At 41.1% G+C, this 57161-nt stretch overlaps 1 protein-coding gene and 1 long non-coding RNA gene across 2 annotated transcripts; one reads left to right on the top strand and one right to left on the bottom strand.

Annotated features, from left to right (window-relative positions):
• Window positions 1–2747: 2747 nt before the first annotated feature.
• Window positions 2748–4971, bottom strand: LOC149122572 (uncharacterized). Its single transcript, XR_016219699.1, has 2 exons — window positions 4462–4971; window positions 2748–3018 (listed from the first exon to the last, which is right to left on the bottom strand). It is a non-coding gene; the product is annotated as an uncharacterized LOC149122572 (long non-coding RNA).
• A 6253-nt stretch (window positions 4972–11224) lies between these two features.
• On the top strand, window positions 11225–51972 carry TMEM236 (transmembrane protein 236). Its single transcript, NM_001101709.2, is given in 4 exon segments — window positions 11225–11481; window positions 26574–26646; window positions 32120–32261; window positions 51389–51972. Coding segments are annotated over 4 exon segments (1056 nt in total).
• The last annotated feature ends 5189 nt before the right edge of the window (window positions 51973–57161 follow it).

A 57161-nucleotide genomic window follows, 5' to 3' on the forward strand; every position in this document is an offset into this window, starting at 1 on the left:
AATGTCTAGCCTGGCATAATTCTAAAGATGCTAAAATCTTCTATTCCCCACACTGTATCATAGTTGTTAGAATACAGATTCCCAGTCTGTCTGCAAGGAGATTGTGATTTAATTGATCTGGGATAGGACTAGAAAGCTGTAGTTTATCAAGTGCCCCAAGTCATCCTTCGGTCTCACTAGTTTGGACAACAGTGATTCTATAATTTCCGTTAAGTCTATATGTTCTTCAAAATAAAGACTATTAAAATATTCTGGTCAGGATTCCATATATTATATGATAGAACCTCCTCCTTTTGAAGTAAGTCACCTTACTCATTTGGTCTAAGGCTTCACTAACATTCTGAGATCACAGTCCCCTTTGAAAAGCTGAATAAAGATGTGGAACTTCCAATGCTCCTGCCTAAAGTTTTACACATAATTGCAGGTGCTTCAGAGACACTTAGAACTCATTTATGTAGCCTGTCTTTTGAACACCTGTCCTATAGAGTCAGTCTAAATTTCCCTAGCCTAATATCAAGATTTTCTGTTATCTTGCTCCACCCTACCAATGGAGCCTCTTAATATTGTCATTATAGCTAGGAGCTGTGAAGATGGATAAATTTTACAGATGATATTCCTGAACATATGAAAAAATTAGCAAAGGAACCTATATGATTACCTATAAGTCTACATGTTCTTCAAAACACTTTTTTATTAAGAAAATATTCTTTTTTTTAAAGGTTTGTTTATTAGTTTGAGAGGGAGAGTTGCAGAAGGAGGGCGAGAGAGAGCTCTCATCCACTGGTTCACTCCCCAAATGGCTGCAATGGCTGGAGCTGGGCTGATCTGAAGCCAGGAGCCAGGAGCTTCTTTAAGGTGTCCCAAGTGGGTGCAGGGGCCATCCTCTGCTGCTTTCCCAGGCTATTAGTTGGGAGCTGGATCAGAAGTAGAGCAGCCACATGGGATGCCACTGCTGCAGGTGGTGGCTTAACCTGCTATGCCACAGCGCTGGCCCCCTTTAGAAAATATTCTAGCAGGATCCCATGTGTTACAATCATTGGCATCTTCCAGGAAAGATGATAAAGGAGACTGTTGATTAATGTGTTCCTTTCTTCTATCCCCAGGAACACAGCCTCTTGTATGTAGAGTGTGATTTGGGGCCCTGTCATAGCACCACAACTCATTCTTACAGCACAGTGCTGAGTCCAGGTGTTCATCTCAGGCTTGGCCAGAGTCTTGCCAAAACATTTTTCAGCATCAGCAAATCTAGATCCTACTAATAATTATATTTGTCGGGTCATTCAATATCCTTAATTATTGAGGCTAATGGATTTATTTCCAGTCCAAATCAATCCATCAATAGTCTGATACTGGCCCTGTGATACAAGTTCAAAGTCGTGTTATCATAATGGAGGAGAGGCATTTAGATTAATGCCTTGCCAGATTCTAAGTAACTATTAAAAATAGAAACTAAAGCATATCTGTGGTAGTAATTTAAACCACGTGTTTTGCTTCTGTATTTAATTATGATTAGCTAGCTGTTTACATGTAATTGGTTTGTCTACAATTAAATAACACAGGACTGAAAAATTTGCTCCAATGAATGGTGACTTTTTGAAAACATAAATGTAAACAGTTATAAAATATAACCCCAATTCTTTGTATGTATTCCTCATTTCTTTAATTCTGATTGTCTCAATTTAACAATAACAGAATTGAAGATGGAATTTAGCAGGTGAGTCCTAGTGGGATCTAATGATGAATAACTGGACAGAAAAGTTAGCACAGCAAGTCTGACTGCTTTCTTTTGAAAGACCTATTACCAGGTTTCCCTTAGCTGCTGTCTGGGAACCTGGATTTGGGGAATGTTACCACTGTTCTCAGAACTGACAAAAGTAGCTTGCTATGCCTAAATGATTTGCCCAACTTACAAGGTTTATGCTGAACCTTTGTTTTCCTTCTGGGAGCCTAGGCAAAGAGTACCTACAGAATCCGTGCCCAGTGAAAACCCCAGGCACTGAGTCTCCAGTGAGCTTTCCTGCTGGCAACATTTCATGTGTTGTCACTGCTTGTTACTCGAGGACTAATCATGTCCATTACCCATGTGACTCAATTGGGAGAAGGCCCTTGGATTGTGCCTCCTTTCTCCTGAACTTCATCCTGTACGCCTTCTCTCACCACTAAGTTTGCTTCAAGTACAATATTCTGAGTCCTGTGAGTCCTCATGACAAATTGTTGAAACTGGTAGTCTTCGGATCTTTCCAAGATATTGTCAATGTGTTGTATTTAATTCATTTATTTACAAATGAATAAGGGAAATAAAACACTCAAGTTTGAAACTATAGTACAAGATTAGAATTTAATAGTTTAAGAAATCATAAGGACTAATATTGTTTCCAGCTAGGCTGGACATGTTTTGTAGCAACTTTAATAGTTTTTTTTTATTAGGACGCTGAAGAGAGTCTAGGGACAGGCATTTGGCTAGCAGTTAAGACGCTGCTTAGGATGCTCACTTGCCATGTGCCTGGGTTTGGGTCCTGGGCCAAGCTTCCTGATAAGGCACACTGTGAGAGGCACCAGGTGATGGCAAATTGGTGGGTCCCTGCTATCTATGTGACAAGGAAGGTTCCCTCTGTTTTAACCCTATGAGGTTAAAGCTGAGAAGCCACTGGGGGAGGGGGGCTTTTGATGAGGTGAAGCCCTTGACTTGCCTCATTGAATGTTTATAAAGCTCAATTGGCCATATTTACAGAATATAAGATACAATATTTTTTGTTTTTAAAGATTTACTTATTTATTTGAAAGTCAGAGTTACACAGAGAAAGAGAGGCTGAGAGAGAGAGAGAAAGAGAGAGAGAGAGAGACAGAGACAGAGAGAGAGGTCTTCCATCTGCTGGATCACTCCCCAGTTGGTCGCAATGGCAAGAGCTGTGCTGATCTGAAGCCAGGATCCAGGAGTTTCTTCCGGGTCTCCACATGGGTGCAGGGGCCCAAGGACTTGGGCCATCTTCCAGTGCTTTCCCAGACCATAGCAGAGAGCTGGATCGGAAGTGGAGCAGCCGGGACTTGAACCGGCGTCCATTTAGGATGCCAGCACAGTAGGCAGCAGCTTAACCCTGCTACACCACAGTGCCGGCCCTAAGATACAATCTTATATTGCTTAACTATGGGGATACCTTTTAAGAAAGTTATCTTTAGGTGACTTGTCCTTGTGTGAATGTCACAGCACATACTTAAACCTCAGTAGTATAGCCTAGTATGTAGACAGGCTGTGTGGTGTAGCCTACTGCTCCCAGGCTTTGGATAGCATAGTACTGTCCTGAATATTGTAGGCACCTGTAGCACAATGATACGTATTTGTGTATCTGAACAGGTTTGTGTACACCAGCTTCACCACAGACCCATGAGTAATGTCTTGTACCACTGCTGTGATGGCAGTAGGCAATAGGAATGTTGCAGCACCATTGTAATCACATGGGACCACTGTGAGCTATGTAGTTCATTGTTGACTGAAACAGCCTGATGTGGTGCTTGGCTGGATATTGTCTTGCACAAGACTCGTACCTTTATAGCCTGAATTTTTTAAAATGGGGAACTTAGGTTAGAAGATTCCAGTCCCACAATATCAACTCAAATCTTCAAAGAACAAACCGAATCTGCACCACCCAGTGGAGTTAGAGAGCACTGCATGCAGGCAAACCACTTGAATTTCAACTATTTTATCCATGTTGACCAAAGTAAGTGAATAATTATTATTCTTGCTTATTTTGTGAGAATATGGGCAGCATTACTACCTGGTTTCAAGTTATTTTAAGTAATCAAAAATTGAAGAGCTGCAACTGTATTAAGTCTTCAGCAGTGAGGCTTTGGGAAATTTAGGAGAAAACATCTGTGTAAATTTTGGGATAAGTTTATGCAAATTGTTTACAGATGTACTACATTTAAATAAGTCTTATTTGCTTAAACTTGTTACTCTGAAATACTGAAAGGATAACTCAAATTGTGGAAGTCTTGAAAAATAAAATTGTAGAATCATAGAATGTAGTAACTTCCTTTTTTCTTTAAGATTGTTTCTCCAGTTCTAAGATCCTATTTACACAATTTGTGTGCTGTTGTAAGACCTGAGTAATTATAGTAGAAAAACATTTCATGGAGCACAATGATTTTTAATAATTTAAAAAATTCTCTACCTTTTGTTAATTTCAAGAATACAGTTACCAGTTTTATAAAAGAGTTGCAAAAGGGAATATGCTATTGTCGTTGGTCTTACAAATTTGCTCTTACAAATATTTAATAGCCTGAAAGTTGAAATTTTACTTTGTCTTACATTATAAACTTTGGTAAAAGGGCATATATCACATGGTAACATAATCTTACTAAATTCTTTCCAAGTGATTTATTTGCTAACACACACTTTTGAGGATTAGCAACTCTTTGGAAATTACAACTAATCAGTAATTAGGCCCAGAGGTAGACTTTCACCTGTTCCGTAGGCTGTCTGTGCAGTGTGATCCTGACGGCAGCTTCATTACCACCAGCGCTTGCCTTTTTGCACATCAACGCCAAATGATCACAGGAAACAAACCACGGATATGCCAGGACATTCCTGGCAGTTTTCACATTTTGCTTCCCAGACTGTATACTGAAAACAATGAACAAACCTTGAGATTAAAAATGATCTTACTAACAATTTCAGAGACTTTCAGTTTTTGACTTCCTGCCTGCAGGAAGGAAATGACAGTTGGAAGTGTGGAGAACAGGTGTTCCCTTGGACAGAATGATATCTTCTGCTTACTAAAATAAAAAACACTGCATCAACACTCCTACATGGAAGTGAATTCTAACCACAAGACTCAGTTTTTCCACCACAGATCCAGCTTCAGAAAACCAATCTGTTTTCTACCAGGAAGTTGTTGAACCCAGCAATAAATAGGAGTCTGAGATACAAGATTCTTCACAGCCCAAGTCAAGGGTCTGAGGCTTGGAGATGTCGCTTTCCCTGTCCTCCCAGTTACTGGCAGCACAGTGGCATGGCAGATTCGTCAGGGGACTTAGAAGGGAAAGAATCAGGACTGGAGTAAACAGGTCCCAGCTGAAGAGCAGGTGATTTTTAAAGCTTTTCTCACCTCCCTCTGTCTTTGTCTCCCAGTGAGGGTCTGGATTATTTCCTCACAGTAGCTTAGTTTTGGCCTAATGACATTCTTTTGCTTTGCTAGACCAGCTGGTTGCTCTATTATTCATGAAGGAACGTGTCCTGCCTTCCATTCTGTTGATAGGTGGTTGGTACCTGAGAAAGGCTAAAGCTTAAAATAATTAAAGGCTCTGTCTTGGACCAGAAAAACCTCAGACAGTCCTCTACAGCCTCTTCTGGTAATGGTTCAAATCCTTTATAGAGTATGCACTTTTGAGGATGCACGGATTCAGGAAGATATTGTAGCACTAGCATTTGTAAAGTCTTTGTCGGTGCTTGGAAAGGATCATAGTCTTTTCCTAACATGCATCATGAAATGAAAACCATAGGGACCATGTCTTTTCTTTCTCATTTGGAGATCCTACAGAGTCATGGCATGGCAGAAGGAGATGTGGTAGCTTTAATTGGGCCTAAGCAAGGGAATTAAGGTATGTGGGCTCAATGACTATATAGATTATATTGGCACAGATTGTACACGATTTCTCCTTCTGAAATATCTGTGTAAAAGCCAGCATTTCCTTGCAGTTAAAGAGGAATTAGCTATTGTTGAAGGCCTGCACATTTCCCCTACCGCTTACCAATCCTCCTACAGTTCATTCTTTCCAAATACATATTAAGGGCCTGCTACATGCTGAGAAATATTGTACCCTGCCTCCAAGGAGCTTATGATTTTGTGGAGGGCCCTGTGTGTAAAGAAATGATATAGGGAGGTAAGTGCTACCCAGAAGTATTCAAATAGTGTTTAGCACAAAGGAGAAAATGTTCACTTTCCCTTGGAGAAGGAGGGTAGGAAAGGCTGCACAGAGGAGAAAGCTCTTAACATGGATGATGGAGGGTGGTGATCATACTTTCTAGCCCTGTCCTGAGTGGGAAAGATGGCTCAACCCCCCCCCCCCAACAATTACTCAAGACTGTCCCCTGTCTTCTGCTTGCATTTTTGCTGTTTTTGCCTCTAGCACTACCACTAACACGATAAGTGGAAGTGAAATTTGTTTATTCGGCTTATGCTTAAGGAAAAAAGAGGGAAAACAAATCAGTGCAGGAAAGGGTAAAAAAAATTAGACCACAAAAGTTTTATTAAATTGGAATTACTTTTAAAATGTTTCATAGTCTCAAATTGTTCTCTAAATTGTATGCTTGTGAAATACTCAACTATGGCAATATTAATATAAAATGAAAACTCTTTCTACCCCATCTGGTCCTTCCTCCAGAGATCACACTATGAATATCTTGTTGAGTCTGTTTTTGGATTCTTAGATGTGCATTTAAGTCCATAGCTATAGTTTTTTTTTCAAATAAAAATGTATGATACCAATCATATTCTTTGACATAGCATCTGCAACCCACTTTCCACCTCCTCTCCTCTCCAACTGCTCACTACACCATGAATATTCTGGAACTATTTTCCAAATGAAATGTCATTGCAATATATAGAGAAGATTGATGTAGCTATTTATAAATATTGATTTGGGTCCACAGTACAGGCCCAAGCTCACCTTTGAGAAGGCTTCTCTGATTAACTTTTTGGTTTTTTATTTTTACATGTTTTTTTCTGAGTGAAATTTGACCCCTGCTCATAAACATGCTTTTGTGTTTCACTAAAAATCTTCTTGTTGCAAAGAACAAAGACCCCTGATTGTAAGGAAACATGTGAGGCACATATAGAAACTTCTTTCTTGGGATGCTTCTCCTCCCTATTGATCTGTTCAGTCTTCTCACTCTTCAGGCTAGCTTCGTCATTCCACTAATTCCTGCAGTTCTTCCGTAGACAGCTTATAGTGGATCATTCACTCGCTCATTCATCAGTAGTGCTGAGTATTCATAGCATGTCTGGGTGGTTCTGTCCAATACAGTTTGGCTTGCTCTAATTCTGACTCAAAACTGTGACCTCCTTAACTTTACCTACCTTATCCCCCTGTGTTTCTGAATTCAAATTCCCAAGGTTGAGAATAAGAATTGTCCAGTTCGTGCCATTCCACACATAATCTGCTTGACATTCCATAGTCCAGTTCCAGTTCATCTTGGCAGAAGGAGGTTGGAGGACTTTGGGCAGGGTGGCCCTTTACAGGCCTAACCTGCCTAGAACGTTCCATGAATGGACTTGGGTCTTACCTGTCTGCATTTCTGCCCTCTCCCTAATCAGAAGGACTGTCATGATGTGCACACAGTCACTGTCCAATGGACAATGTTAACACAATTATTTCTTCACATGGAGCTGGAATCATTGTGAGCAGAAGGTGAGAATCACAGCCTCCCTGCTGCTCAAACATAAACCATTCCGTGTGCCGAAGAGCCGCAGGTCATTGTCACAGGAATGCTGCTGTTCTTGGTTTTATCTTTGGAGGTAAAAATGAAGAGAGAGAAACCAGAAGGAAACCACAGATGAGAAATACAAAGCTAGAGCTGGTTTAAGTCCCTATAAAGGGAAATAAAATTGAGCAATGAAATTACAGACCTGTGTAAGATACTTATTTTTCCATGGATTCATACTGTTTTTAGTTAGTAATTCTCTACAAAGTTCAGATTTTAATTCCTATTAGTACATAAAGTATATGCAACATAGCACTGATGACTCCAGACAGAGGATTAGGCAGTTAAAATGTAATTTGTATCTAGTATCAATTAAATAAAAAGTTTTATTAGGGACGATCTAGACAATCGAAGTCAATTATATGTGATATTAGAAATAGTTGACAACAGAACCAATGCTCAAATGGTGTCTTCCTCTCCCTTACATATTCTTTTCTCCACTCATTCTTTTAAGTCTCCTCTCATTTGAGAGGACTTCTGCCAAACTTTAGTATATTTAAAATTTGAGCTCATGTAGAGTAGCTGGATATAGTTGAGGAGTCACCTGACACATTGCTGTGCAGTGGGAAGGCAGACTGTATTAATCCTGAGCTGCTAGCAGAATGTTAGAAGGCATCCTACAAGTCAGACAGTGCAGGGAAGAAAGAGATGCCAGCTCTTAGAGGGTCGTGGGCTCAAGATCTGTTGGTGCAATGTCCTCCTCATCACTCCTGCTCCATTAGTGTTAGCTGAGGCTCTCACCTCTTGCCCAGGCTCTGCTGAATCTTTGCTGGCTTCCCTGTCTCCAGGTGGTGCTATTTCTGTCCTTTACATCTGTACTAACTCCTTTTCCAAGTCATCCAGTGACTCCTGTGTTCAGAACCCATTGCTTTTTCACTGCCTGCCATATACTTACATACCTAGATCCTTAATGGGGCACTTATATTTAATAATAAACCCTAACTGATTTCTTTGTTTTTAAAGATTTATTTATTTATATTTGAAAGTCAGAGTTACACAGAGAAAGAAGGAGAGGCAGAGGCAGAGAGAGAGGTCTTCCATCCACTGGTTCACTCCCCAATTGGCCACAAGGGTCACAGCTGTGCCAACCCGAAGCCAGGAACCAGGAGCTTCTTCCAGGTCTCCCACACGGGTGCAGGGGTCCAAGGACTTGGGCCATCTTCTACCGCTTTCCTAGGCCATAGCAGAGAGCTGGATTGGAAGTGGAGCAGCCAGGACTCGAACCAGCACCCACATTGGATGCTGGCACTGCAGGCAGCAGCTTTACCTGCTACACCACAGCACCAGCCCCAACCCCAACTGATTTCTAACATTGCCTTCCCCTGTTCTGTGGGACCACACCAGACTGATCAACCATTGCAGCCTCCTTGCCTCTTTTGTTTTCTGGCTGAAATGTCACCTTTCCCCCAAATCCCACATCTACCTTGATCTTCCCCTTCCCACAGCCCTAAGATGAAGTTCCCCTGTGTGTTGACATATCCTTTAGTTAATACTCTGACCTTTGTTCTGTTTTTGTTGTTCATGAATTTTTTCCGCCATTGGACTGTGAGCATTTTCAGGACAGGGACTCCTGTCATTCACTCATCTTCACACTGTAACACCTAGTGAGGTCCTGCTTATAGGTGTTCAGATTTGGTTTCTCAAAAATTTATTTATTTTTGTTTGAAAGGCAGGGGAGGGGGAGGGATAGAGAGAGAGAGAGAGAAATACCTTCCATCCTCTAGTTTGTTCCCCAAATGCCTGTAACAAACATGGCTGGGCTGGGCCAAAACCAGGAACTGAGAACTCAATCCACTTCTCTGATTTGGGTGGCAGGGACTCAGGTACTTGAGCCATCACCTGCTATCTCCTAGAGTGCACATTAGCAGGAAGCTAGAATCAGAAGCAGAGCCAAGACTCAAACTGAGGCCTTCTGATATGGGATACAGGCATCTTAACTGCTGAGCTAGACCTCCCAAATTTGGCTTTTTTTATTTATTTTTATTTTTTAATTTGAAAGTCAGACTTAGAGAGGGTGAGTGTGCTTCCATTTGCTGGTTCACTGAAATGGCTGGGGGCTGGCTCAGGCTGAAACCAGGAGATTTATCCACTGTCCCACATTCGTGCCAGGGGCCATCTTCTGCTGCTTTCTCAGGTGCATTAGCAGGGAGCTGGATCAGAAGTGGAGCAGCTGGGACTTGAACCAGCACCCAGATGGATGTCAGCATCACTGGCAGTGGCTTGACCCACTATGCCACAACACCAGCCCCCATCCCCAACTTTTCTTTGGAAGGAAGGATATTTATGGTCATAATTGTCTTAAATATTTGTTATGCTTTTGACTACATATAGATAGTTCTTAAAGTGTTAGTCCTGGGCCGGTGCTGTGGCTCAATAGGCTAATCCTCTGCCTGTGGCGCCGGCACCCTGGGTTCTAGTCCCGGTCGGGGCGCCGGTTCTGTCCTAGTTGCTCCTCTTCCTGTCCAGCTCTCTGCCATGTCCTGGGAGTGCAGTGGAGGATGGCCCAAGTGCTTGGGCCCTGCACCCGCATGGGAGACCAGGAGAAGCACCTGGCTCCTGGCTTTGGATCAGCGCGGTGCGCCAGCCCCAGCAGCCATTGGCGGGGTGAACCAACGGAAAAAGAAGACCTTTCTCTCTGTCTCTCTTTCTCACTGTCCACTCTGCCTGTCAAAAAAAAAAAAAAAAGTGTTAGTCCTGGAGCCCATGCTGTGGCTCAGCAGGTTAATGCCCTGGCTTGAAGCGCTGGCATCCTATATGGGCACCAGTTCTAGTTCCGGCTGCTCCTCTTCTGATCCAGCTCTCTGCTGTGGCTTAGGAAAGCAGTGGAAGATAGCCCAAGTGCTTGGGCCCCTGCACCCGCGTGGGAGACCTGGAAGAAGCTCCTGGCTTCTGGCTTCGGATTGGCACAGTTCCGGCTGTTGTAGCCAGTTGGAGAGTGAACCATTGGATGGAAGACCTCTCTCTCTTTCTCTGTCTCTCTTCTCTCTGTGTAACTCTGACTTTCAAGTAAATAAATAAATCTTAAAAAAAATAAAGTGTTTGTCCTGATCATTGGTTTCTAATATTAGTTTCCTGACCAATAAAATAAAAGCAATATTCATCTATGTTTTATAGCAATTATTATACAATTATGATTAAGTAAATTATCAGGAAGAATCCTTGGTGGGAAGTTAACAAAGTGAATTCAAACTCCTTTTTCACGTACTTTGAAGAGTAGGGTGTAGTTTTCTAAGATGAAGGTTCAGAGTTTGAGTATCTCTTTTTGCCTGAATTCACTAAAACATGAAAATAGGGAATTGGATTACATCCACGCCTCCCCTTCCACTCGAAGGTGTATTATTCAAATGGTTCTACCTAACAGGGCTTAAATATTATTTAAATGACTTTGTGCTAAAGGCTTAAATATTATATAAATAGTTTTATGCTAACAATAGCAAGAAAGACTACATTTAAAAATTTTATTTTTACCAATGCTCCAAGAAGTGCTTTAAAGTTCATTTGGCTTCTAATTATCGATGTACAAATACATTGAATGATCATTTTCACAATGGCCCTGTTTCTTTAAGAGACCACAGTTGTTAAGTTGGAAGTTCATTGAACCATACAAGGGTCAATAAAAGGATAAAGTCACTGGTTAGTGATTCGAGGACAAGGAACTTGATCATAGCTCAGTATCTGGTGTCCATATGCTGCTCACAACCAAAGGGGAAGCGCTGGGACCTTGTCAGCTCACGTTTCCTCAGGATGGCTTCTGGAAGACTAATCAAGCTCGTGATTTTCGAGCTTCTGGAGTTTGCTGCTTTCTCCATTCCCACGCTCGTGATTATGGAGCAGTTTGCCACTGCCTACCAGAGGACCAGGAATGCGTCTGAGAAAACACATTACTGGCTGATTGTTTCCTGCTCTATCGCCTATGTCGCTGTAGTGAGTCTTTTGATTTGGGTTCCCGTAAAAGTTCTCTTACACAAGAAACGTCATCTTTACAAAAAAATTAAAGGATGGTAAGTAGAAGAATGCTTTAGTAGCGAGTCTCTGTGATGCTTTCATAGTTGTTTGCTAATGTTCTCTCTTTAAGGATGTAAGCATGGCATATACATGGTATAAAGTGTGAGATTAAGAATGAAGTTACATCACTGTTTCTGTAAGTGCACTGACCTAGTATCTTCTGTACATTTTCTTTTTTTTACATTTTCCTTTTTGCTGAGTGATAATGACATGGTGTTAGCATGAGTCCATGATGCCCTAAATAGACAATGTTGGACCTGATTCCTCCTTACACTAAGTCCCATGAAGGTATCATAGTTAGCTTACATCAGTCATCAGAAATAATGCGGGTTTTTGTGTAAAACTGAATGTAATATCTGTTTTTTAAGTGTTTGCTTTTTGTTTTGTAGGTCTAAGGCATACTTTGACCATTAACCATTTCAGATATTTTATCTTATTTTTTTCCATTTCAGATATTATAAACAGCTTGTTCATTTACTTAGATTTTTATTAAGAATACTATGTTGTTAAATTCTATTGCCCTTATGGTGAGAAAGTACTTTGATAAGAATACAGAAATAGTTTAAATGAATTGAGATTTAATGTTGATTTAACTAGTGGTTTAGCTAATGATTATACTGATCCATACAAAAGTATTGAGAACAAATAATCTCTGATACATTTGTATCAGAATGATACATTTTCCTTTTAGATCTTCAGATCTAATTCTTACTCATCTAGGATTTCTTTGTTTTTCTTGATGAGTTAAATTTTCCTTCTTACTGCTCTTTTGTTTTAACATCAAAAACAGAACACATTTGCAAAGTGAGAACCACCCCTTTTAAGTAAGGGCAGAAATGTAAAAATAATAGACATAGCATCATGTCTAGAAAGACAGCTAGGAGGACGCTGGAGGCTGAGCTAAAGTGTGGAGTTCTTTAGGTGCTGGCACTGCACCTGACCCCCGTGAACCTTGATGGGCTACCTTCAGTTCCCAGAGGGCAGGGCTCTTATGGCACTTTCAGAAATAATCCACTTCTTGTTGGCACTTCTCTTCATCAGTGGGGTCTAGGACCTGAACCCCAGGGTCACCTGAGGGATAGCTTGAAGCTGGGTTCAGCCCTCCTCTTATTACCCCCAACCCCTCTTGGAGTTGCTTTGACTACCCATGACTCATGGCTGGGTGGGGAATTTTGAAGGAAGGAATGGAAGAAGATCCAAATGACAATAGGAGTGAACAGTGTTTTTGCTTTTATTTTTGCTTGGTTTTGTTTGTTTTTTATGTTGGCTCAGATCCCTAGGACTCTAGATTCTGAATGTCATTCAGGGAGTTCATCTTCCCATGATTTTTTTTATATGCCGTAGATTATGTAAAAATAGTTTTATATATGAATTTCATTTCATTCTGTACCACCTCATATAAGAACTGATGTGAGGAAGTATGTATTTATTTCATGAGGCTTATTGTGAATTTTATCATTATTCTTTAAAATTTTGCTTATTTATTTTCACTTCATTTGAAAACCAGAGAAAGAGAAAGAGACACACAGACAGAGGAGATCTTCCATCTGCTGGTTAACTCCCCCAAATGCCCACAACAGCCATGGCTGGTCCAGGCTGAAGCCACGATCCAGGAACTCAATTCAGGTCTCCCATGTGAATGGTAGGGACCCAAGTACTGAAGCCATCATCTGCTGCCTCCTAAGGTGTGCATTAACAGGAAGTTACGTGAGAAGCCAGGACTTGAACCACATACAGTGATATCGAATGTGAATATCCCAAGTGGTATCTTATCTGCTATGCCAAATGCTCCCCCCTCCCCAAGTTTATCATTATTGGTTCCAAAGGGAACCTGAGGGTTAGGGAAATTAAAACAACTTTCCCAAAGTCAGTCAACTAGTGAGTGAAAGAGCCAGATCTCGAACCTAAGTCTAGCTGATTCCATAACTGGCACCTCTAATTGCTATCCTAAATTACCTCTTGGAGGACACAGTTCCAATCTTCTAGGGCAACTGAGATTAAGGCAGAAAGTCGTTCATTTTTACTCTCCAGTGCAAGTGGTTTTCTACTTGCCTCTGGTGTCTGTTCAGATTGGGTTTTGTACATCCAGTCTGGATATTCCCCTGTGCTAAAGTAACTTGGGTTGTCACAATAATTACGGTTTCCAGTGATTTCTTTCTTTAGTTTCTGTTTGTGGGTGTGGCTGGCCACAAGTTTTTAAAATAGTTTTAGATAAAAGGTTATCTATAATTTTAGTGAAACTATTAAACTACTTCCTTATAGGTAACCTTTCACTGGCCTGGAAGAGAAGAACGGCTACTAAGTACTACTCTGGGAACTTTACACTCTCCATACAGTTAAATGTAAACTTTATGACAATCCAGTGAGGTGTCTTTGATAGTGTTCTCATTTTATAGATGAGAAGAAACTGAAACTTTCCATTTCAGTGACTTAACACAGTGATTACCTGTGTCAAGTGAAAAAGCCAGGGAGTGGTAGAGCTGGCATTTTTGAGCCCAGATGTATTCAGTTCTGTGCTATCTCCTTAAACTCATGTAACTTTTCCTTTATTCTTTCTGACTTGAATGCCGATTGTGCTTCAGGAAAAAATGCAACTCAGTAAAATACATTTGCCCCCCTATGTGTATTTGGATTCTGTGCTTAATTCCCAGAGATGTGTATCTGGATATTAAAATAGACTCAAGTGACAATAAAAAGTATCACATTTTCATGGCTAAAGATCATGATACAAAAGTAATTGCTACTATACAAAGTAGAGTTTGAAAGTACAAATTATCTTTCCAGAATAATTAATTATGTGAAGTTTTGTAGTTTCCTAGCATTCAAAGATTAAACATTCTAAAAATCTATTTATATTCATTCATTTTTATTTATTTATTTATTTTTTTTAAAGAGTTATTTATTTATTTGAAAGGCAGAGTTATAGAGAAGCAGAGGCAGAGAGAGAGAGAGAGAGAGAGAGAGAGGTCTTACATCTGCTGGTTCATTCCCCCAGATGTCTGCAATGGTGGAAGCTGAGCCAATCCGAAGCCAGGAGCCAGAGCTTCTTCTGGGTCTCCTATGCGCGTGGAGGGGCCCAAGGACTTGGGCCGTCTCCTACTACTTTCCTAAGCCACAGAAGAGAGCTGGATCAGAAGTTGGAGCAGCCAGAACTCGAACTGGCACCCATGTGGGATACTGGTGCTGCATGCTGTAGCTTAACCTACTACACCATAGTGCTGGCCCCAATTGTATTATTTTTAACATCAGCAAGGACATTTGAGGGAATCAACCAGCAGATGAAAGATCTCCTCTGTTTCTCCGTGTGTCTCTTTCTCTTTCTCTGGTTTCCATGTGAAGTGAAAATAACTAAGCAAAATTTTAAAGAATAGTGATAAAGTTACAATAAGCTACAGCACCGGCCCCTGTTCGTTCTATTTGAAAGGTCAAGAGACAGATAGAAATGCATCATCCATTAGCTACTTCACTCCTCAAATGCCCATCACATCCAGAGCTTGGCCAGGCCAAAGTGGGAAGCCCATGCCTCCCATATAGTGGCAGGGACCCAACCACCCAAGTCATCACTGCTACTTCCAGAGTGCACCCTACCAGGAAGCTGGAATTGGAAGTGGAATCAGAATTGAAACCCAGGCACGTTGATGTGGGATACAGGTATTCCCAAGTGCATCTTAACCAATGTGCCAAGCCCCTACTCCTAAATGTTGAAGAAACTGTTCTAGAGTTCTAGAACCTCCCTGAAGGCCCATGTTGGCATCATCAGTGCAATGAAGCTGGACTTCCAGAGAGAATGAGTGCTGAGCTAGTAATGGCTGTGCCCTGGGAATAAAACTTAGAAAAAAGACCTGGATTCATATCCCAGCTGTGACATTGGCTGTAGGATCTTGTGTGAGTTATTTATGTTTTTGAGCTTTGGTTTTTTCATGGACAAAATAGGAACAACCTATTTCTTCCTTGGAGTGTTGTTTTAAGAAACTGCATAATATCATGCATATAAAGTTCCTAGCATAGCACCTGGCTCATAGGAAGCACTCAGTGGATATTAATGTTATTACCCTGGGCTGAATTAACTTTTTACTGAAAATATAATCTTCTGTAATCCTAGAATGATTCTCAGAAGTGGCAGAAATGATAAAGCTAGAGAAAATTGCATACTCAAATTGATATTCCTCAAGTTTGAGAATATTTTTAGATCTCTTATCTATTGAGAATAAACAATATACTGATATTCACATAAAGTGTTTTTGCATTTGCACAATGTTTTTATGTTTCACTTTCTTACTTGACATGCATGCCATGTTGTGAAGTTGGTCAAGAGACATTCCCATTTTTATAAGGGAGAAAACAAATTTAATAGGACTCAAGACATAACTAAATCAATGACTGAGCCTGAACTCTAATCCAGTGCTCTTTCTCTTACTTTGTTAAACACTTCCTCAATTCTTTTTCTTTTTTTTTTAAGATTACTTGTAATATTTCATAATGGAGTAGGGAGATGGTGGGAGGAATGAAGAGAATCTATTTATAAAAACACCGAACTGTATGAGTATATTCCAGTAAGTAAGCAAAAGCCTTTCCTGGAATATCCGTTGAATGTGTGAACTCACTTAGCTTCAAGGCTATAGCCTGAAACAAGCCAAGCTCCATTGAGAACACTGTGGGGCAGGATAGTTTTGCAGGGTTTGTGGGAATTCCCATGCTGTCTTTAGACCTAGAGGTATATTTCAGAAATATTCCTGAGTCCTTCAGAGTACCATTACCTCAGACTATGACATGTCAGGAATTCTGGGCAGTGCCAAGTTTGAAAGACCTCGACGTTTTGTGATCCGTTTTACCTTGCTGAACTCCTTGCCATATTGTGAGATTTTGCTATTGATCTATTTTAGTTATTAGTAGCTTTACTCGTGGTAAAACAAGAGCAGATATTATTGAACAACTACTTTATGTCAGGCATAATTCTAAACACAATGTATTGTTTTAGTTAGTTTCCTGACCCTAATGTATAAGAACAATTGTAGTACACATCATACAATGGGAAAACTGAGGTGCAAGTGTAAAAAGACCACCCAGTCCAGAAGTTGAGCCAAGACTACCCCTTACTCTTCCACAGTAGCACACACATGTAATGCACACCACCAAAAACATCTGTACGCTATACACAGACTGGCTAACCTGAAAGAAATGAACCCATTCTCTTCTGCCCCTGAGAGATCACTGGTAAAATACCATTTAACATTGGTGATTAGCTTTTTCCCAGCGCACTCCCGTTTCTCAGTGGGTCTGCCATCCTCTCAAGACCCAGTGTCAATCGTTTTGTCACACTTGACTGCATGCCATCTGTTCCTTGCCTCACCATGCCCAGTAGTTAATCTACATAGTATTCCTTTGCTCTTCTCTCCCCCACTACATGCAATAACTCACCATATTCCATGAATTCTTCATTTCTCTTGCGTCAGTTTCTTGTGTTCCATGACCTTTTACTCATTTTTACACGGCTGCTGTACACTTGAGTTTGTAGCATGGGTTCCCAAATTTGATACATTCAGACCCAGTGTCAGACCATTTTCCTGATTATTTCTGTTCAAGAAAACTTGAGGAGCATTTTCTAAACTAACACTCTGACAACCATCACCTGCTGCTGTCCTTGTTTCTTTTCTCCCCCTCAGTTCCTAACTGTCCTTGTCCATAAGGTAATACAGTCATGCACCACTTAACCATGAGAAGTTCTGAGAACTGGGCTGTTAGGTAATTTCATTGTTGTGTGGACATGATAGAGTCTACTTACGCAAACCTGGATGATACAGCTCAATCATTCAACGTCACCTCTTGGGTCAATCAAGAGATGCTGGGAACACAAGATGTGTGAGTATGAGGCTGTTGCTGGTATAACAGGGCTGTATTAGTCTGCTTTTCATTACTTTACCTTGAGAAGAACTTTTTTGGGGGGAAAGAAAAAGGTTTATTGAGGCTCACAGTTGGAGGTTACAGTATTGAGCAAGCCCACAGTCTCATGTCTGACGGAGGCTGGTGATGGTGGGAGCGGATGCACAATCACATGGTAGGACAGGAAGCAGAGAGAGAGAACCTAGGCTGAACTCCAATTCAAATAATCATACCTCTCAAGAACCACTGTCCCAGGCATTCCCCCAGGGTCCTAAAAACTCCCACAGGCCATACCTCACACAGCATCATTAGGCCATATTTACCTGTAATCCATCAGATATTAACATTAAGACATCAGAGTTTAAGACACTCTGTTCAACCTGTAACAATGGCATATTGTTTTGTAGGGCTCTTTGAAAAAGTAAAAGGAGTACAGGCTTAAAGAATGATTAAAGCATATAATTCATTAAAGACAAATCAGTAACATTGTCATTGATTGTATTTATCAAGCATAATGTATTATATATAATTGCATATGCCATACTTTTCTATGGCTGGCAGCTCAGCAGCTCCCTTGATTTGTTTACAACAGCATCACTCCAGATACGTGAACACAACATGTTGCTTTGAAGATGTGATGCTACTACAATGTCACTAGGTGACAGGAATTTCTCAGCTGCATTATAATCTTAAGGGAGCCCTATGGTATATGTAGTCTGTCATTGAAACAGCACATGCTTGTACTCTTCTTGAAAGAAATTCCTGAACATCAGCTCCACCCTTAAAAAATCTGCTGTTCCCCTGGTTCATAGAACCAAATATTGACTGTGTTCCATGGAATACTAAAGCAGGAAGAACTATTAGAGTTCACCTGCTACACCATTTGGCACAGTGCACAATCTACCTCTGATTTTAACCTAAGTCCCTCTTTTCTATGGGTGTTTCTTAGTCTGATTATTCATCTTATTTCCTTATGTTTGCCTAAAACCTGCCACCATGTAGCTTCCTTCCCTATCCACTCTGTAGACTTTACCTCCTCTGCCCTCACTTTATATGTGAGTGAATTTGGCCATGGCCAGAAGCTCTCTGCCCACTGCTTCCCAGTTTCCCCCTACTATTGCTCTTTGAGTGCTCTAACTGACTACCATCATATAAACTGTCACCGATATGATGATTCCCAAAATTGTGTCTCCAGGGGTGAATTCTATGAGCTTACTGAGGTGTGTTAAGCTTCTCAAACATTTGAAGGTAGCAGCATCGCTGTCATCTCAACCATGAGCTAAGTTTTTCTTTTCTCCAATATACAGAGTTCCACCAGTCATTCTTGTCCCATGATTTCTAGCTCTTCTGCTCTTACAGCGTTCTCCTTCTTATGCTTCCTGACTCTTTAATGCTGGGTACAATCTCACAGATCCCTCATGTCCTTTTGGTGCAGTTATGACTTCAAATGTTGATTTAACGCTATTGACTTCAGTTGTAACTGTGTTGCCTGTTTGATAACTGAGAATGTAATTAAATGAGTGAAAAACTTGCTCTAAGGCAGGGTTCCCTCTACCTGCACTTGGGCAACTCTCAGAAACTTGTAAGTGCTTTAAAGCCAGACTACATCTTCTGAGTCTTTCCATTCTTAGAACAGGATGTAGAACATACATTTTACAACAGTTTAGATAAATGGGTGAGTGAATGAATGAATACTTGAACTATTCTTAGGCTGAATTCATTAATTTACTCTTACCCCTTTTAAATAGCACTATATTGATTTTAAATCATCTTTCTAATCAGTTGGAATCCTGGTTGTGTCATTCCAAAGGCTAACAATCCCATTTGATTTTGTGTCATCTACAAATGAGAAGACATATCTCCCTCATCTCCTCTAGAGGTACTGCTAAATATCTTTGGTGGGACGATTTTAATGGAGACCCTCGAGGTTAATAGTCATCCATTACTCTTATCAAAGGGTTTGCTTAAGTAGCTATAAATCTACCTCTTCAAATTTCTTTTTAGTTCTCACTCCCCATTCACTCAATTCTTTATTTTTAAAATTTTATTTAATACATACAAATTTCATGTATTTCATGTATACAGATTTAGGAACATAGTGATACTTCCCACCCTACCCTCCCCCCTGCCATGCTCCCAGCATTCCTCCTCTTTCCTCTCCTAATCCCTTTATTAATATTTACAATGATCTACTTTCAGTTTACTTTATACTCAAAGATTACTTTATACTCATAATTATTAACCCTACACTAAGTAAAGAGTAAGAAAAAATAAATTAAAAAATAAATAGTAAGAAAAAAACACTATTCAGGGGTGTAAACAATCATTGAAGCACAAAATGTCAATTTCAATCCTATACATAGCTTTTTTGGTACTCTGTTCTTTACCACAGATCAGGGAAAACATATGGTATTTGTCTTTTTGGGTCTTATTTCACTAAATATGATAGTTTCCAGTTGCATCCATTTTGTTGCAAGAGACAGTATTTTATTCTTTCCATGACTGAGTAGTATTCTATAGTGTATACATACTATAATTTCTTTATCCAGTCATCAGTTCATGGACATCTGGGTTCATTCCAGATCTTAGCTATTGTGAATTGAACTACGATAAACACAGGAGTACAGATAACGATTTCGTATATGGATTTCATTTCCCTTGGTAAATTCCCAAGAGTGGGATTGCTGGGTCATATATATATCTATTTTCAGCTTTCTGAGGAATCTCCACACTGTCTTCCACAATGGCAGCACTAGTTTATATTCCCATCAACAGTGGATTAGGGTACCTTTCTCCCTACATCTTCATGAGCATTTATTCTTTGTTGGTTTATGTATGAGAGCCATTCTAACTGAGGTGAAATGAAACCTCATTGTGGCTTTTATTTGCATTCCCTTGATGGCTAGTCATCCTGAGCATTTTATCATGTGTCTGTTGGCCATTTGATTTTCCTCTTTTGAAAAATGCCTGTTCAAGTCCTTTGCCCATTTCTTAACTGGATTGTTTGTTTGGATGTTGTTGAGTTACTTGAGCTCTTTATAGATCTGGATATCAATCCTTTATCAGTTTCATAGCTTGCAAATATTTTCTCCCATTTTGTTGGTTGTCTCTTCACCTTCCTGAGTATTTCCTTTGCAGTGCAGAAGCTTCCCAGTTTGATATAATTCCATTTGTCTATTTTTGCTTTGATTGCCTGTGTTTCTGGGGTCTTTTCCAAGAAGTCTTTGCCTACGCCACTGTCTTGCAGTTTCCCCAATGTTCTCTAATAATTTGATGGTATAGATAGAGGTCATAGATTTAGATCCTTCACCCATTTTGAATTGATTTTTGTATAAGATATAAGGTAGTTGTCTTGTTTCATTTCTGCAAACAGAGATCAGTTTTTCCAGTACCATTAATTGAAGAGACTGTCCTTTTTTCCAAGGACTGATTTTAGTTTCTTTGTCAAATATTAGTTTATTGTAAAGGTGTGGATTGATTTCTGGAGTTTCCAGTCTGTTTCATTGGTCTATCTGTCTTTTTGTGCCAGTATCATGCTGTTTTAATTGTAAGTACCCTGGGCCGGCGCCAATGCTCAATAGGCTAATCCTCCACCTGCGGCACCAGCACACTGGGTTCTAGTCCCAGTTGGGGTGCCGGATTCTGTCCCTGTTGCCCCTCTTCCAGTCCAGCTCTCTGCAATGGCCTGGGAGTGCAGTGGAGGATGGCCCAAGTCCTTGGGCCCTGCACCCCATGGGAGACCAGGAGAAGCTCCTGGCTCCTGGCTTCGGATCAGCGTGATGCGCTGACCACAGCATGCTGGCCGCGGTGGCCATTGGAGGGTGAACCAACGACAAAAGGAAGACCTTTCTCTCTGTCTCTCTCTCTCACTGTCCACTCTGCCTGTCAAAAAAAAAAATTATAAGTACCCTGTAGTATGTCTTAAAATCTGCTATTGGGATGCCTCCAGCTTGTGTGTGTGTGTGTGTGTGTGTCTGTGTAAGATTGCCTTAGCTATTCAGGCTCTCTTGTGTTTTTATATGAATTTTAGCATCATTTTTTCTAGATCTGAGAAAAATGTCATTGATATTTTGAATGGGATCACACTGAATCTGTAAATTTCTTTTGGGAGTATGGACATTTTTATGATGTTCTTTTTTATTGAATACCCAGATGTGTGTCAAGGGTGTGGTCTGGGAGCTCTGCTCAGTGCCCCAGGGTGGGGCAAGTATTCAGGGTCACACCCAAGTTGGGTGTGGTCGATCTCCTCTGTTGTCAGCAGGGAAGAGAGTATGATCACCCCTTTTGGTATAATCACACCGTCACTTCTCTTTCAAGGTGATCAGTGCCCGGGGTTAGCACACAGTGGGTGTAACACGCCCCTGCACTGCCCCCTGAACCACACAGCAGATCTCTGCAGTCCTTGTGTGGTCATGGATCCTGCTACAGTGACCCACCCCGGTTATCGGGGAGCGCTGAGCCTTTGGTGCTGCACACAGTGATTTCCTGGAGACACAGCTACACCCCGTGCCCTGTTGTGCAGTCACAGAGCTCCCGTGGTCTTACAACACAAGGCTTCCACAGTCACAGGGTGCAGAGGATCCACTCTGCCCTGCTAGCCTGTCCCTTCCAGGGAAAGGCAGAGACATCCCCAGAGCCAGCTACTGTAGTTTTAAAATCATAAATGTAAAAATTTATTCGATCACTCAAGTGACAGTGTGGACATACATAGAGTTTAGAAGAGTTAAAGCAATCATCCCCACTTTTTCTTAAAACGTGATATTCCTACAGCTCCATTAGGAAAGGATGGCCTGTGTATTTAATTACCAAATTTAACTGAGCTAACACAGAGTCATTATTTTGAAGCATTCTTTGTGTCATTTTATTTATTTCCACAAGTCCTTTATTAGTCCAGATAAGAGAGTCATCAGTATTAAATACTGACAGCAGAGAGGTGACCTTTTGATTCATCTTTCCTTGCCCAGCTGCCCTACCCCATCAGCCCACCCCAGGACCTTGCACTGCAGGTTTTCAATGAGGGAGGTTTATAGACTTAGATTCATTAAGAGAACATTGTGTTTGGGGGTAGTCACAAAAAGTGTTGCAAGAAAAATTTGATTTGATCTGAGTTGGAAAGATGGGAGTGGGAAGATATTCCGGAGGGAGGAGATGAGTATGCATCAGGAGTTCATGTAGGAATACGCATTTTCTTTAACAGGTGGGAGAAGACCAACGTATTTAGAAAGGAGCGAGTAGGTATGGGCTGGGTAGTATTGCAGAGCGACTAAGAGTGTGAATTTTGGGGTCAGAAAGACCAGGGTTAGAAGTCATCTTTCACCTTGTAGTGGGACCTTGGACAAACTAATTAAACTTTCAATATCTCTTTTATCATCTATAAAAGAGGAGTGATATTTCACCCAGAGGGTTCTCGTGGGACTAGAGTGATATTTGTAACCTGCTTTCCTCCAGCAGCTGGCATGCAGTATGAGCTCACTAAGTTGTTGTGGAGAGGAGAAAGCGAGAATGTGCTTATGCACTGGAGAGTTAAGGCTGGATGGTTCGGGCCTGGAAAGCCAGACAGGGGAACTTTGACTCATGGGTTAGGTAAAAGAGCATCTTTATTTGTTTCTGGGCAGAGTCATTTCCCAAATTATTATTTGACCTGTCCTGCCCATCATGCTTCCTCTGTGAGTAATCTCAGGGTCAGAATTTTTGCTCCACAGGCAGTAATGTTTAACCCATTGTGACTGAGCTCACTTTTTTCCTCATTGACCCCTCCCCATCCCCACCCAAGGGAGTCCTTTTCATTGCCAGTTTATTACAGAAGCACATAGAGGTCCAACAGCAGCACCTTAAGCCAGGCTTTTGTCTGATAATTGCGTCAGTGCTGAGATGGGAACTCTGCAGCAACTTCAACCCATATTTCTGGTTGGCGTTGCTTTCGGGGAGGCTCTGTGCAGTGGTTCCACCCCTGCAACAGGTCTCTGGACACACAGGATGTCCAAGGCAGATCTCTGTCCACATGGCTGCTGCCTGAGGCTGCGTGCTAGTGTCTGCAGCTTTCCTCAGGGTCTCACGTTGCTGGTACCTCTACCCTTCTGGGATCTCCGCTGTGGCTTCACTCCCACAGCTTTCCCGGGCATCACCCAGTCCCGCAGCACAGCTCTGTCTGGCCTCTCTGTTTCCAGTCAAATCCCCATGGAAGCCAACATGACTCGTACATTCTGCACACCTGCAGCACTAGCACGTGGACGGTACCAAAGTCACCCACCAGCAAGAGCCACGCATGGACCCATTTGTACCAGTACTGAAGCGAACCTGGAGCACTTCGACAGCAAGCCAGACCCTAGAGCTGACCTTAGGGTCCCATGAGCAAATTCTGTTCTCCAGGTCTCTGGGCCTATGATGGGAGGGACAACATTTTGGCCTTTTTTTTCCTGTTGTTTTGCTGATTGGCACATGGCTCCCTTTTACTGCACCAATCTCCTTAGCAATTGATTTATTTACCTCACTTTTGTGTCCCAAACAAGCTTTTCCTTCCTTCTTTCTCTGACTAGGCTGCAAATATTTCAAACTGTTCTGCTGTGTTCCTTTCTGCTCTTGATTCTCACTGTAAAAGTGACTAAAAGCAGCTGATGATATCTGTGTTGTTGCTGTTTTGGAATCTTCTCCATCAAAGAATCTAGCCCACCAGCTGTAAGTTCGGCCTTCCACAAAGTCTCAGGACAGGGACACGTACAGCTGGTTTATTTGCCACCAGGTATCAAAGGGGACTTTAGTCCAATTTCTGATAGAGTCTTCATTTCCATCTGAGATCTCATCAACAAGATCTTTACTGTCCATGTTCCTTTCAGCATTCTGGTCTTCAAGGCCCTTAGCAGAATCCCCCATGATGCTCTGCTTACAGCTTTCTCAACTTTCTCCAGCCTGCTCCTTCGAACTTTGAGCCTCTGCCAGTTAATCACTTCCAGTGCTGCCTCCACGCTTTCAGTAATGATTCCATTCCTTGGAACTCTTTTTCTGTATTAGCTTCTCATGACTACAATACGGTACCTAAGATAAGCTGCTTATGAAGGAAAGAGGTCTATCTTGGCTCACAGTTTTGGAGGATCACAGTCAGGATCGGTTAGGCTACCTGGTGGAGCCAGAGGATAGGACAGGAATGGCAGAGGGTGTGTGGTGGAACAGTCACGTGGCAAGCCAGGAAGCAGAAAGAATGGTTAGGCCCAACTTACCTCTTGTAACTAACCCTCTTACAAGAACCATCTTCCAAGGACATACCCCTAATGACCTAAGAAGCTCCAACTAGGCCCACCTTCTAGACACCATAATTGGATTAAGATTCCATGTTCTTAGTGCCATCAACTTAATGACTTGAGATTTAACCATTTATATGAGCTCAGGACCTTGTCCTATTCAAACCATACCCGTCATTCTTCCCTTTTTGTGGATAAGGTATTTGGAGCCAAATAGCACTATCAGCCAGTTTCCTCCTAGACCTCCAGAAGTTAGCATCCCTTTTTCATTTCTTCCCATCTCTTTCACCTTCCTTCCAAGCCAGCAGTATTTCTACTACAATGGTTGATTGGGTTCACAAGCCACAACTTTGTTGTTTTCTTGTGAACATGCAATCACATTGTAGTGCTCCATTCACAAAACCCTTTTCATTCTTCAAAACTGAAGCTCTGGGTACATTAAATAATTAACCCTTCAGTTTACCCTTCCCTCTGCTCTCCTGTCCCCCACCCCAACGCTCAGCACTGGAAATTTGTAAAAGCAGTGTAGTGATAGCTGTGTTTTACATTTGAAAAACATGTTTCCAGTAAAAAAAAAAAAAAAAAAGGAGCAGCTTGATAGGCAAGAATAAAAGCACTAATAGAAGCTATTTAGGAAATGTTTTAGATGAAAGATGATAATAAAGAGATTTGAAATTGGTTTCAGCAGTATATCAGACAGGATTGAAAGATGGAGTTGAACATGTATGGAGCAGGATGCGGATTCTCTTTAGACATTGCTTCTGCCATCCAAGTGGTGATGTCGGGTTGTTGGGTGTACAAGCCCAGAAATCAGGAAGAGGGCCAGCATATATTTGAGGGTCATGGGCAGGTGGGTGGTATTTAATGTCATAGGACTGGATGAAGAAGAGATCAGGTATAATCCCTGGGGTGCTTTCATCTTTTAGAGGTCACCTAGAGTAGAAAAGGATTCTGTCATGGTTTAGCCAATCTTTATTTGAGCTAAATGCTGCAGAAACTTGTATCTGAGCTCCAACAAAGAGGCAAAGCGACCAAGTTGAAGTCCCATCCAAGCTGGTTTTAGCTAAGTAACATTAGATCTGGCTGTGAGAGAGAGGCAATTTTACCTGCTAAATTATGTTTTCACCTAGAATATCTAAGATGAGCCAGGGATGAGAGAGACATAAGAGGATCAAAGAGAAATTGTTAATCCTTTTGAAGCATCCAACATTTCTTGCACTTAGAAACACATAATCATATAAATGTAACTAATATATATTAACTAAGAAAAATGGGGGTAAATATTTCATTACAGATAAACTTTGAGTGTCTTTTGTCTTCCTTTAAGTAAATAATACCAGACGTACATTGTAGCTTTTTTCTGTCACAAGATAAAATAGTATCCGTACCATATCTCCATAACTATTTGATCATGTTAAGTTTAAGAAGTAGTTCCAAAAACAACTTTTAAAAGGTATGTCATTTTTCTATGTATGTAATTTTTTGGTTCAAGTAAAAAATATCTAAATGATTTTAGTTTAAGTTATCTTTAAATATTCAATAGTTTATCATCTCTAAATGTATTTTTGGACAATCAATTTTGCAACATAGGATATACATAACTTGAGATGGTCATGCTATTCTTTCCCAGTTGGTCACTATAGCCTGACCTTTTGGGTAGGATTCCAATTAATGAATTATGCAGCTGTCCAGCATCATTTGACTTGCTCTTTGATGATTTAGAAGTCAGTGGTTTGCTCATTATTCGGATTATTTGGAAATCTCTCACCCCTTTGTTCAGGAAAAGCAATGTGGTTTTTGCACGAGTTCCTCTTTGCCGTACTCAAACATTTGGGAAATGGAAATAGGAAAGCAGTAGCTTCTCAGAAAAAAACCGTAGATGAATGGAACAGGAACTGCAAAATTAGCAAAATGTAACAGGAAGTGTTGATCTTGTACATTATTGCTTTTGCTTATTTTTTCTCCTTTGCTAGGAGACCTGTTATGATGATGTGTGTAGTACTCACCACACTTCCCAGCTTCATCTTTTCTATAGCAGTAACTGAGGTATGGTATTTTGATTTCTTCTGCTACAAGATTTTGAGATTTTTGAGTTTTCTGCTATCATAAGTTTGTAGAGCTCAACAAATTTAAAATTAATTTACTCAAGTCTTCTTCTAAATTACAAAACCCAAGGGTACTTCAAAAAGTTTGCAGGGGCCGGCACCAAGGCTCACTAGCCTAATCCTCCACCTGCGGCGCCAGCATACCGGGTTCTAGTCCTGGTCGGGGCGCCGGATTCTGTCCCGGTTGCCCCTCTTCCAGGCCAGCTCTGCTGTGGCCCGGGAGGACAGTGGAGGATGGCCCAAGTGCTTGGGCCCTGTATTCGCATGGGAGACCAGGAGAAGCACCTGGCTCCTGGCTTTGGATCAGCGTGGTGCGCCGGCCACAGCACGCTGGCCGCAGCGGCCATTGAGGGGTGAACCAACGGAAAAGGAAGACCTTTCTCTCTGTCTCTCTCTCTCACTGTCCACTCTCCTGTCGAAAAACCAAAAAAACAAAAAACCACTGTTACCCATATGATTGTGGAAGAAAGTGTAACACCCAATTTTTAAAAAATTACTTTTTATATTTGTGTGTGAGATGGGATATTATTTCAAAATAATTAAGAAGTGAGGAATTTGAAAATTGATGTACATTTATTTCTTCTACCAACCTGATGTTTTTCATAATTGCTCTCAGTTCTAAATGGGAAATAAAAAATTCCAATTGAACAGCCATTTACAGTCTAACATCTTTTATATAAATTCACAAGTAATTTACACATGATATTTATTTGAAAATAATATTGAGTTTATGTTTTGACTAAACACCACTTCCAAAGGCTCAAATGGTCATCCATAAGCAGGAACAGTATAAGCAAAATTTTCAGGCTGTGAGAATTTTATTATCCAAGAAGGTCAAAGAAGAATGCCCTACTAATCTTATTAGTTTGCAAGGTACTGTGAAAAGTATAATTTTCACTTCTATAAAGTACAAAATTGAAGTTATTTTGTGATATTTCATTTATATGTTGAGCAAACATTCATTAAGTGCATATTACAGGTCAGGCTCTGTGTTAGGTACTATGTCCAGAGCAGTCAGGAAATATGGCAGTCTCTGCCCTTCAGTGATTATATACTCACAGAGGAGGGGAAAATAGATAAGCAATTAGAGTATCTTAACTGTTGTGAAAGAGGTGCATAGTGCATAATGTACGATGTAGGAAATTACACGGTTGTTAGAATATGTCCTCATTTAGGATAATTAAGATAATACATGAATGCGTAGGATAACTTTGGAAACCATAGGGTTGTACTTTGTATCAAAGAAGCTGCAACATTTCAATCTAGATTTATGATTTAAACCTCCCTCCTCCCCAAAGACCTTGTAAAACACTTGAGGAGTTCCCAAGAGCTTTAGAAGTTCAGTTTACAGGAGCCAGAGTTGTGGCATAGTGAGTAAAAGCTGATACCTGTGATGCTGGCATTCCATATGGACGCCAGTTTGAGTCCCAGCTGCTCCACTTCCAATGCAACTCTCTGCTATGGCCTGAGAAAGCAGCAAAAGATGGTCCAGGTGCTTGGGCCCCTGCAGCCATGTGGGAGACCTGGAAGAAGCTCTTGGCTCCTGGCCTTGGCCTGGCACAGTCTTGGCTGTTGTGGCCATTTGGGGAGTGAACTAGCGGTTGCAGGATTCTCTCTCTCTTTCTCTCTCTCTCTCTGTATGTGTGTGTGTGTGTTTTCCTTTCTCTTTGTGTAACCCTGACTTTCAAATAAACAAATAAAAAAAAAACAAATTGAATTTATAACCTTTCAAGGAAAGTCAGTATTGTAATGATGGTATATCTGGAATTTGGTCACCTTTTTGATTCTTTTCTATGATGTCTCATCCTTTGCTACATGTCTTTCTATTATTTTTTTAAATTTAATTTTTCACTTAAGTGTGGAACAGCAAAGTACCTGACATGGAAATAGAAATGTACAACATCAATGGAGAACCACAAGCAGACCCTGTGTAAACACTGCTCAGATTAAGATGGTAAAGTTGGCCAGCCCCATCTACCCACACGCCTTCCTTGCTAGCATTCCCTTTCCCTCCTCCCCAGGGGTAACTTCTGTCTTGACTTCTAATACTGCAGATTGGTTTGCCTGTTTTTGAAATTTTCATAAGGCAAAATTATAGATAACATATATGTACATATGGTATATAATGTCTATGTAAGATATATATATTTTTTAAAAATGTATTTATTTGAGAGATAGAGTTACAGACAGAGAGAGAGACAGAGAGAAAGGTCTTCCATCCACTGGTTCACTCCTCAAGTGGCCACAATCGCTGGAGCTGGGATGATCTGAAGCCAGGAGCCCGGAGCTTCTTCTGGGTGTCCCACATGGGTGCAGGGGCCCAAGCACTTGGTCCATCTTCTGCTGATTTACCAGACCATAGCAGGGAGCTGGATCAGAAGAGGAGCAACAGAAATACAAACTGGCACCCATAGGGGATGTGGACTCAGCAAGGGAGAGTCTTAGCCTACTCCACCACAGTGCCAGCCCCCAAGATATATATTTTATGTCTCATTTCTTTTATTTAAAAGTATGGTTGAGAGGGTAATTCATTTTGTATATAGCTATAGGTCATCCATTTTCATTGCTGTAGAGAATTTCATTTCATGAAGATACCACAATTTATTTATCAGTTCCACTGTTTGATGGCCATTTTGGTTGTTTCCAGTTTGAGCTATTTCAAAGAATGCTGCTGTGAACATACCTGGACATGTGTCTTGTGACATAGACGCAAGCATTTCAGTTGGTTAAATACCCAGGAGTGGAACTGACCGGTCATAAACAATTCAAATGTTTAGTTGTAACAGATAATGCCAAGCAGTTCCCAAGGAGTCTTACTGATTTCTGTAGTACAGAATTTATTAGGAGAGAATGAGCATTCCCGTTGCTCCACGTGCTCACCAGTACGGGCACCATACATTTTTTCTTCTGTCAGCTGTTTTGGTGGGTTACGTTCTTGAGTTTCATAGCACTTTTAATTTGCATTTCCCTGGAATTTAGTGGGGTTGTGCATCTTTTCATCTTGTCCATGTTTCTGTTATGTTGCTTATCTTAAAATTGATTTTGGGGGCCAGCGCTGTGGCATAGCCACAGCCTGCAGTACCAACATCCCATTTGGGTGCTGGTTTGAGTCCCGGCTGCTCCACTTCTGATCCAGCTCCTGAAAGAAGCTCCTGGCTCCTGGCTCCTGGCTCCTGGCTCCTGGCTTCGGATCGGCCCAATGCCAGCTGTTGCAGCCATCTGGGGAATAAACCTGCGGATGAAAGACCCCTTTTTCTCTTTCTCTCTGCCTCTGCCTTTCAAATAAAATAAATCTTTTTTAAAAATTGATTTGGAAGAGTTATTTAAATATTCACATTTATAGGCCCTTTGTTGATTACAGGTATTTCAAATATTTTCACATTCTGTGACCAACCTCCATCCTTTTAAATGGTATATTTTGATGTGCAGAAGTTCCTAATTCAAAAGTAATGTATCCGTAGCACTTCTGGGCAGTTTTTTGAAAAGATTTTGTCACACTATGAATCTGAACCTCAAAGTCCTAAAGGTATTCCTCTGTATAATGCTGGGAGACTATATTGTCTTTTTGTTCACTTTTATTTAAAAATTCACCTGGAACTGATTTTTGTATGTGTTGTGCAATTTGTAGTCAGGTTTTACTGTTTTATTTCCCTAAAAAACATTTAGTGGATTAAGCATCATTTATCAAAAAGTCTGTCCTTCCCACATTTCTCTACAGTTGTAAATCAGATGTGCATGCAGTGGACTGTATCTGGCCTTTCTGTTCTGTCTCATTGTCCAGTTATCTATTCCTGATCTAACATCACACTGTCTTGGTTCATGTAGATTTATAATAGTTCTGTTTATCCTGAAGAGTAAATCGGTCTTGCTCTTTTTCTTTGAGATTTTCATGCCCTTTGTATTTCCATATAAATTTTAGAATCAGCTTTTTTTCCACAACCGTTGGAATATTGATTTAAATTGCATTGAATGGTATAAGTATTTTTTAAAAAGATTTATTTATTTACTTGAACGTCAGAGTTACACAGAGAGAGAAGGAGAGGCAGAGAGACAGAGAGGTCTTCCATCTGCTGGTTCGCTCCCCAGTTGGCTGCAACGGCAGGAGATGTGCCAATCTGAAGCCAGGAGCCAGGAGCTTCTCACGGGTCTCCCACGTGGGTGCAGGGGCCCAAGGACCTGGACCATCTTCCACTGCTTTTCCAGGCCTCAGCAGAGAGCTGAATCAGAAGTAGAGCAGCTGGGTCTGGAACTGGCGCCCATATGGGATGCTGGCGCTGCAGTTGGCCGCTTTACCCACTATGCCACAGCGCAGGCCCTGAATGGTGTAAGTTTTTTAAATCTTATTTTCTAACTCTTTGTTGTTGGTATTTGGAAATAATTTATCCATTTAGGGGATCATTTTCCATACACAATTTTGTGTATGGACATTTTTTGTGTATGACATTTTTTCTTTATTTCCAATTCTTATGTTGCTTATTTCTTTCTCTTGCCTTATTATGCTGGTGAAAATTTCCAGTGTTGAATAGAAATAATTATGGTGGTATCTTCGTTTTGTTTTTCACCTCAGGGGAAAAACATTTTTTCCTTACAGTTTATTTTATTTATTTGAAAGGCCAAGTTAGAGAGACAGAGAAAGAGAGAGAGAAGCAGAGAGAGACAGAGAGAGAGAGAGAGATCTTTCATCTGCTGGTTCAATCCCCAAATGTCTGCAGTAGTCAGGGCTAAGTCAGACCTAAGCCAGGAGCCAGGAGCTTCTTTCAGGACTCCTGTGAAGGTGCAGAGGCCCAAGCACTTGGGCTTTCCCAAGTATATTGGCAGGGACCTGAATGGGGAAGTGATTAGCCAGGACTTGAACCAGCACCCATATGGGATGCTGGCGTAGGCAGTGGCTTTACCTGTTATACTGCAGTGCCAGCTCCCAGGGGGAAAACTTTTTAAGATTTCACCATTAACATTAATATAATGCTTGTCAAAGGTATTTTATAGATACTTTAAGATAATATCCATCCCCTTACCTCTTTGAGGCTGAACTCTTGGAGGTTCTGCTTAGAGTTGGAAGGAATTACCCATTCCACTGTTACTAAGAGCCTACTATATTTCCATATGTATTTACCAAGATTGATCTTTAATTGAATAAAGAGTTCCATTGATGTGAATCCTTATTACAGCCTTAGAAATGGTTCAGAACCTTGTGGAGCTTAAACCTGAAAATCAAGCTTCTAATTTTTTAATAAATGTATTTTATATAATGTATGTATACATTATACATTATTTTTATATAATGTATGTATTTTACATAATGTATCTATATAATTAATTTAGTGCTGCTTTCAGACTACCGAAGGAATTTTGAACAAAGCACCGTAATTTAATGTTTCTTTTCTTTCTTTCTTTAAAAAAAAAAAAAAAAACAGGTTCAGAAGACCATTAATACTACCGTTGATGTATTACCAGATACCTTGCCTGACCTGCCAGTATCTCTGGTTATTTCATCCTTGATCATCACTGATATTATTGAAAAACTCAGGTTTCATCCTATTAGAGGGTATCAAAAGAGTAAGTATGCTTTCAATTATAAATGTTTTTTCAAGTTTTATATGCATTTCATCTTTCTGCTACCCTCTTGTCTGACTTCATATGAGGGTGTTTCAAAATGTCCCCAGAGGGGCTGGCACTGTGACATAGGGGGTGAAACTGCCACCTGCAGTGCTGGCACCCCATTTGGGTACCAGGTTCGATTCTCAACTTCTTCACTTCCTATCCAGCCCCCTGCTAATGCACCTGGGAAGGCTGTGGAATATGGCCCAGGCACTTGGCCCTGCACACACATGGGAGATCTAGAGGTGGCTCTTAGATCCTGGATCCTGGCTTTAGCCTGGCACAGGTCTGGCTGTTGTGGCCATTTGGGGGAGAGAATGCAGTAGGTGAAGGATCTCTCTCTCTCTCTCTCTCTCTCTAACTCTGCCTTTCAAATAAATAAATAAATAAATAAATAAATCTTTTAAAAAAATCTATTTATTTATTTGAGAGAGAGGTCTTCCATCCACTGATTCACTCCCCACATGACTACAATAACTAAAGCTGAACTGACCTGAATCTAGGAGCCAGGAGCTTCCTCTGGGTCTCCCACATGGGCACAGGGGCCCAAGCACCCAGGCCATCCTCCGCTGCCTTCCCAGGTCACAAGCAAAGAGCTGGAGCAAAAGAGGAGCATCTGGGGTGGGAGCCAGATCCTATGTAGGATGCCAGAGCTACAGGTAGAGGCCCAACCTACTATACCACAGTGCCTGCCCCATAGATAAATCTTTTTTTAAAAAGTTCCTGGAAAACTGAATTAACAGTAAGTTATTTTTGTGCAAAGTTTTTTGGAAATGAATGTTTTTTTTAAAAAATAATATGTATTTTCCATGAACTTTTTGCAATCCCTTTGCATTTATACCTTTCTAGGCTGTCATTACTCATAGAAGATTGCTAATGAAGATAACTAAGCATAATTCTATTTAAACCTACTTTGATAGCTGGACAGTTATTTATTCTTTGCATTTTGGTAGTACTGATACAATAAAGTTAACAAATGTCTGGTACCCAAAATTTTAATGTTTAAAGTAAGTTATTATAAAGGTTTCTGTTTTTCTAGGAACTTTCTTAGCACTGTAAGTTTGGATGAGTAGAGTTCAATTTGGATGCCTTTGCTACAGGAACTAATAGGAATATGACTACTGCAGTTCTGTTTTAGAGGACTATATGCTTTTAATGTGGATTATAAAAAAGTCAAAGCTCACACTAATAAAATTAAGATGTGCTCACTGAAGTGAGCAGTTGCAATTAAATATTGGTTGGCCTTTGAAAAAAATATTTTGTTAATTAAATATTTTATTTCTTCAGTCATAAATTCCTCCACCTGATGTCTAATTTCACGTGACAGTATCTGTGTCTGACTTGTAGTATTTGCGTGTTGCAGTTATTGTGTGGCTAGCATTTTTGTAGTGTTGTACATTTGAAATGGATAGGTTTTGCAGGATGACTTCCTGGTGGGACGGATGGCGTAAAGGCTATGAGTTACAAGAGAATGCTCAGAGTGGCAGGGATACCTCCTAGAGCCATTTATGAGTAATATACCACCACCCTTCCAGTCACTTTTGTTCCTCAAATTAAAAGCAAAACCAAGCTGGAGGCCACCATGAAATCTGAGACTCTGAGTCTCTCATTTTGCACTTTGCCCTTGGGTGGGACGTGGACACAACATAGGTGTCAAGTAGATGAGATGGCAGCCAGGAGCCATCTGTGAGGCAGGTACACACCCAAGTTGCACGTGCGCTCCAGAACCAAGTGTGCTTATCTACAACCTAGGGGCTTTGAAAATCTCTGAACTCTTTGCTGCATCTCTAGACACCCTGAGATTGCAAGTCTATCTTGAAGTTGCCTGATTTTGATGACTTTGTTTTTCATGTTAATACTTTCTGTCCAGGTGAAGGGTTCTATTTTTTCAAAAAATACACAGTATAATTTAGGGAGTAAGCCAATGGCATCTTATTTTGATAATGATGTGTTAGATTAAAAAATTTTAAAGGTATTTATTTATCTGAGAGACAGAGAGACTGACAGAATACTCCCACCTGCTGGTTCACTTCCCAAATGCCTACAATAGCTGGGGCTGGGCTAGGGCCACGGCCAGCAGCTGGGAACTCAATCACGTTTCCCATGTGGGTGACAAGAACCTAATTACTTGAGAAATCACTGCTGCCTCTCAGGATCTTCATTAGTCAAAAGCCAGAGTCAGAAATCAAACAAGACTCTCCAAAGTGAGATGTGCATGTCATGACCACTAGGCTAAATAATGAGTCCAAGTGAATTTTTAAAGGGAAATTTTCTCTGTATCCAGCAGTGATGACAATGAGATTCAAGAAGAAGATCCCCAAGAAGTCAGTCTTGGGGAGAAGACCCTAAAACGTCTTGTAAAACTGCTTCTGCCCAGACATAGTAAGGTTAATGTTTGGCTTACTAGCTCCACTATTTAATGTATATCACATTTTTAAAAAACTGGCGTTCTTTTTAAACACCTTTGAAAATATTAATGATGTGTGCATTTAATTTTTGTGTAAAGTTTGTACTGAAATAGCTTCCTGCATTTTTAAAAAATGTATTATTTATTTGTTTGAGAGGTAGAATTACAGACAGAGAGAGGGACAGAGATAAAGGTCTTCCATCTGCTGGCTCACTCCCCAAATGGCTGCAATGATCAGAATTGTGCTGATCCAAAGCCAGGAGCCAGGAGCTTCATCCAGGTCCCCCATGCGGGTGCAGGGGCCCAAGCACTTGGGTTATCTACTGCTTTCCCAGGCCATAGCAGAGAGCTGGAACAGAAGAGGAGCAGCCAGGACTCGAACCAACACCCATATGGGATACCGGCACTGCAGGCGGAGGCTAAGCCCACTATGCCACAGTGCCGGCTCCCCAGTATTTATTTTAACATGCACATTAATCAAACTAATTATGTGGATTTTGAATCCATTGGAATATTTTCATTTGTTTGCTGGAAGTTAAACTAATACATAAAATACATTGACTTATTAATACATAAATCTGAACCTAAGAAAGTATGGTTTCACTACATGTGAATCGGGGACAAAGTGGATGAAAATAAGGTTTAGAATACTTTGGCTCCCTTTAGAAGATGTGAGGAAAGTGCATATATTCTCTGTCTTTTCCACATAGCTTGAAATGCATACATGAGTATCTGTTAGCTTGTAGCAGCTTTGGCTTTCTATTAGGTGAAACTTAGGTGATGTATAGTGCTTGGTTTAGGGACCCTCTTGTATCACCCTAACCATCCTCAATTCTAAGCTATGAAATTTTGATATTTGTGGAGCATTTCCTTTTCCAAATGTTTAAATAAAAATTTAATCTGTATATAAAATATGCTTCTGCTGAAAGCAGTCTTCACTGAACCAAGAAATCCTTTCTACTAGCTTCCTATCACCAATGGAAATACCTCAGTGTCTAGTGATCACCATGGCACAATTTCTAAGTGCATTGTCTCACACAGATTGAGCCTCTCCTGGGAATATTTTTCTGGTACATAGATTTCAGAGTCAAGGAATTCTCAGATGCACGTGGTATCTAATAATGTCAACTACTAATCATGGAAACAAATACCAAGAAGACAATGGATAGCTTGAATATCCCCCATTCTTATTGATCTGTGGGTACAAATAAAGTTCATTTTACATTTTCATCTGAATTTTGCTGTCTGAGTCTGGACATATTTAGTCCAGGCTGTTGAATATCCCATTGCTCCTTCTCTGTTCCTAGTTTTGTTCCTACGTACAATTTGTCATTCTGTTTCCCACCATTTCTGCTGGATCCTCTGCTTTAAACAACTGCTGGTGCCCTGGGATATGGACTGATGCATTGCATTGCTTTAGACTGATTATCTTTCTTTCGCTGGTTGGACTATTAACTTCCTGGCACCAAGTTCTACTTTTCTAGAGCTATCCTGGTTAGAGTCCTGGAATAGCTATTTTTGTTTGGAAACAGTCTTTTGTCACCAGAATGTAATTGTATCAACAAAACAGCTAAACTTCAGTGATGTCAGTAATGGCCATTCTAGTTCACTACTAGACACCACCATTCTCCCTCCTATCTATAGACCTCATGGCTGGGTCTGGTAGAGATGTATTCTTTCTTTTTTTCTAAAATTAAAAAGAGTTTATTAATTGGCTTGAGAGGCAGATTGAGAGTGATCCCATCTGCTGATTTAGTTCGCGAAAGCCTAAAATGACCCCAGGTTGGGACCAAAGGCAGGAGCTAGGAACTCAATCCAAGTCTTCCCACATGGTTGAAAGGAACCCAGTTACTTGAGCCTTCTTTTCAGGTGGCTTTTTTTCCATAGAGTCTCATAACCTGTCCTTACATCAGTCTTAGCTATATTGTCCAAACCTTGATCCCAGGCACCATTAGATTTCCTTCCCTGCCACCATCTAGATTCCTCAGCCTCCATATAAACAGTGGCTGCAGTCAGACCTGTGATGCTGTCCACTGTTGTGGGGGAATTTTCTTTCCTAGCTATGGAACTCCCTTGAATAACAGAAAGCTGCTTCCAAAAGTTCTCAGGAAACCAGAGTTAAAAGAGAAGTTTATTTGGGGGGAAATTTTTTTTGAAATACGTATATACCAGTGCCCTTCAAAAAGTTCTGTTTCATCAAAAATGTGTATTATGAAAAGCTCTACATGGATTCTATTTTACATGGACTTTCTGTAGTGTTGTCATATTTGTAGCTTAGCTTAGACACCACTTGTTGCAAAGTGGTAGGATGGAAGACAATAGTCAAGTACTGTGGGGCCAAAGATGAAGGACACTTAGTTTTATTAAAGGTAGTAGAAGTCAGAAATGACTAAAAAGGGGACCAGGGCTTTGCAGGAGTTTGCAGGGAGATGTGGTAGTGGAAGCTTTCTTACTTTGAAGAATGGCTGGGCTCAAGGAAATCAAGTGTGCATGTCATGAATGGGTGTGCTTAGGAAATAAAAATGACTTCAGTTGGATTTTACACCCTGAATAAACAAACCTGTTGCTGGAATTGAAGTTGCCTTCTTAAAACCAACACTACTTGTTTATCAAATCGTCACTTTGGAAATCTACAAAGTTGTATCGAGAGCTACTATGAAAATTTGCACGGAGTGTGTGTGTATGGGGTGAGGGTTGTTGCAGAGGGAGGGAGGTTGAATTGGAGTCTCCAGATGCCCCACTTCCTACTTCAATCAGACCAATTCAATTTTTCTTTTTTTAGGAATTAATATTTTATGTCAGATTCCATTTGGAAAAAAAAGGTTCTATTAAGTTTGCTAAACCATTTCCTGCATTTCATGCAGAGTTTCAGGCTGTATGTATTTCTAGGGCAGAACCATACTGAGGGACCAACATGATCTTTCCAGACCCAGCTCCCCGGGACTCCCAACTTTGTACCTCCTAGAGGCAAAGGGAGCCCCACTAAGAGCTCATGCCTGCTGCTGCACTAAGCTGATTCAGATTTTCAGATAGAACAGCCCCATCCTGGTAGGATTTGAGGCCCAACACCTACAAAAAACATACTACTTTTAAAACATGCTATTTTGAAGCATTTTATATCTAGTTTTTAAATTTTTCTTAAAGGATACATCCATTGATAAAGGTTGTATAACAGAGATAAGCAAAATGTATATCAACTGTAATCTTACAAACCAGAAATTTCTATAACTGATGGCATCTTGATGAACATTCTTCAATTAAGAAAGCCTATTTCTTAATTTTTCCCACTTTACAGTGTATGGTGGGTATCATTCTAGTAAGTACATCTGTTTCCACAGTGCTATTTCTTTTTTTTTTTTTAAGATATATTTATTTATTTGAAAGGCAGAGTTACAGAGAGGTAGAGGCTGAGAGAGAGAGAGAGAGAGAGAAAGAGAGAAGAGAGAGAGAAAGAGAGTGAGTCTTCCGTCTGCTGGTTCATTCCCCCAGATGGCCACAATGGCTGGAGCTGAGCCAATCCGAAGCCAGGAGCCAGGAGCGTCTTCCGGGTCTCCCATGCAGGTGCAAGGGCCCTAGGACTTGGGCCATCTTCTATTGCTTTCCCAGGCCATAGCAGAGAGCTGGGTCAGAAGTGGAGCAGCCGGGGCTCAAACGGTGTGCATATGGGATGCTGGCACTGCAGACAGTGGCATCACTCACTGCACCACAGTGCTGGCCCCCACAGTGCTGTTTCTGTTGGTCAAGTCATAATCCATGATATCAGTGAAGCATAATATATTTCTTGAATCCTCTGAAGTTGAACAACCAGATTTGTTCTAGTTTTAAACAATCATAAACTCTTATAATATGAAACTTATGACTCTTGTTCTGCAGTAAAAAGGACTGAGCAGGAAAAGACATGGATATGGTTAGAATGAGTAAGGTGATGTGTGTTTGAGTTAGGTAGGGGTGATGAGCTAAGATCACAGCACACCTGTATGTGCGGGGCAGAATCCTGTGCCGAGTGTGAGTCAGAAATCACTCAGTGGGATGACTGGCCAGACAGGACCTGGGGACAGAGAGAGTTAATTGCTGCTGGACGAGAGCTGAGTGATATCAGGATCATGACTGCACAGTGTCCTCAGAAGACCTGGCACATCTGCTCATGCCCAGACTCCTTGGCAACAGCACTGCCAGAAGAAAGTGACTATTATGGGGTGGCTGCACATGCCAGGAAACATAGAATGTGTCATAAGGGGATTGTATAAATGGTGCAGTGTCACAAAAGTGAGTTGGTTACTCTAGGGCTATCTCAATCGCAGTCACAGATGGCTGGCTGGAGGTGAGGTTAACAGGCTGTTTGGGTGGAAAAGCTCAGTGCTCTGCAAAGGAGATGGTTTCCACTGTCACGTCAGTGAGAGATGCCAGGCATGATGCTGGCAGGGTAAGGTTTTCAAATAAATCTGCTCACAAGGGCCCTGGTCCAATTCCTTCTGTGTAGTCTCTTTAATCCCCAGAGACTTGGGCCAAGTGCCACTGGGACTTCAGCAGCATACATGATAGTTTTCTTAGGTTAAACACATAGATGTGGAATTTCTGGCTTAAAATCTATGCAAGATTTTATGTTTTTTCCCCCTCTGTGTTGTTAAATTGCTCTCTCTAAAGAATTGCCCTAATTGACCTTCTGAATGACAGCTGAAGAAATTATCTGTTTCTCCTCAACCTTTTAACACTGGATAATTTATTCCACTTTATCTTTGCCCATTTCATAAACAGAATTATATGTTGCTACCATTAAAATTTTCTTTTTAAAAGAAGTTCATGTTTTTGACACTTCCTCATAGGCTTATTGCCTATTTGTTTATTTGTATATCTATCTCCTTGATGTGTCTGCTGTTGGTATGTCCATTTTCTTTTTACTACTGATTCATAAGTTCTATATATTTTAAGGATGTTAAGCTTTGCCTGTCATAGATGAAGCATATACTTCAAAGTTATCACTTGCCTTTAATATTACTAGGTATTCTTATTATTTAGAAAATTTAACTTTGGACATATTTTAATATTTATGTTTCAGTCTTTGGCATTATGCTTAAAAACTCTGTTTTCACTATAAGTGAACATTATTTACCAATTATTTTCTTTAAAATATGTACTTCAATGTTTAATGAGAAAAGTAGGGTTCTCTTTGGGGTACACCTTTGTTAATTTATATGAAACAAATTAGAAACGATCATTCCCTTGATCTGATGAAAATTGTAAACTCTGCCTCTGTTGTATCCCTGTCCATTTACTCTATTATTTTCATAATACAAAAAGCACTCAATAAAGTCTTTTAAAAATGTCAATGCCAGGGGCTAGCGCTGTGGCATAGCTGGTAAGGCTGCAGCATCCCACATGGACTCTGGTTCATGTCCCAGCTGCTCCACTTTCAATCCAGCTCCCTGCGGATGAACTGGGAAAGCAGCAGAAGATGGCCAAAGTACTTGAGTTCCTGCACCCATGTGGGAGACCTGGAAGAAGCTGTGGGCTCCTAGCTTCAACCAGGCACAGCCCCAGCCAGTGCTGCCATATGGGGAGTGAATCAGTGAATGGGAGATCTGTCTGTCTATCCCTCATCGTTGTACCTCTGACTTCCAAATAAGTAAATAAATCTCTTAAAATGGTCAATGCCAAACATAGGTACCCCTGATGAATTGAACTGAGATCCTTGGGGCTGGAATTGGGCTACAAGATGATTTTTAGAAAGAAAACCTCATTGATGATTCTGATTTATTTCTTTAATTAAGAGGAGCAGTTCTCACCTTTGGCTGTACATTAACATCAACAAGAAGGCTTTAAAAATGTTTGATATTGGGACTGGCATTGTGGCGCAGCAGGCGAAGCCACTGCCTGTGGGAGAGGCATTCCATATCACCATGGGAGAGGCCGAAATGGAGTCCTGGCTCCTGGTTTTGGCCTGACCCAGCCCTGGTTGCTGCAGCCATTTGGAGAGTAAACCAACAGATGGAAGTGCGTGTTCTCTCTTTGTTTCTCTTTCTCTCTCTCTGTTTTTCTCTCTCTCTCTCTCTTTCTGTAACTGTGCCTTTCAAATGAATAAAAATAATTTTTTTAAAGTTTCGGAATGAGACCCAGGTTCTAGTAACCAGGTGATTGACAGTTGTGGAAACAATACCGGTGGATAGGGAGAAAGCAAGCAGGCAGTTTGCACTTGATACTGCCACATTTCTTTTTGAAATAGGAAGCACATTTTCTGCTGAGAACAATGGAGTTAGATGGAAGGGAGTAACTAGAACAGAACGGGGAAGGTCTGGGGTCACTGCTGTAGAGAGGAATGAAGGGGGCTAGAGACAGACACACAGAGGTTGGCACAATGCTGAGGGTGCAGTGAAGAGTGGAGTGGGAGTTTGCTCTGTGACCAATCAAGAGCCTGATTTTTTCCCACGATTCTCAGGCATTGACTACGGAAGAGGTGGGACCACGGGACTGGTCAGGCATGGGGTTTGCAGAGCAGGAATGGAAGGAGGAAAAGGCTCTGTGCCTTTCTGAGTCATTTCTTCTTGTTGCTGACTTAGCAAAACATGATTTCTTAAATGAATGGCAATTATGACTCTTACTGAATCTATTTCCAGGGAACCAGGCACCACTCACTGACATATTTTCAGTGAGAACCACCAGAAGAGTCTTTATTTAAAGATTTATTTATTTATTTGAAAGGCAGAGTTATAGAGAGGTGGAGGCAGAGAGAGAGAGAGAGAGAGAGAGAGCGTGCTCTTTTATCCACTGGTTCACTCTCCAAATGGCTGCAACAGCCAGAGCTGGGTTGATCCAAAGCCAGGAACCAGGAGCTTCTTCCAGGTCTCCCATGTGGGTGCAGGGACCCAAGGACTTGGGCCATCTTGTACTGCTCTCCCAGGCCATAGCAGAGAGCTGGATTGGAAGTGGAGCAGCGAGGTCTCAAACAAGCACCCATGTGGGGTGCTGGCACTGCAGGGGGCGGCTTTACCCAATATACCACAGCACCGGCCCTCAAAAGAGTCTTTTAAAAATATGTGGAGCCTGCATTGTGGTGTATTGGGTTAAACCCCTGCTTGTAATACCTGGGATCCTGTACCAGCCTGTTCAATCCTGGCTGCTCTGTTTCTGATCTGCTTCCCTGTTAACATGCCTGGGAAAACAACAGAAAGTGACCTCCAAGTGCTTGGGCCTTGTGGAAAACCTGGATGGAGCTCCTGGCTTTGGTTTCTGCCTGGCTGTTGTAGCCATTTGGGAAGTGAACCAGTGATGCAAGATCTTTCCTCCCATGCCCACTCTTTTTTTAAAAGAATACATATTAATGAGCTATCCCTGTTGATCAACAGATAGGGAGGCAGAATCTGGCATCTGTGCTGTTTTAAAGCTACTCAAACAAAACAAAAACATCCTGATAGACAACGCCTGAGTAGAGGAAGTATTAAGAGCTGTGACAAATGTCAAGGTGAAAGCTCTGAAGATAAATCCAAATGCCTACAGGAATTTGCTCTCTAGTTTTCTTTGAAATGTAGCTCATCACACCCTAACCAAATAGAATGTAAGAAATGGCACAGTGGTGAAAAGGAGGAAAAAGGGAGCACTGCTTTTTTTCCTGAATAACATGAATGGCATTTTTGAGTTCCTCTTTGTTTCTTTTTAAGAAATAGCTTATTATACAATCTGAGCCCAGTATGTGAGCTGGTTTCCATAATGCGTTATTTTGCAATGTGGTGAGGGATGAGGATGAGGAACACTGTGTTCAGGGCCATGCCAAGAGGGAGTCTATTTCCTTTCATACCAGCCCCCCTGGTTATTTAGAAGAGGGAAGTTTCAGGAACGTTTATCAGTTCTAGGACTTCTTTTTTTTCCCTTCTCAAAAAGTAAATGGCCATTCCCAGCCTGGGATGAGACAAGGGTAGAACGTGTGATTCATGCCTCCTGATGGAGCACCAGCTGTCAGGACTTGATCCGTGTGGCTTGAGCCACAAGTGATCCTGGAATGAGGTCCATGGCAACGGGCATGGGACCTCGGGGCCTCTCACCATCTTGAAAGAAGACTTGTTTTTGACTAGGACTGCTTTATATGCTTCTAACAATTTCATCCCCAACTGTTGGTTTTTTCTTAGATGGGCAACAAGTTGTGAGCAATTTTAGTATCTAAAATGAAACACCTTGAGAATTGCAGGATGTATTTGAAATAAACATTGCAGGAGAAGTGACCAGAATTAGGGAACATGAAGAATTAAGCATGTGCAACTCTGGAATACTAAGTTTTATTTCTCATATCATTACGAACAAAGCAACTCTTATGGCTTGAGTTTAACATGAAAGGAACAGGTCATTGGTTTTCAGAACTTTAAATTTTCTTGTGTTGGATGTGGGAGAGCTGATTGCCTGCAAAATGTGCAGACATTCATGGTTACTTTTTGCTTATATTGATAGTGGGGTTCTGTCTAGGGGAACATGGATTTTCTCACACTCTGCTTCCACTGCTATTTTGGAGTTCAACTCCTCCTACCGGGAAGGGTTCCAAAGGCTGCTTCTAATGAGCTCATCCAGTCTTCTTGGAATCACACCTCTGTCCTTTTCTTCCCCTGCCTGGTGACCTGGGAAGCTTCTGAAATGCTTTGAACCACTGCTACTGCTGTTGATGTCATCTCTCTGTCGACCCAAGTCCTGCCAGACTATGCAAGTGCCTCACCAGGCTGGCAGGCTCTGCCAGGCCTGGTGCCATGTCACAGCTTCCCTTACTGTTGAGCTCTGCAGGTCCCCAGGCTGCGCTGCCAGACGCTCTTCACGTCTTCCAGGGCTTGTTAGTGGAATTACTTCTCAAGGCCTTGCTTAAAGGGCTCTCTTTAGGACCAGGGCCAGAGGGCAATGAGTGGTAGGTGCTGAGCAGGACTGCAGAGTCCTCCTATCTACCTGCTGATTCCGAGGGACTGTTACTGGTCCAGGGTTCACGCTTTGGCTCACTCACCTCAATGCAAGATTCCCTCCTCCCCCCAGGTTGCTTATTCCTCCCTCATGCTACGAGAACCCAGATAAATCTTCCTCCTATCTTTTATTCAGTGCATCTTTATGGTGGTTGATTCCATTCCAGTAATAGGTGCTCCAATAGGAGCTGGGGGTACAAGGGTGACTAACATAGGCAGAGCCCTCCTTTGCTGGAGCTCATGGTCTAGCGGGCATAAAAAGACTTGAATGCACCGCACAGCACGTACGTGTCGTTGGAGCTGAAGCGGGTGCTCTAGAGGCCATGAATCAGGCTCCTTCCTGTCTGGATCCGTTTTGATCACTCAGCTTGGACTCAGATTAGACTTCCTCGTTCCTGTCTGTGTCCAAGCACTTAGTACTCCTGCATATTTGTAATTACGAAGGACACACTGGTAGAGACATCTCAAACTGCTTCAGAGTGTACAATTATTTATGTTCATGGTGAGATAATTACATGTTTTCAACTTTTTACCTTACTGTTTATGCTTCATATAAATATTTTCAAGGTTATTTTATATAGATTATAAAATAAAAATTTCAAGGAGACCAATAAGAATAAGGGAACATGAAGAATTTAGCATGTATTGCTTTATATATTATGCATTTCTAGTCAAAAATATCTAGAACTACATGATATGTATAATTTGGTGTTTTTCTACTTGTGAATTTATAAAATATATAAATACAGTGTGTGTGTGTGTGTGTGTGTGTGTGTAGAATATAAATTAACTCACAGCCTAAACAGCTGTCAACTATAATGAGAGGCCAGAATATCCTAAATGAAAATCTGAAGATTAGGAAATTTAGATTAAAAAGTTTTCTCATTCTTTAAAATATAGCATATTTTTAAATTGATAAACTTATCAGTTGTTAGCTCTTCTTGTCCAGTGCTAGATGAATGTAGACTAAAGTAATGGTTGAGGGGAAACTGTTCTTTAAACCACTTAAGCTTTTATTTGGGTCCTCAGATGAAAAAGAATTCTTAAAAAATTTGGCTTTGTGGGGCCGGTGCCATGGTGCACTAGGCTAATCCTCTGTCTGTGGTGCCGGCACCCCGGATTCTAGTCCCGGTCGGGGAGCCGGATTCTGTGCCGGTTGCTCTCCTTCCAGTCCAGCTCTCTGCTGTGGCCCAGGAGTGCAGTGGAGGATGGCCCAAGTGCTTGGGCCCTGCACTGCACGGGAGATCGGGAGGAGGCGCCTGGCTCCTGGCTTCGGATTGGCGTAGCTCTGGCTGTAGCGGCCATTTGGGGAGTGAACCAACGGAAGGAAGATCTTTCTCTCTGTCTCTCTCTCTCACTATCTATAACTCTACCTGTCAAATAAATAAATTAAAAAATATATTTATAACTAAAAAAAATTTTGCTTTGCCTAAAATTTAGAAAGGATACATTCATTGAAGGTTAGATTTATGCAAGATGTGGCAGGGAACTAAAGTTGGATCTTAGGACTTCTGAATTTGGTGGATAACAGTATAACTCCATTTGTAAAGAAGGTTATCTCAGCTGAGGATTTATGCTCACTGTGCCAGAACTGATGGCTGAATATCTGGCTAAATTCATTATTATTGTTTAGTGAAAATGCACATCCAGTCTAAGCAGGTAATACTATGCCGGTTAGCGTTGAATCAACTGCTTCTCCAAGGTGGGGTAGAGGGAAGTCCTAGTTTTGAGCAGCTGCCAGTTTCTATGGTATAAATCCCCCTGCCTTGACCAATGTTGGCTCCCAGAGTGCATCACTGGACACTGATTGTGGAGTTGGGAAGACACCATGTGAGCTCTTGCTAGCTGGGGTAAAGCTGTGTCCTGCTCTACAGGTTGTTTTCTCTAGGGTAGCATTTTTCTTTGTGATGTGAACTGGCAAATCTAAGAACTAAACTCAGGATCTTAAGGCTCTGACGTGTAACACTATTTCTCAAACTTTTTGACTTCTTCAGACTGAAGGGGCACCAGGTAGCTAAAGTGTAACAGGCTGCCATCAGTCTTACTAGTTACTACATTCTGGCATTTTCTATTGTTTCCAATTAAGTTAAGACAATAAATTGTTTAGCTATTGCTATGTTTATTATTTACTGTGCTCCAATATTTTCTATCCTCTTCCAATGAAGACAATAGTTGTTTAGCTATTGCCTTATTTACCGGATGACTTTTCTGTGTGTCAGACACTGTTTTTACATGCTTTATGGATATTGATTTATTCCTACATTATAACCACCTGGGAGGTAAGTTCCGTGATTCATTATTTATTAATTGTCAGTATTACAAGTCCTCTTGATCTCAGCGAGGGACAGTGTCAAAATAACAATGATCATGGTTTACCTTTAGGGTACATGCTCATTTATTGCTTCTTCCCCTTCTTGTTCTTTGAAAGTATTAGTGACTAAAAGTGCTTTGTGTACTTAATCTGTCTTAAACATTATTTTAATGGAAACATGAATTTTCTTCTCTGGATTTTTTTCTAGTGTTATCCTGAATCGTTATTAGCTTTTTCTAGAAAATAGTTATTAGCTTTCTCTAGAACTCTTTCCCCTCAGGAAAATTAGATTTGGGGATGTTAACCACGAGCAGTCATACTGTTAATCTGAGTGGTTCTTCATCTCCGGGTTTCTATGAACTGAGCAACAATCTCATCTAACATCAGCCGCCTTTTCGCTAAGCTCTCCGTGTTGCCTCTGACTCCAGTGCCTTTCATTCTCTGGTCAGTGGGTCTTTCTATTCACAGACTTTCTGTGGGGTTCGGAATCATGTGCCCGATTTTTATCCTGGCCTACAAGGCTCTGTCTGACTTGTCTTTGCCACAGACAGTATGGTAAAATTGTTTAGAGTTGGGGGTTCAAGTTCTGGTCTCTCTACTTGAGAGCTGTGTAATTTTGAAAACAATTCTTAATCTCTCTATGCCTCAGGTAACTAACGCATCATCAAAATGGGAAAATAATAGTATCTACATCATTGGGCTTTCTTTCTTTCTTTTCTTTTTTTTTGACAGGCAGAGTGGACAGTGAGAGAGAGAGAGAGAGAAAGGTCTTCCTTTGCCGTTGGTTCACCCTCCAATGGCCGCCACAGCTGGCGTGCTACGGCCGGCGCACCGCGCTGATCCGATGGCAGGAGCCAGGTACTCCTCCTGGTCTCCCATGGGGTGCAGGGCCCAAGCACTTGGGCCATCCTCCACTGCACTCCCTGGCCACAGCAGAGAGCTGGCCTGGAAGAGGGGCAACCGGGACAGAACTGGCGCCCCAACCGGGACTAGAACCCGGTGTGCCGGCGCCGCAAGGTGGAGGATTAGCCTAGTGAGCCGCGGCGCCGGCCATCATTGGGTTTTCACAAGTGAGTTAATCCATATAAAGGACTTAGAAAAATGCCTCGCATCTAGACAGTACATAACTCCCATCTTTTTCCTTTTCCTCTCTACCTCCCATCCTCTCCAGAGCTCTTCTTCCTTCAGCACATGACAGCTGAAGGACCCATGCTGTTCTGCCTGGTGAGATTTTTTTTTTTTTTTTCTGCATCCAGTTGATTCCTACTTATTCTTCCCGCTTCTCAGATCAGTCTTCCTGAACTAGGCTGTCTAGTTTGGATCCCTGTCCCAGTCTCTAGTCATAGAATTTCCTTTCCTTTTTTTTTTTTAAGATTGATTGATTTATTTGAAAGGCAGAGTTACAGAGAGGCAGAGGCCGAGTGAGAGAGAGAGAGAGAGAGAGAGAGGTCTTCCATCCACTGGTTTACACCCCAGATGGCTGCAATGGCTGGAGCTGAGCCAATCCGAAGCCAGGAGCCAGGAGCTTCTTCCAGGAATCCCACGTGGGTGCAGGGACCCAACATCTTCCACTGCCTTCCCAGGCCATCAGCAGAGAGCTGGATCAGAAGTGGAGCAGCTGAGTCTCAAACCAGTGCCCATAAGGGATGCCGGTACTGCAGGCGGTGGCTTTACCTGTTGTGCCACAGCACCGGCCCTGAGTTTACTTTCCTTGCCAACATTTATTAATCTATATTTTTTGGTGTGATTACAGTAGACACAGTCAGGGAGGGGAGGCCTTTCTCCATACCACAAGGGGCCTTCAAAAAGTTCATGGAAAATGCCTAGCATAGAAAAGTTATGCATGGACTTCAAAATTTCTTTGCACCAAAATAAGCTTTCAATTCAATTTTCTCACAGACATTTGGAAGTGCCCTCGTATATGCTACACCATCTGCTGGTGTCTAGTCGAGGGCGGGTACAGCACTCATGTGTGTGTTTGTCACTGCAGTGGGAAGCCTGGTGTGTTTTTGTTATCTATCATTATCTATTAACCATGCTGCAGACTTGTTTTTAGATTCCTTTTCTTGTGGTTCCTCTTTTCTTTTCTCCTCTCCTTTTATTTTCATAACGTATGGCTTCCATATTCTCTTTGCAAAAGGAGTACATGCTCACTTCAGAAACTGCTCTCTGCTGATTTGATGTGCCACATCTTATTTTTCACCCTGTTCCAAAAACTTCTGGGGAAGAGCTGGCGTGGTGGTGGTACAGAGGGTTAAGCTGCTGCCTGCAATTGCAGTTGCTCAACTTCTGATCCAGCTCCCTGCCAATGTGCCTGGAAGGGCAGCAGAGGATGGCCCTAGTGTTTCAGCCCCTGCCACCCACATGGGAGACCTGGATGGAGTTCCCTGGTCCGGGCTTCGGCCTGGCCCACCCCCAGCTGTTGCAAACATTTGGGGGGAGTGAACCAGTAGATAGAAGATCTTTTTCTGTCATTTTGCCTTTCAGACAAATAAAATCTTTTTCAAAAAAAATTGGGGGAACAAGTGACAGAAATAAATCAGTGTCAATAAATAATGTTAAAGAGGTAGGAGTTGCCTCATTGAACATTAGTCTGTTGTTGAAATTACATTTCCTTCATTATCTAGTTTGCATAGTGAGGACAAAAGCTTGTTTCGGCAACTGACATCAGATGTGGGAGCCACATAGAATGGCTGCTACTTTTCCTTCTTACAAGGGATGTGAACCTCTCTGGAAGTGAGTGCATCACTCTATGCTTACATTTTTAATAGGGTTTTGCAAAAATAAATATTGTAGTACCCAAATTGAATAAATCTCAACTAACTGGGACAAGGAAAAGAATTCCAGCTGTAGGTGGAAATTTTTAAAAGTACAAAATTTGGTGGCTGGTGTTGTGGTGCAGTGGGTTAAGCTGTCACTGGCATGTTGGTAGCCCATACTGGCGTGCCAGTTCGAGTCCCAGCTGGGGTACTTCCTTCCAGCTCCTTGCTAATGTTCCTGAGAAGGCAGCAAGGAGGATGGCCAGACCCTGCCAGCCATGTGGGAGACCGGGATAAAGTTCCTGGCTTTTGCCTTGGACCTGGCCCGGAATTGGCTGTTGGAGCTGTTTGAGGAATGAACTAGTGGATGGAAGATCTTTCTCTCTGCCTCTCTCTTCCTCTCTCTTTCTCTGTTGCTGTGCCTTTCAAATAAATGAATTCATTTTTTTTTTTTTCAAGAACTTATTTGGAGAGGATGCTAATCTTGAAGCCAAAGGGAGTCAACTCGTACACATGACCATTGACACTGCTCAGAGACTCATGGCAGGGTCCAGGTTCACTTGAAAGCCCAAAGATCTCTTGGCTGCTTCAACCCTCCCCTGCCCTTAGGGAGGCCAACAGAACTTTCCTGTTAGTACTTCTGGTGCTCTTCACTTGAAAAACAGGACACCAGAGTCTCCATACCCCCAAATCTAAACCAGTCCCCATCAAGCTACGGAGCGATAGGAAGTTCCCAGGCCTCCTTTCACCCAGTGTTATGTGGATTGGGGCCTTAGTATCTCATCGGAACCAAACTGTAGCAAAAAATTCATTGTTTCTACCAAGAGCTCTTATCCTCAGATATCAACTCTCATTGACTGTTTAAAAAATGTGAATGTGTCACTGCTTAGATTGCTACTTCCTGCCTTTGAAATAATGCTGAATTTGCATTCATCTTTCACAAGCCCAGATTATACACTGTGTTCTTAACGCTGACAAAGGCATTTGGATTTTCCTTCCAACAGCTTTATCTGTTAAGAGAGTTGAAGGAGTGTTTTCTAGGACATGACATCCTCTAAGCAACATTTTCTGTACTGACTTTTCTTATTAAAAGGAGCGATGCAACTGACCATTTCAGGTTAAAAAATATGAATTCTTGTAGTCAAAAATAAAAGGCAACTAATAGATAGTTTTCTCTCTTATGTGAGTACTGTTTTTTAAAGTGATAGTCACTCAGGCTGCTGTGACTTGCACAGTTGGTCAAGGTGCCTATAGCGGTCGTGGATTTTAGCATTTGCTTATAAATGATTCATAATGGAAGTAAGTTCATCAAGAATTTAGATTATCTTTTTAGTTTTTAAAAATAGTCAACCCACACTTAAAATTGTAAAGTAAGTCTCCAGCTGTGTGAAAGAAAACTGAGGGTTGTTGTGTCTTTTATAAACCCTCCTACTTGTAGTAATCAAGCATTTTAATAGTCATTCATCATAACATTTATTTTAAAATGTTTTCACTTTCAGCTCAATGCAGTACAACAAATTCTTGTTGACGTTGAATCTTTAACCTTTAGAGCTATTCCATTTAATGACTGCCTTGCGATTGTGTCCTATCAGTAATGTGGCAGCTCAGCATGTTCACTGAGTAGACTTTGTCAAGGTCTGATAAATTGTTGGCAACAAAATAGTGTTTAGGTGGACAGCTATTTGAAAAAGAATGTGGTATACACCTTTCATGTCTGAAAACAATGCCATCAACATTAGCTGTAGATTTTAAGATGTGAGGACCTGTCCATAAATTCTAACCGTGACACCCACCTGTACACAGCGAGGGGCACACACATGCCGAGATGGTGACAACTCAGATTCCCTACTCATTCAGTTACTGGTGTGCTGACAGCCTCAGTCTCATGGCCACAGAAGAGATGCTTTCTACTAAACACTTCAAACCCTTTGGGGAAGAACAGCTTTAAAATCTTGAATTCAGCGTGTTACTCTTCCCCGTGAATCTCTAGCGGTCAAACAGAGTCCCTCCTAGCACCCAGCTCCATGGTGGAGAATTGTGCACTTCTGCTTCATCTAATAAAATGAAAGGCTTGGACTGGTGAACTTTATGATAGCTCTGTGTTTTGTAATTAGCACATGATGTATTGCCTCTGGACAGGTAATACCAACCATCACATTAAGAGTTTGTCAATTGGAGTCACACGGATCTGGGTGGGAATTCCAATTCTGTCCATTGCTAACTGTGTTTTTGCATTCAGGCCTTATTTAACCTTTTGCATCCCAGTTTTCATATTTGGAAATTGGAATAGTAATCCTGTCTCTCAGCTTTGTTCTTAGGATCAAATGAGATAATGTGTGAAAGTAGCAATTTGCTCAGTAGCAAATAATGACTCTTGCTATAAAATGGTACACGTGGCTTAGAATGCATATCCAGGAAAACACCAAGACACCAGGCTCCTTCTCCATTTCTGTATTTTTCGAGTATGCTCTTACCTTGAACTTCGATATTTAAAATGGATTCTAATAAAAGAACTAGAATTTTATTTGTAAATCAAATTTTAGATTTTAAATTTCAATAAAACAAAATAATATTTTTAAATTTTAGAAATTATAAATATTAAACTATAAAATTGATATATGATTATAATGTATAATTTATATAGTATGTTCATGTAAAAATTAAGCTAAATCAATCTGTTGCAGGTAACGAAGATAAACACATCCACACGTCCTCTTTGCAACAAGTAAGAACTGTGACGGAACAAGTGAGGCAAAATGGAGAGAACGCTGCCTCTCCCCGCGCAGCCAGCCCCTCTGAGACGTGGCAGCCCCCAGGGGCACTGACACACAGCGCCGTCCCCATGTTCGCTGGGCCCCAGGAGCCTTTCTTTGGCTCCGGAATCCTGAAGACAATGTCCCGGCGAGATGTCCGGGCCGAGATATTCCTCTGGAGCTTTCTGCTGTGGTCTGACACAATAGAGATGGTGCGAGTGGCCGGTCACCCTAACGTGTACAAGACAAACTGGCTGTATCCAGTCTACTTATTCAGTTTCATTTCTCTCCTTCGCATTATATTCACCCCCCAAAATCCTCTTCTCAGTTGTCTGGGCATCCTGCTGCAGGATTTACCCTTTGTGTTTGTCAGGCTCAGTTTGATCATTGCCCTGGGGACAATCACACCTGTCCTCGGCCTTTGTAAAAACGTGCTGGTGACTCTCTCTTATGTTTACTTCAATTTCTTAACCAGATTCAGGGCTTTCTCTAACTTTGAGTTGTCTCCATTTTAAAAAGAAGACTCCTGTTTTTAAAAAGATGAGACCTCTTCCTATGAGTAAACGCACATTACAGCAGTGGCTTTTTTTGTTTTTGTTTTTTTTTCTCCATTTTTGGCAGAGCCTAAATTTTTGCACTACAGAAGAAACGAAGAACAGATTGTACAGAGTAACCTGTTTTTAATTACTGTAGATATCAATTGTTAATGTATACAGTTGGTGCTAAAGTTCAACAAAGTTGTATTCTTAGAAGTTGGTGCCCATACATCTCTTTCTGAAAATGTTAGTAGTTTCAGTTACATCTTCAAAAAACTCATGGAAAATGCATATTATGAAAAAACTATACGTGGATTTCCAGAATTTTATACCAAAATAAACTTATCTTTAAATCCATTTTTCTGCAAAATTTTAAGTACCCTTATATACAACGTTTTTTCCAATAACACTCCTTCATAAAGCCTTTTTTAAAATTGAGAACATATTTTCCCACTACATGAGCCCAAGAATGAGATTTTTACCATTTATGCAAATTATGGAACATTACATGAATTAATCAGATTTTAGGAAATACACCTGAAGTTATTGAATAATTTTTAAGATTATGCTTTTTTTTTTTTTTTGACAGGCAGAGTGGACAGTGAGAGAGAGAGACAGAGAGAAAGGTCTTCCTTTTGCCGTTGGTTCACCCTCCAATGGCCGCCGCGGCTGGCGTGCTGCAGCTGGCGCACTGCGCTGATCCGAAGGCAGGAGCCAGGTACTTATCCTGGTCTCCCATGGGGTGCAGGGCCCAAGGACTTGGGCCATCCTCCACCGCACTCCCTGGCCACAGCAGAGAGCTGGCCTGGAAGAGGGGCAACCGGGACAGAATCCGGCGCCCTAACCGGGACTAGAACCCGGTGTGCCGGCACCGCTAGGTGGAGGATTAGCCTATTGAGCCGCGGCGCCAGCCTAAAATTATGCTTTTTTAAATCTGAAAATTATACCTTAGAGTCTCTTTCAAACACAGAATTATAGTCCTTATCCCGCTCCTTCAGGTGACTTTTATTTAGCTGATTTCCCCATGAGAAACAATTCACTTGAACAGGTGTTTCACTCAGGTGAAGGTGTAATTTAGCTGTTGAACTGGAACTGCAATACTAACATGAATTGTGTTTACTGTAATGAAGGCAAGGTACATCAGTGATCTCTAGATAAAGTTTTATAATGGGAAGCCATAAATTGAAGATGTAGATTTCAAAGTGTAATATTATTTTATTTGTGGAATTTGATACCATCATAAAAATGATTGAGTGCATGCACTATCTAAAATTAGAAGTTCAACGTATGAATATAATGGCAATTGCACCAGTGTCTTATGTGATGCTCTGTCGTGACTATCTTCATGGTTTGAAATAATCACATGCAAAATCATGGCACTTGCCTTCACTATGTGGGGATACTCCAAAATTCAGGGCAGAGGTGCTCCCTCTCACGTGACTTTTCAGACGCTGGACAGATTTGTAGGAGGCCTAGGAGCGCAGTGTAATGATTTGTGTAGCCAGTCTCTTTCATGACCTGGATGGATGACAGACCTGGTATGTTCCCTGCTCTCCACTAAATCCCCGAGTCTCTCACCCCTGCTACCTTCAGGTTTTTATAATCTCGTAAAGGAAGGTCTGTCATTGTTCAACCTTGCCTGCTGGTTTTATGACCTGTGACACGTTCCTGGACTGCTGTGGCCTCCATTTTCATATTAAAGATGAATATACACCTGAAACCACTTTAGTAGGCATGAAAGTGTGAGGACTGCTCCCAGCATGCTGTCTGGCAAACAAGAATATCTGTATAAATGCTAAGTGTTTTCTTGGTGCCCATCCCCAGTAAACAACTAAATACATTGCTGCTTTGTTCTGTTTTATTCTTTCTCTGTGTCCCTGCTTACCTTTTGGGAAAAATTTAAACCTCGAATTTCTGAAAAGTCTTATGTGAAATCTGACCAGAGACTACAACTTTTTATCAAGTGGTAGAATGTTGAGAAGTGAATATGCAGCATAAAACGGATGTAAGCGTTTGCTCATCAGACGTTGGAGAGTCACCCTGTGAACTCCAGTTGTGACACTGGATGAAGACTTTCATTGTATGTTTACTCTTCTGTATTCCTCACTAATCTTATTCCTTAAAGGAAGGTCTGAGGATATTTTCTTTAATAATGCATCTTTTACTGTCAATAAAAACCTGTAATCAAGTGATTAATTTAAAATATTCCTACATATAGAAATATTTTACATAAATATATATTTATTTTATATTGGAATTTATAGAGAAATGGTGCTTAGGTAAACTCAGAGGTATTACTTGAGTATTACTTGAGTTTAGGATTTGTTTTGTTTCTAATATTTAAACATGAATATGCCCAATATTTTGAGTAGTAATGCAAAACATGACATGTAGGAAGAAAATTATTGGATAGCTAATTTATTTATAAACATGTGTTTATAAAGTTCAACTCTGTTATTTAACAGATATTACAGAAAATTATGCTGACAAAACATTGATCTACACTGTGTGATTAAAATTACATTATTAAAATTATATGGCAATTATCATAGCTTCTCATTGTTGTTGGTACTAAGACTCATATAACTTTTTTTTGTTCTGATAAAAATGTTACTTTTCTGCTGTATGAAATTGTACATGCCAAAATGTCATGATCTATAATACACTGTATGATGTTTTATTCCAAGTAATATTTGGAGTGCAACTGATAGTTATGTCTTCATTTAGCATTACACTCGAAGTTAGTTATAGTTGAAAGACATTTTTAAAATAACCTGTGATCTGACTACTTGCTGTTTATAAAAATTCTTTACAGACTTTTATGCCTTTTCTTTCTCAAGGTTAAATAAAAAGGTTTATTGTGTGAATGTTGCAGTCTTGTTTTTCTTATAAGAGCCTCATTGCACTGAATAATATTAGGACATGGAAAAGGAAAAGAAATGAAGTATTTTGTTGAACGCCTGCTATGTGCAGGGAGCTGTGCTAGTTTTTGTAGACTTGGGAACAAAACGTTACTTAGAACAGCCCTTGTCTCAACTGTTGAGGAATACTTTTTTTTCCATGCAAATTGTTGAACTCTTTACTTAGTATAGAGTTGATCTTTTGTGTATAAAGTTAATTGAAAATGAATCTTAATGAAGAATGGGACTGGGAGTGGGAGATGGAGGAGGAGGAGGGGTGGGAGTGTGGGTTGGAGGGCAGGTATGGGGGGAGAATCACTATATTCCTAAAGCTGTACTTATGAAATGCATGGTGTATATTCCTTAAATAAAAGATTTCTTTGGGGAAAATGTTACTTAGTGAATATATGAAGATTTTCTTAATCATAGGCATTAAGAGCTATACCAAATTAAATTTACAAAAAAGAACAGATTGGGGCCAGCGCTGTGGATTCGGATTGGCACAGTTCCAGATGTTGCGGCCAACTGGGGAGTGAACCAGTAGATGGAAGATGACTCTCTCTCTCTCTCTCTTTGTGTGTGTGTGTGTGACTCTGACTTTCAAATAAATAAATAAATCTTAAATAAAAAGATTATAAGGAGTATTTAACCATGGCATTTAGGGTGACTGTGTCCCACATGAGAATGCCTGGGTTTGCTTCCTGGCTCTGGCCACTGGATTCCAGATTGCTGCTAATGCAGACCCTGGGAGGCAGGGGTGATGGCTCAAGTAATTGGATTTCTGCCACCCATTTGGGAGACCTGGATTGTATTTCTAGCTGCCAGATTTGACCCTGGGTCAGCTTGGCTGTTGTGGGTAAACTGGAGAGTGATCCAGCTCACGGGTGCGCTCTCTACTCTCCCTCATAAATAAAGATTTAAAAACACTTTCTAAAAAAGGAGCAATACACCACGTGGAGGCTGGCGAGTTAACTGGATTCAGCACCTGGTTCTAACTCCCGATTCCAGCTCCCTGCTAATGTGGGTCCTGGAAGTCCACACAATGTGGGAGGCAGGAATGATGGCTGAAGTAATTGAGCTCATGCCACCCACATGAAAGACGGGGATTGAGTTCCTGGCTGCTGGCTTCAGCCCCAGCCCGTTAGGGGTTGAGGGCATTTAGAGAGCGAACCAGTGGATGGGAGCCTTTCTCTTTCTCTCTTTGTCTCTCAAATAAATACATAAATAAATAACAAAAATTTTTTTAAAGAAGTTGTAGTGTGTAAAAAGATCTCTTAATACACTATAGAGAGGATATAGTAAATTGTAAAAGGAAAAAAACAACCTGTTAAATATGTAATGCATTCTACTGCTGAGATCCAATACCCAAATATATGTTTAAGTGCAAATTTCCATCCTAATTGCCACATTGTCTCCATCCCACTGACCAACATAAAGAAATGAGTAATGCTGAAATATATATATATGTATATATATCAATGAGATATCTATATATCGTTGAAGCCATTGTATTTTACAAAATGGTTTTTACGTGTTACTTATTTCTATGACCAGGTCAGCGTTTGGCTGTGATGTTTGCTGCCTTACGGGAGAATGTGTTTGCCCAGTTTTCAGTTTCCTGGGTGCTTGCCTGTCATCCAGCCTCTGGGCTCTTTAGTAACCTGCTCCTAACACAGCAGCAGCGAGTCAAGGTGAGAAAATAGAGAAGGAGGGACTCAAGTACACCTGCACACACTGAAAGGTCAAGAAACAAAGCCACCTGTCTTAGAAAGGCATTGTAAATCCTTACCGAAAAGAAAGAATAAGAAAGGAAAGAAGAGGAAGGGTGAGAAGTACCACTATGCTCCTAAATCTGTGTATATGAAATACATGAAATTTGTTTAACTTATATAAATAAAACATTAAAAAATCCCAGAAATCCTTACCAAAGGCATAATAAATTCACAAACTCCAAACCATATTCTTCCACGTATTTATCAAGACTGCCATGTGTGATTGTTGTAGCCCGGGGAAGAGCATGCCAGCAGGTTGAACAATGTATCTGTGGCTAATAGTTTAACAGGGGCTGGTGTTGTGGAGCAGCAGGTTAATGCCGGCATCCTATTATCAGAGTGCCGCTTCTGATCCAGCTCCCTGCTAATGCGCCTGGGAAAGCAGTGGAAGATGGCCTAGTGCTTGGGACTCTGCCACCCACATGGAAGACCTGGATGGATCTCCTCCAGGCTCCTGGCTTCGACCTGACCCAGTTCCAGTCATTGTGGCCATCTG

This window comes from Oryctolagus cuniculus, chromosome 13 (assembly GCF_051225735.1).
Source record: "Oryctolagus cuniculus isolate XC-2025 breed Fujian yellow rabbit chromosome 13, ASM5122573v1, whole genome shotgun sequence".
In the NCBI taxonomy this organism is placed as follows: Eukaryota; Metazoa; Chordata; class Mammalia; order Lagomorpha; family Leporidae; genus Oryctolagus; species Oryctolagus cuniculus.